This window comes from Leptidea sinapis, chromosome 21 (assembly GCF_905404315.1).
Source record: "Leptidea sinapis chromosome 21, ilLepSina1.1, whole genome shotgun sequence".
NCBI lineage: Eukaryota > Metazoa > Arthropoda > Insecta > Lepidoptera > Pieridae > Leptidea > Leptidea sinapis.
In genome coordinates, this window is record NC_066285.1 from 9,884,754 (window position 1) to 9,956,842 (window position 72,089).

A 72,089-nucleotide genomic window follows, 5' to 3' on the forward strand; every position below is an offset into this window, starting at 1 on the left:
TAGCAAACCTTTTTGGGACAAAACACTGCAAACACCACCTTATTACGTTGATCTTGAATAAGTCTTACTTTAGTTTTAGTTTTTATTTCTTTTGTTTCTTATATTATATTAGTAATTATTTAGATAAGTTTATCATATTTTTTGTTATTATATTTTGTAAATGTTTACCTGTATTTGTAGTGTTACTTCCAAACAAAGATATTATACTTACTTGCCTACTTACTTCAAAAATTATGACTAGGTTTAAAATGAAAAGAAAAGAATTAAGTAACGCAGAATAAACCATACTATAAGTCCCTCACACGCGGGATTCTTCCTTAAAATATATACTGTATTCTTTCACTATAGTAATTTATTCATAAAATACATTCTTTCACTGTCTATTTTCAATATTGGGCTAAAGGCCGACCGTTCTTATTTCACATTATCATCTATTCTATTCTATTTGATTATTTTCTTATTCACGTAAATTTTTGAATTTTAATAAAATCTTATTCTTTAGCTTAGCGGTCAACCGTATCATCATAGTACCTACACCCAAAAAAATGGATCGGAAACCTAATGGAATAGATATGAGGACTCTTTTTGAAGTCGAGAAAATTTAAAACTGACTGCATAATTTCTCTTAACTGTCTTGTCTGTTTCTCATTACATTTTTGAAGTGCAACTTCTTTAGAATCGTTGTGATTTCAAACCGGATGCAACGGAAAAAACGACAGGTAAGAGACACAAATACAAAAATGTGTAGGATGAAGCCAGCAAAGAATGAGACAGAAATATGCATACTATTGAAGTGAAAACTTTTTTATCATCGTTGTGATTTGAAAGTCGATGAAACGAAAAAGTGACAGTAAAAAAAACAGTGACATCAATTCATAATATTTAACATGGGAGATAATGAGATAGGAAGCATAATACAATGTTTTGGTACCAGGGGATCATAGTTAAAGAAGAGATTGTCTTTAAGTATGGCGCGAGTATACTTTTAATATATTTTGACTCCAACCGCACGACGTATTACTACATAGACACCAGGAGAACATATTATTATATATATTAGTGGTGGTAGGAACGTCTTTCATAGCGGTTGAAATCATGTGTCATTCTAGCAACACGTATCAGGAATTCATATGCAGTTTAGAGGTTCATGCACCATGCAGGTTTCACTTCTGACATGTGTACTTTGTACGCACGCAATGTTTTTTTTTCTATTATTTGCTTCAGTTTCAACTCTGTCTGTGGTAGGTAGAAGTTAATATATACTTCTTTGTATATTAATCTGAGTATGACATTAAATCTGATACAGATCGTACGTCGTGCTAACGACCTAGACGGTGTTTTCATTCCATGACTCGTATACAAGTATTATTATCATCACGTATCGACCTACATTATCTTTATTGTGTTTACAAGTAACAAGGAAAATATAAATGAACATCTTAAAACTATGTGAGTCTCATATTATAAATATAAACATTTGGTGTGCACTTGTTAAAAGTATTGTCGGGTCCTGCGCGGTAATTGTATCAGTTAGTCCTTCATTAATTAACTTTTTATTATATTTTCTTTGGTATCATGAATATTTATTTATTTAGTAGCATTTCCAACACAATAAGCACTAACTAATTACAGTAAATATTATTCTAAATAAGTCTTAAGTGTTATTGCATTTACAGGCAACGACCACATGCAAGTATAACCTACCTATAAATATTTTTTGAGTTTTAATTGTGCATCACTAATACTAATATATAATAATTTACTTAAATACAGCAGTGCTGAAATATTAAATTAAATGAATAGTTTTTATTAAACATCAAATTATAAGTATTACTGTCTAGCAACATATTAATTACCGAAGTTTATACCAAAAAGTAGACAATATCACTGAAATAAAATATTTTTAAGGGTTTATTTATTTATTTATTAAGTCCTTTGTTTCCTTACATCTATACATTTACGTATTCACTTATAAATTGTGTTTATCAGTATTGTTAATTGTAGTGTTAATGTTTAACTATTTTGTTAGTATTTCTTTTATTATTTTCGATTTGAGCACCGCCTTTAGAGGTAAGAGCCTCCTCCACTAATTTCCACTCATTCCTGACTCTTGCAATTCTTGTCCATATCTTTCCTGCTGTTTCTACTATGTCATCGCTATATCTCTTATTAGGCCTGTCTCGATTTCGTTTCCTATTCATAGGTAACCAGTTCTTTTTCCTTATTTTTTCAAAGATTCTTTTAAAATTCATCTTGATGTCATTTCTAATATACTAGACACTACTACCGGAACGGAAACAATTAACGGCACCATGAAAGCCTCTTTTTAATGAAATATACAATATTGTACTGTCATTGCTATGGCTATAAAATAATCATAATCTAGATCACTTAGATATTTAGTTGTGGAGTAGTAGTATTTACGACAAAGCCATTTTTTAATAAAACATTTTTTTTATTGATAATGCAGGAAAAGTGGCTGGGACTTTATTATAAAAGTGTATACATTTACCCTTAAAGCTATTATGTATCTTATGAAGCCTATTAGAATTAGTTACAAGAAATCCCTTATATCTAGTGTTATAATAATGAAAATCACTATTAAGGGCAAAAAGGTGACGATTTTTGCTAACGTATTTTAAATTTTCATAAGTGTACTGACAATGAACAGTCATAATATGTACCTATTTCTTTAAATTTTTCTTTGAGAGACTTTGTATATGTCCAGACCATTTCCATTTAAACGTAGAACAGATAAGGCTACATGTTTTGCTTTGATTTTCTTTCTTAATGTGATATTACTAACTTTGTCTCTTAGTCTTACGGCAATTCCCAATATTCAGTTTATCCCTTACGTGAGGTAAAAATCGTAACTATCGTTGACTTTTCTGTTCCAATAAACTTATCGACGGTAACTCACCTTATCCGTACACGTCGCTGTCAATGGGACGACTTATAGTTTACCAGCGATAGAATTTTGTATGGAAATTTCAATTCACGCGTCCCAATATAAGGCGATAAGGATGACTTATCGGGTGTATTGGGACAGCTTCAAATTATTGACAGCTAATTACAGTAGAAGGTAGTAATTAATTTCTATCTGTAGATAGTATATTGGGAACGGCCGTTAGCCCCATATAACTTCTCTCAATTCCTCTCTGACAAACTTTTTTTCTATAGGTAGGTATTTTAAAGGTAGAAGGAAAGAATAACGTGTAATTCTTACTTTATATATGCATTTAGGATTTTGCAAAATAAAGGTTAAAAAATTAAATTATTTTTGACATTACGCTAACTGGAAAATCAACAAAAGGTCAGGATAAAAAAATAAGGTTAATTTTAAGAAATAGTCAGTATTGTATAATAACCACCCTTGTGTATAATAAACACAAAGTAGGGATAGCTACACATTTATCAATAATTTTAATGACTTTGCGTGCAATTCGAATATTGTTGATTGAACGTTTTATACCCATGAATAGTTTTTTTTTAACTATTTAGTGTCATTAATATGGTAAACTATTAGATTAAGTTGCTTTTTATTGTCATATATTAAATACAGTGATAATAACCACAAAGCTACTATACTTATCAATAATTAACGTTTTATCCCCATTAAAAGTGTTTTTTACAATTTAATATCATTAATCAGGTAAACTATAAGATTAAGTTGTTTTATAAAAAACAATAATGTCATATATTAAATATATTTTTTTAAGTAGCTATGGGTAGGCCTACCAAAGGATCCGCGTGCCTTAAACAATATAGATCCCCTATTTCACGTTCGAGAATGAGACACTGAAAATATCGTGAAGAACGTTTGTTAGCTATGAATGATACTTAGGCTAAGACCCACTTATCGGCAAATGGGTTAAGAATAAGAATAATAGTACACAAACTATAACAACATCATTCACGTAAACAAAAGTATTCATAAAAAATGCTCATAGAATGAAAACTACTGGGCCAAACTCTTTCAAATTCAAAGAATCACGAAAATCGGATCATATATCTCAGCGTAATCGGTGTACATACATAAAAAATACCGATCGAGTTGAGAACCTCCTCCTTTTCGAAGTCGGTTCATAACAAATAATTGAAATCGATAAGTACTTATGACTTTCTTGAGACATGCTCTGTTAATATCAGGTTGGAGGCCAAGTCACAGGTAGGGCAATGTCATCGCTCTCGTTATAGCCAACGATGATATTATTATTAACCGGACAATAGATAATTTATTCAATCCTATTTCAATATATTATAAGACTTATTTTATGTCAGCCATCAACAAGTATGGGGGTTAATTGATGTAGATGACCAGGTAGATGCAGCACCTTACAAACTAATTTGTTATGTATGTTACAGCGAATGTAAAATACTCTATTGATTGAAAAGATTGTTCCTTGTAGGTATGTTCTTCTCACGAGCTCTACTTTTCCCGAACATTTTATGATACCCACCCATTACAATGCAGAGCCGCTCAGGATTCTTGAAAAACCCAAAAATTCTAAGCGGCACTACAATTGCGTTCATCACCTTGAGGCATAATATATTATTTTCACTAGCTACGCCCCCCTTCAGACCGAAACACAGTACTGTTTACACATTACTGCTTCTTGGCAGAAATAGGTACCGTTGTGGTACCCATAAAATAGCGGGCTTCCTGTGCAAAGGAGCGTCCCACTGGTAACATACATACATAATATGGTAGATTCAGCAATTTAATAGAAATATTTATAGTGACGATTCAAAAGCGCTTAGTTTAAGCCTAATTGAATTAAGTTTATTTGACTTTTACATCTGCAAATACTTTTTATTACGGATTAACTAAAACACTGGGCTTGAAATTAAAATGCACTTAATAGGCTGCTCTTAAACCGAGGCTGAATGTATATACAGTCCATATATTTATTAATGGTGGCTTATTTTTTGAGATAGCCAGACTGATCACAGCGCTCATACTATCACGCGACACCAAAGGAATTACAGGATTTGAGTCGTTAGATGTACGGGCCTTTTTAATTCTTTGATAACGTATCGGCTTAAAAGGGAATTAAAAGAGTACAAGGCAAGAACGGGGGCATCATCAATGCTGGGTACATGTCAATAAAATACTGTGACTCAAATGGGCCATCCTGTTATCATGTCGCATAGGGGTCGGAGGTCTGGACTTCATCATCTGTACTTCCAGGAAGATAACCTCTAAAACAAATTAACCTATCCTATGGTGGGAAATGTTGCAAGAGATGAGAGCTGCCAAGTGAATAATGAGGTTCGTGCACAAAAATGTTATTCAAGAAGTAGGATAGTCAGAATACACAGGAAGATATCCAGAAACATATTAGCACTACCAAGTAGACGATTTTTAAACGGCAAGAGTCTACAAATAACGAAGGAATGTATAGAATGCACAATCTAAGTCAACTAGCTCACAAATGATATTAATCAAACAATTTTAGAAGATAGAATTCCTTATGTATCAAATAACGAGCTTAAAAGACCTTCTAACAACGCCTGTAGTCCAACGAAAATAATGAAATCCCTGCGTATTGCTACACGAAATATAAATGGACTATGCCTGAAACAGTAAGAAGTCGGGATATTCATAAGCCAAAATAAAATAGATATATTACTAAACTGTGAAACACACATGATTAAGACTAAAGAGTAATTTAAATATAAAAGGATACAATTTCTGCTATGCCAATCCCGATCTCATTGACTTTTTAAAAGGATATCAAATACACAAAATCTACATGTCTCTTCAGTCCACACAACTATTCTATGCACACTAAGTTACATTGTCATATGAAAAGAACTATGTGAGAGAACCATAAAACCAACTGGGAGGCTTTTGGAGATTAGACAGTGTATATTCCTCAAAAGTAGCCGATGAGATGGACAGTTCAACTTCGCTCAGATGGGTCGAATCGGTGCTCTCTAGTAGGATTGTAAAATCGAGGCTACATGACGTCTCTCTTGATGTCATTACTACCAAAGGATGTCCACAAGGAGGCGTAACTTGCCTCTAATGAGCTTCTCTATAAGATAGATGAACTTCTTCGGCACTCAAGGTTACTCTAATGATCTAGTAATAATGATTCACGACGATAGCTAAAGTACTATGTCGTACCTTATACAGAAAGCTCTCAATATCCAAATGGTGCCGAGACAAGAACTGGCTAGTTAATGCTGAAAAGACCGTCTTAGTTTCTTTTACTAGGAAGTGAATGATGGCATTATATCCCCGCAACTAAATAATAAATCTATACTGTTTTCCGCTAAGGTAAAATAAGTGGGCTCACATTGGACAAAAATGGGAGCTAAAGCTAATATGGCCCATTGGCAATACACAGCCATTGTAAGACTACTTATATCATATGGCTCAGTGGTCTGGTGCAGAAGAATTGCCTAAAACACTGTAATTGCCAACAAGGTAGTGCCAAATTTCCACGCCGGGAGCAGTTCTATATTCACTTCTGAATCTTCTGCCCCTAACCTTCTATCTATAAAAGGAGGTGAGGGCCAGCTTGCATAGAATAATGACCCATATGCAGATGAACTGGTTCTCAAACATGCTGCGGCTATTTGATCAATCCTTATTTAGAAGACTTATGACATTATTATATATATTATAGACAAGGTGAGTGAAGCAATGTAGCTGAAATTCTACTTCATCAGCAAATTTAGTATTGAATTCTCCACTAGAGAAGACTGAATAAATAATCGAATTACTGGGGAATACAGGAGCCTTAAATGGTATACCGACTAATCTAAGTCAGGATCTACATTGGCAGTAGGATCTACGGAGAGTGCTGATAATTTGGAAAATCTGTCAAGTTGCGAATCCTTGTCTTGGTTTTCCTGTCAAGGTTGCCAACTATATTTACATCCACACCGATAGTCTGCTACAGGCTCAAACCGACTCCTCCGGGCAGTTGTCTCCAGTTTCCAGTCTCAAGACTAGTAGACAACTGCCCCAATTTACTGAATACTCTGGGAGAAATTAACAGAATTACATTTCGATGGGTTCCAGGACATGCAGGAATCGAAAGCAATGAATGTGCTCATCAACTTTCAAGAATTGGTGCCAAAAGCAATTATTCCATCAGCATTGGCCCTGGAGGAAGTTTCTATTGACGTTTCGCGTGTTTCCTACTACGGTTTAATCCAGAACGTTATTGTTTGACATTTCGAAGATCTTATTTTATTTTATTTTATGTTATTGGGGTTGACAACAGCTTAATACAAAATAATCACTTATAATTAAATACAAAAACATTATAAATTATACATACATAAAATCACGCCTCTTTCCCGTAGGGGTAGGCAGAGACCACTTCTTTCCACTTGCTACGATCCTTACATACTTTTTTCGCTTCGTCCACTTTCATTATTCCTTTCATACATGCTCTCCGGTTTAGGGTACTCTTGACCTGGCCTTTTTTCAAGACGTCCCTGATTTGATCTTGAAACGTCCGCCTAGGTCTACCCCTTCCAACACTTTCATTCACACTGGCCTTATACACTTTCTTCGTCAATCGTTCTTCATTCATTCTCTCGACATGTCCAAACCATCTCAGCATACCTTTCTCAATTTTTGTCACAGCATCTTCTTTCAGACCACAACGTTTTCTTATCTCACTATTTCTTATCCTGTCACTCAGTGTAACTCCTATCATACTTCTCAACGCTCTCATCTCAACTGCATTTATTCTGCTTTCATGTTTCTTCTGCCATACCCAACTTTCACTTCCGTACATGAGTGTTGGAACCAACACCCCCTTCATGCACAGCCAAGCGAGCCTTATTAGACACCTTCTGACTGTTCATAAAGGAGTGCAAAGCTCCATTCACCATGTTTCCTGCATTCACTCTTCTTTCAATATCACTCTCATACTTTCCATCTCTTGTAAATTTAGAACCCAGATACACAAACTCATTCACCTGTTCAATTTTTTCATCTCCAATCACGATCTTGCAGTCTGTCACTACCTCATCTCTTTCAAGCACCATCACTTTCGTCTTCTTTACATTCATCTTCATTCCTTTTCTATCAAAAGCTCCATTCATAGCAGTTACCATCTCTTGCAACTCCTCGGCTGAAGATGCAAGTAATACTTGGTCATCAGCATAGAGAAAACATTTGACGAGTAACTCATTAATTCTCAAACCACTGTCATTCTCTTTTAAACCTGTCAAGCAATTGTTCACGAACAGATTAAACAGCCACGGTGACGCTACACATCCCTGTCTAACACCTTTTTCGATATTAAACCATTCAGTGTATGCCCCGTTTATCCTTACACAAGCACTAGAATCTCTATAAAGAGATTGCAATGCTCGTATGAGGACACTGCTCACACCGCTCGTGGACAATGCTGACCACAATTCATTCCTCGCCACTCTATCATAGGCCTTTTCTAGATCCACGAACGCGCAATAGACCTTCTTGTTTTTAGCCAAAAACTTTTCGGCTATGCACCGCAAGGAAAAGACCTGATCCGTACATCCCATTCCCTTTCTAAATCCCGCTTGTGCATCCCATACTTTTTCGTCTGTTTCATTCACAACTCTTTCAATCAACACTTTTGCATACAATTTACCGACGACGCTGAGAAGGCTTATACCGCGGTAATTTCTGCAGTCTTGTCGTGACCCATTTCCCTTATATTATAAATAATAGTCTTCTATTATAGCCAATTATAGTCTACCACAATTTACCTAATGGAAGGAACAGCAGTGTTTACAAAAATTAAGAAAAAAATTAACAATGAATAAGACACGATCAGAGAAATTAAAAAAAAAAGTATTTAAACGTTGGTTGCATAATGGATTATATGTATAAGTCTGAAAAATGAATATAAATAAGAGAAAACATGATACATACACAGATTTAATAGTACAATACATACATTTAATAATTTAATCTATTAATAAATAAATAAAGATATTTGTTACAAATGAGATTTCTCTACAATACTTTTTATGGTGTGGTTTTTAAAGGTCAACCTAGAACCGTAGAATGGATCTATATCTTTGAAGGATTTATTATATACATTTGTGCAACGAGTGAGAACACTGTTCTGGCCATAATTAGTACGACGAGTAGGAACTTGAAAAGTAGAAATGTCACGGGTGCGCAACGACGGAGCGCGTAGGCATATTCCTGCCAGAAGAGAGGGACAGTTGAGACGACCGCTCAGCACATCATGTAAGAACATTATGTCCGTGACAGTACGCCTTTCCTGCAATGTCAGCAGATTGTATATGCGACAATTGTCTTTGTAGTTGGATGCAACTTTTCGGAATTTATAGTTTAAGTGTGCTTAAAACTTTTTCTGAATTCGCTCTAACCTATTAATATATATGGCGTAAAATGGGTTCCATATCACGGTGGCATACTCTAAAATTGATGTAACGTATGCGTAATAAACTATTTTCAGGGAAAGTGGATTTTCAAAAAATGATGACAAGTACGCATTACGAAGCCAGTTCTAAAGCTACTTTAATTAATTTACGTTGTTTGGAATCGACAGCTGTTTGGTCGGAATTTTAACCTCAATTTCACAAAACCTTTTGATTTTCGTTTGTGTGGATTTTGTTGCTGATTTGCTTGAAGTGGTTTCAAGAATGCTTATAATCGGGGCTGATCTATGTGAAGAATGTTTAGAACGTAGAAAGAACCGGCCCAGCCAGCGCAATCCATTTAATATTAGTGAAATTCCCAACTAAGAGTTTGTAGGAAACTAAAATAACTTATAGCCTGATGTGTTTTACATAAGTTATGTTGAGGGAGTAGTATTGATATTACAGCATTGACAGAGGTTGAACTTTAATTTGAAAGAACTAGGTGGGCTCCTTCTCAATCAGCTGCTTGTTCACCTCAAGCTCTATAGGCAGGACGAAAGGCATGAGCTGCATTAGGGTACAACTGTTAGAAACGATAAAGGTAGAACTTTATCTCACTTATTCCTTTCTAACAGTATTGGTATTCCTATGTTTAGTGACATTAATAACAAGTTTCATCATATTTTTCCTTTTTGTTATTAATAAAAGAACATTTTTTTAATACTTTCGCTTTTAGCTGACCAGTCGGACTAATACTAGCTACGTCGGAATAATGTTGTCTAAGCCAATCGGAAATGTGAATTCAAAGTTATTGAGATAAAAATATAACCAAAACGTATTTCTGAATATCTTTAAATAGTTACAAAATATTGATTAATTATGTAATTCTGTAAATAGCTTTTAAATTACCGCTTTATAATTGCGAATTTTTTAGAGTATAAAAATGGAAATAGTATGTTAATCTGAAGAGATTGATTTAATCCATCGCGGACTTTTCTGTATACCTATATAAGATACACAATTCCACCTTACTTTACTTTACTATATTTCAAAGGGCTTAGACAGCGTTTTCCTTGAAAGCTCCCAGCCTTCTTATTTTTTTCCAATACCTCCAACAAATATCGTTAATGCAAAAACTTCTATACTAAAACCTTTCTCGAGAACCACTGGTGAAATCAATATGAAAATTAGTGTAATTCTCAGTGTCTCCCCATAGCGGCAATGTCGAGAAACTGATCTTTAGACGCCTTTTCACTGGCTGGCTGCAAATTCACCGAGTGACACATACAACGACCAGCGATGGAAGAAAAAGCGGCTAGCTGCTATCTGTATTCCTCAACATACTAGTGGCATTTGACTGCATATGATAAAAGCTATACCTATCGAATACACTACTCATGGTATTGAAGTCATACCTGCAAGACAGATTTTTTCAGGCAAAATGTAAGGAGTTTCTGTCGTCTATTTGCCAAATACAAGCTGGAGTGTCCCAAGGGTTAGTTATGGATCCAGTCCTGTTGACAGTCTATGCCGCTATCATATCAAAAGAATATCCTTGAAACATAATATCCACAAATATTGCAAAATTAAATGTATCTAATGAATTAGATTGTGGCTAAAAATGTGGAGAATTATAAAAAGCTCATTCCAGAAACATACACACTTAAAATAGAAAACCTTCCTGTGACAGTTACGGTTGTATTCTTACAACACACGACAGTCAAAATACTTTGGTAGGTATGCATCTGGATACTATCTCACTTGGCAAGATCATACATATCCATGGCAAAAAAGAACAAGCAAATGAAAAGCTTAGAGACGTTTACTGGAGCCTAGGTTAAAACTCCTTACATTTTAAAATGTATCTTAAAGCCGATCTGAATATATGCCATACAACTTTGGGGATCAGGTGGTCTTTCAAATGTTGAAATTCTCCAGTGCTACCTAAATAAAGCATTAAAGCAAATGTTTATATAAAAATCTGAAAAGCCCTACAGTAAAAGAAGAATTAGAACCACACATGAACCTGCAATCATTTTGGTTTTCTTTCGACTTTATATAATTATGTATATGAAATCGGAATTTTTTCAAGTACTTTCCTATTTCCAACATATAAAAATCGATTCTCCGTAGACGTGATGCCCTGCAAATGGCTCTTCAGAACAGTATCACTATCATAAAATCAATGAGACAAAAACAATCACACAAGCCGTTTGCATTAATGGTAGATAAGTAATACACCCTGCGGATTACAATTCAGTGCCGTTCGGGATTCTTGAAAAAGCAAAGATATTGAGAAGAATCGCAATGGCATTCGTCACTTTGAGACATAATATATTGAGTCTCATAAACCCAGAAATTTGACTAGATAAGGCATCGTTTAAGCTGAAACACCACAATGAGTGCACACAACTGCTTCACTCATCCGGCATCCTTTCCAAAAAACCCTCCGACACTCAAGATTAAACTTGAAAATAAAATTTATAAAAGCACACAAGAATTATTATTATGATAAAAATACGCCTTCTAGCGTCATAAGATCACTAATGGTTGTTAGTATAAAGCGAACCCACAGACACGAGCAAATATTTTAAGACTAATTAAAATAATTTGACTTTTAAATCATGAGTAAACATGCTCACCGATAACATAAAATAATATGTTCCTAGTAAACGGTATAACCTATAACCTATGCAACAAAGTAAATAATTAAATTTAAGCCCTTTTCTACTACTATAGCATTCCCCTAGTTGCTTATCCTGTTACAACAATAAATAACCATGAATCCGGATGTGAAAGAAAATAACATAAAAATATCGCTATTCATGGATTTTTCAACCCAAATGAAATAGATACTAACATTAATACTAAATCAGAAGTACTTGAGTATTACAAAAACAAAACAAGACACGGGCCTGCTCGAAGGGCCCTCATTCTCGAGCAGGCTGATGAAATTAAATTTTCGCATAAAGTGGTATTTGCATAGTTTATTTATATTTACGTGTATACAACGAGAGTCATCATTGACGTCACAACCGTCTATATAGTTAGTTGCGCGTGAGTCTAATAAATAGTCGTTTGAAAGCCGTTGTGGTCACCCCTCAGGATCGGCCGAGGTTTACTATAAGTGCTACAACATAGAGCCGAGTCTTACTGGAAAAAGGTAGGACATTGAAAATTTAGATTAATAGTGATGTGATTTTATACAGTGTTCTAATAAAAATGTGTGAATTGATAACATTAAAATAATTTAGTATAATTCACGAAAAAATATTTTAGTGCAATTTCTTTTTTGGGTTAAATGTGAATTTTAATTTTTGAAATTAATACGTATTTACATTAAAATATTGCAAAAATTTACCTATTTAGATTGTTTTGATATCTTGGAATGTGTTATTACTTAAAGAAAATTATTTTTCATTTTTTTTAGCTTGTTTTTCTGAATAGGTGGGAATTTTACAAAAAGCTTGTGTTGGATATTATGTCAAAATAAGTTCAAAGGATTATTTATTGATTGAAAGTACATCAATACTTATACAATATCTCGGCACTTGTACTTTACACTAAATAATTTTATGTTATTGTGGTATGTTTGCGATATGAAATTGTTAAAATCAATATTTCGTTTTTTACTTTGAATTGTAATTCAATCGAAATACCTTTTCTAATAATCGTCAAATTATAGATAGGTAAGGTCATTAAAAAATAATTATTTATTATTCTTTCATAGGTATAATTTGTTATGAGATTGAGTGAAGCAGTCATTAATTTTTTTATAAAAATTGATTCCTTTAGAATATTTTTTGATGTTTTTAAATATACTAGATACTACTACCGCTTCGGAAACAAATGATGCTCTGAGAGCCACGCAAGAAACTCTCCCAGCATTCATTTTTTGCGCTCTTTTTAAATAAAAAATATACATTATTGTACTGTCATTGCTATTGCTATAAAATAATCATAATCTAGTTACAGGCTGTCTGATCACTTAGATATTCAGCTGTGGAGTAGTAGGATTTACGACAGAGAAATTTTTTAGTAAAACATTAAAATTTATTTATTGATAATGCAGGAACAGTGGCCGGGACTTTATTATAAAAGTGTATAAAACATCGGTGTTCTATGCCGTACTGATGGTCTGACATGACTAATGAAAGTTAATATTTTATTGTTAACAGACTACGACTCGAAAATGAGCTACGCAGCGGCAGAGTCTGTGGTTCAGTCCAGTACATGGGCTGCCACAAATTTATTCTACGTTCTCTTGGTACCAGCTCTTATACTATGGTACACCTACTGGCGGATGTCCCGCCGTAACCTTTACGAGCTGGCTGATCAAATTGCTGGTCCTAAAGGATACCCAATCATCGGAAACGCTCTAGACTTCACAGGGGGCTCGGCTGGTAAGTGCAATGGAAGCTCAACATGTATATATATAAAAATGAATTGCTGTTCGTTAGTCTCCCTAAAACTCGAGAACGGCTGGACCGATTTTGCAAATTTAGGTCTTGAATTATTTGTCCAGTGAACTTTTAAAAGGTGAATAATTAGCAAAATGCTGCTAAATTAAATAAAAACAACAAATTTGTTTTTCCTTTGATGTGTCCATACATAATTTCTATGAGAGTCATTACGACAACAGGGTGCATATTTTACGAAGTAATTTTTGATGTTATGATATATTATTGACAAATTCATATAAAAACATTATTTTATTTATTATATACAGAACAACGTCTGTCGGGTCAGCTAGTAGTTAATAAATAAACATGATTGCCAATTAATAAAATCTTAAGTCATTGACAATATAGTCATACAGCTTATTTTTAAAAGTAAAAGAACATAATATTATCTTGTCAAATAGTTGACTTCCGTATTCCAACATTCTTATTCAGCTTTGCTCATGACATATAGCTGTCTGACCAACAGAAAATAAAATATTTAAACTAATGAAATTGTTTACTAAGGTTAGGGAACAGATAAAGAATGAAATTTAATATTATTAAAATAATACGGTACATGGTACTTCTTTAGACTTTGTGAATCCAGATGAAAAATCAGGACAGATAATACATACAAAGCCTTTGAGAGTTTAAAAATAGATTGAATATAATATTGCGTTGTCAACAGAAATCTTCGAAAACATAATCAAGCGAAGCAACGAATTCCCTAAAGAGAGTGTCCTCAAAGTATGGATTGGCCCACGTCTCCTTGTGTTCCTGTACGACCCACGTGATGTAGAACTGATCCTTAGTAGTCATGTACATATTGACAAAGCCGATGAGTACAAATTCTTCAAGCCCTGGCTTGGAAACGGTCTTCTCATCAGCACAGGTAAGAGAAATCAAATCAAAATCACTTTATTCATTTAGGTCAATGTCAAAAAAGAAAATTTTTATTGAATCTACTGCTACTACGTTAAGGGTTGAGCTAATGAGAAGAAGCAGCAAGAAACTCATTGCAACTCTTTTGAATCAAGATTAACATTTTCAACGTTTTACAAATCATTTCAACTACAATAAAATAATATGTAAAGTGATGCAAGAAACATTCTCAAATGTCAAATAGTTAATGCTTAACACGATTAAGTCAAAAAGTAAATGTAAATTAATACAAAACAAAAGTTATTGAGTACAGTAGCTGCATGACTCACACACACCGTTAATACATAAAGGTATTCTGTGAGCATTCTCCGGCAACAGGATCATCCTGGCACCACAAGCAACGCCCGTTCACGAGCATGACGCACAAGCCAGCCATCGCTTCCCTCAAAGACCCTTCCTCGATGACTCCAATCTACTACAAAAAATATCAAAGTAGTAAATTACCTTTCGTATGCTGACATTAAAAAATATTGTGATATCTTGATTCTGTCAAGGTCTTTCAAAGCAAGATATCAGTATAGATATCGTCTACTAGAATTGAATACTGACGTCATATGTAGCGCCATAAATAAACCTGAAGGTGGTAGAGCCCGACTAAAACATTACGAGACATTCGGTGAATACTAAAAAGGCACTTACATTAAGATCACATAGAGGTCGTTTCATCTTGTTTTACTTTTAGGTCAGAAATGGCGCTCGCACAGGAAACTCATCGCACCTACCTTCCATCTCAATGTACTGAAGAGTTTTATTGACCTTTTCAATGCCAACTCTAGAGCTGTTGTCGATAGATTGAAGAAGGAGACTGGAACTTTTGACTGTCACGACTACATGAGCGAGTGTACTGTCGAAATTTTACTTGGTAAGTACCTCTTATTTTTTTTATGGAAAAATTTCTCTTGCAACACCAGAGGAATCATAGGAACGTTGCCCGCCTTTAAGGAAGGTGTACGCGCTTTTTTTGAAGGTACCATGTCGTATCGTCCAGGAAACACCGCACAAGGAAGCACATTCCATAGCTTTGTAGTACGTGGATGAAAGCTCCTTGAAAAACGCACTGTAGAGGACCACCACACATCCAGATGGTGGGGATGATATCCTAATTTGTAGCGTATCGTGCGAAGGAGGCAGGAAGGTGAAACAGATCTTCGGAACCCTCTCCGTGATAAATGCGATAGAAGACCTACTAAAAAAAATGCTATGATTTTAAATGGCAAAGTGACTGTGCCAATCTATTTGTTAATTACTATTTCAAGGCTGAGCAGCCCAGATTATTTTGATGAATTTTGTAGATTTGTATTAAGCGCATTTTTATATTAATAAATCTTTAAATTGTGTAATAGAAGGAACTTACGAACGTTCGAAAATAAATTAAAATTTAGTACACTTATCTTCTTCAAATTAAAGATGATCTAAATATTATAGAGATAATACTTCTGTAGGTTTACCTTTCTTAATCTATTTCATAATATTTAAATAATTAGATCTTATAAAAACAATATCAAATCTCTGAAAACAATAAAAACCAGTGAAACTGGTCCAACCATTATTAAATTAGTATTCATAAAAAACTTGTAATATACTCGTCAGGTTGAAATGAACAAAAAATTAATAGTTTAGTATTTTGAGATAATAATATCTTGTCTTACTAATATTAACATAAATAACAATTACGTCGGCATAAATTCGTAACATTATGTTTATTATTAATATAACTTAATAGGCGTGGCTTTATGATCTCAAAATAATTTTAAAATTTTACTTTAATAAATACCAGTATTTATTCCAATAGTATTAATTATTTTTGACTACCTATTAACGGCCGGATTTAATATACTATCTACAGATAGAGATAAATTAATACCTTCTACTATCAGTAATTAGCTGTCAATAATCTGAAGCTGTCCCAATATACCCGATAAGTCATCGCCTATATTGGGATGTGTTAATTGCAATTTCCATACAAACTTTTATCGCTGGTAAGCTATACGTCGTCCCATTGACAGATTATTGACAGTAAAAGTTAGTAATTTATCTCTATCTGTAGATAGTACATTGGGAACGGCCGTTAATCTTAAGTGCGTACTTCCAAAGTGAATTCCTCTGGTACTAACATAACGACGATGAATAAACTCACCGTCCAGTAATGTTTACAATTTATATTGTTATCAAACGACTTGTATTCTGAAGTACAGTTTACAACTCTCAATAATTTATTCTTATAAATAAAACACTGAAACAGGAAACAAACAAACAAGTTCTTTTACTTAAATCACCGTGTCAGCTATGGTAGCAATTACGTTGTTTATCTCAGTGTCACGGTGACCGCGGGTATCGAACGTGCCTGTAGTACGTTATTCTTAATGTGATTCATAATGGCACGAGGAAAAGTGAACCGACACATTAAGCGAATAGGCCGACCCCCCACATTTACACGTAGCTGTAATGGCCAATACTTACTAAAATAGGCTTAGGATTACCTTCCATTTCGATTCTAATTACGAAATATAATAACAATCGAGGTCACATTGCGATTGTGCGTTACTATTTTGTTTTATTTACAGAAACGGCTATGGGTGTCAGCAAAAGCACACAGGACCGCAGCGGCTTCGAATACGCCATGGCTGTCATGAAGATGTGTGACATCCTCCATTTAAGACACACAAAGATTTGGCTCAGGCCAGACCTTCTCTTCAACTTCACACAATATGCAAAGATGCAAGAAAACTTGCTTGACATTATTCATGGTCTCACCAAGAAGGTGCGTAATTATGTCAGTGGGATTTTTCCTACATAAGAATAAACTCACGGTCAAGTACAAGATATATTCCGGTTTGCAATCGTAAACGTAAAAGGAGTATTCGTTTGAATTAAATTGCATCATATTTTTTATTATACTATGAATCCCATGCGTCGAATATTTACGCTTATTTATTGTTTCTAGGTTATTAAGAGGAAGAAGGAAGAATTCAAATCTGGGAATAAACCAGCTGCCGTAGTAACTGAAGTAATTGAAAAAGGAAGTGAACCCGCTCAAACTACGTCAGTTGAAGGTCTGTCATTTGGTCAGTCCGCTGGTCTGAAAGATGACTTAGATGTTGACGACGATGTTGGACAAAAGAAACGTCTGGCTTTCCTTGACTTGCTTTTAGAGAGTGCTCAAGGAGGTGTTGTTATTTCTGATGAAGAAATCAAGGAACAAGTTGACACAATTATGTTTGAGGTAATATAGTATATTTGGTTAATTATACAATTAAATTTATATTTTAACATAAATCTTATAGCGGCTTTTATTATATTAGGGTCACGATACAACTGCTGCTGGAAGCAGTTTCTTCTTGTCAGCTATGGGTATCCACCAAGACATTCAAGAGAAAGTTGTCGACGAACTTGATAGAATTTTCGGTGACTCCGACCGCCCAGCAACATTCCAGGATACCTTAGAGATGAAATACTTGGAGAGATGTTTGATGGAAACACTCCGAATGTTCCCGCCAGTTCCAGTCATTGCTCGTCACCTGAAACAGGACGTCACTTTACGTAAGTTTACAATAAGGCAACTTGCTGAGATTTTTTTTTGTGATGAGTAATCGATAGTAATTAAATGTGTTTTCCTGTAGCTTCAAATGGAAAGAAAATACCATCTGGCGCTACGGTGATTATTGCGACATACAAATTACACAGACGCGAAGATATCTACCCTGATCCACATAAGTTCAACCCAGATAACTTCTTGCCAGAACGTTCAGCTAACCGTCATTATTACGCTTTTGTTCCATTCTCCGCTGGACCAAGAAGTTGCGTAGGTAAGTTGATAATCAGACGATTGAAGAGTTTTTTTTTATATCTCGTCTTGCTTAATATTTCGGAAAATATTTAAAAGTTAATAAAAAAGTTATGCCGGGTGTTTTGTATTAAGTAATTAAATAATCGATATTTTCACAGGTCGCAAATACGCTATGCTGAAGCTAAAGATCATTCTGTCGACCATTTTAAGGAATTTCCGCGTCGTCTCTGATCTTAAAGAATCCGACTTCAGACTGCAGGCTGACATCATTCTCAAACGAGCTGAGGGATTCAAAGTTCGTCTGGAGCCCCGCAAGCGAATGGCTAAAGCATAAAAAGATACGTAACGCAATACTTAGGACATAGTTCGATCTGTAGAGAATGTACAAATTTTTTACAGTAAAAATTACATGCATTTGTGATACCAGTACTGACTAAATTATTGTTAAAGAACGAAGAAATACCGGGGTGGCAGAATATTAATTATGGGATGAAGTGGTTTAAGCATTTTCAATATTGCTCAATCGTGCTAGGATATTATTTTGTACTAATATATCTTTAATGAGTTGTAAATAGTGAAGTACATTTCTTATTATTATAATTAATGTGATAATGCAATAAAGTGAAATATTAAAAAACGCTTTTAATTTAGTTTTAACTGATCACTTACTTTCATTTATTGATCCAAGCTCAAAATCATTAATATCACTCCTTAGTTTAGTAATATCCTCTACATCTTGCATTCTATCCAAATTTGTGGATTCTGCTCCTTCTATTTTCTTGGCATTGGCATTATCCAACTGTATACTATAGATATTCAAAATAAATATATTAACTTTCACATGAATGAAATGTGATTTAACTCTTAATTTATCTTATATTAGCTGACCCGACAGACGTTGTTCTGTAGATAATAAGTAAATGTTTTTTATGAATTCAATTTATCTATATGAAATCTATATATTATATAATATAATAGAAAAGTATTTCATAACATCAAGAATTCTTTCGTAAAATATGCTCCCTGTTGTCATAAAGAAATTGTTTCATAGCAGAACTGTCAAACCGCGCGTCAATAAATTCTATCAAAAAAAATATGTCCATACAAAACAAATATTGGAAATGAAAATAATTGTGGGTCCCAACTCGAAATAAAAACTATGCTATCCTACGAAGTAATGCCTATTAAAATCCGTTCATTGGAAACAAACATAAGGACACTGGATTTATATATAATAATATTTTACCTAAAAAACTTGTAAAAATATAATATGTCCTGGAGAGCAGGCTTACAATTGCTATTCGAGCAGCTTTCATCATAGTTATTATGTTTATCCAGGCCGTCGTTGAACAAATCTTATTGATTCTTTACCTGAAGTGTCACAAAATGTTAGGCGAGATTTTATTAAGGGCTCTACCCACTTCAAATGAGTCAATGTGTCAAACCCTTGCGACTGCTCTCTGGAGATTGATACCTAGGCCTCAACATGAATCTTGAGAGGTGTAAAATTTAGTGCATATAAATCAAATAATTGAGTGTTAGTGACGTTAGGCGGGCGTTACTTAGCGTACAATTATGTATATTGTGAGCCTTCTCGAGAGTAAGTCCACTTAGATTTTAGCATGAGACTCAATATACATTATTGATGCACGCGACTTTATTTCCGCGCATTTCTTTCACTCACTACTCAAGATTCGTGCTAGAACTTTATTATAATATTTTAATAGCATAACTACCGAAGTATGTCCAGTGGAGTCCTGTTGTGTGCAGAGCACATGCAAGGCACGAATCGATGATGTAGACGCTCCACCCACCAGCCGGCGTTGGAAAGTTTCCATTCTATAATTTTTATTTTAGAAACGGAACAACTGCCCGCCGATCTTAATATATTAAAGAATGACGCCATTTTTTCTTGCCCTGAGTAATAAAAGATAGCATTATACACTTATCATTACTTTTTTAAAGTGATAGCCCTCACTTCTGGGATTAATTACACATATCAAATTTGAAAACAAAATTTATGAACGATGCGGGACTAGAACCCGCGATCTGTCGCGTTCCTTGCGAGCGCTCTTTTCATTTAGCCAACCGTTCGAGTGACGTATCGTTGATAAATCTTATATGTCTTGATCAACTCTCAGTTTGTGGTTACATCTACAGGATCTACTTTACAGGTGATAACCTGCTCAACTACAGTTGATGACCTGCCTACATTTGCATATTAGGAAATTTACGTGAGATGTCACCCTAACAAGTCTAACTCACTTCTGGGATTAATTATACGAATAAAAAATGGAAAGAGCGCTGACAAGAACGCGAGAGGTCGCGTATTCGACTCCCGCATCGTTTATAAATTTTGTTTTCAAAATTAATTTGTGGAGAATAGTTACATTTGTCTTGTTCACTCTCCGGTATTTGATACATAATATGCCTTTTATTACTCTACAGAAAATAAACAAGTCAGGTAGTTAAGTTAATATAAATAATTCATTAAATATGTCACATAATAACTCAAGATTAACATTGGAATCTGACACAATACGGATGATTTATATGTCTATCGAAATATCTATCAACAAATTAAAAACTAATGAATTTACTTAAAATTTTATACTTTACAAACCAGCTTATGTTACAATAAATCATAATTAAGGAATATAAATAAATTATACACTTAAAATTAGATTTGGAAATTAATAATGTAACGTATTTTTTAAGATGTTTTTTACCAAATTTATTTTTTTACATACGCAAAGCGCCATATTATAAATATTTTAACAGATACCATTTTATATGCTAATTCTGTGTATTGATATTTTCTGTCAATCCAGTTTTCCGTTATACATACTAATCAATGGAAATTTTATAGATGAGGCGGATATCGCATCATGGTATTTTTATTATTATGAATGCTCATCACTATTAATAATGAATAACTACCACTTAAATCCATTTATGATGATGGTATATAAATACTTAAAAAACTTAATTTTATTCGAATGGTTTTCAATGCGGTCAGTCACATGACTGACTTGGGAAGAGTCAAGAACCCCAAACATGTTTATATTATTTTGGTATTTACCCTTTAGTGTCTAAAACCTGCACAAGCAAGCAACATTAAATTTCATATTAACATTTTAACTAAGGGTTTTATTTATCTAATTCTCCGATCACACAAGCAAAGGCGCTTAATGGACCAGGATTATAAATTACGTTTCTTGCGTGCGTTACGTCTATCGTCATTATATGGTCAAACTTATTAAATTAATTAAAAAAAAAAGTTTTAACACCATTGTTAATTGATAGGTGTGGTATTATAGTACCAAATTTCTAACGCTTCAATCTATTCAGAATTTATGCCAAAGTCAAAAATATTTGATTGACATAAGATCAAAAGATGCTCGTCAACGGCAATCACTAAAAATACATATCAGATACATGTTAATTACACAAAAGTTTAAATATATTCATATTTTTAAAATAAAACAATCCAGTAAAACAATACAAGGCTGAACCATAATATCTATAAAAAAAAACAACTATAATACTATTCAATTCTATATTGTAATATCGTATACGTAATCTTCAATACTGTAATAAGCCTTCGACATAAGTCTGCGTTTAATAAAAGATTTAAATTTATTTATTGATTATTCAGATACACTTTTTGGTAATTTATTGTAAAATTTAATGCAAATGCAATTTAATGCAATGCATGCAAAAGAATTGTTTATTTTACTAGGGGGCACTAAAGCTTGAAATTATTATTTAATGTTTAAATTTATGGTTGTCGCTTATTTTACTGTATAAATTATAATGTTTATATGTACGTGCAGGAGATTGATATAAATATATTGGCCGCACATGGTCATAATATGAATATCTTTGAATTTTTCCCTTAGAGATTCCATCTCATTTGGCACGTACAGCTCTTTTTTGAAGGATGAAGATATTATTTACTTCCGCTGCACTTCCCCATAGTATATGCCATACTACATGACGCTATGAAAATAGCTAAAATAGTCAATTCTTGCTATATCTATGTCAGTAAGTACTCGTATCCTTTTTACAGCAAATGCTGCTGAACTTAATTTAATAGTTAAATTGTGTAAGTGGGGCCTCCACCGAAGTTTGGAATCTAATGTTACATCTAAAAATAGTGCATTATCATCAATTTTCAATTCTGTGCCATTATTATATTATTTATTATATTATATTAATATTTACTTTTGCATGTGCCTTACATTTAGTAAAATATCATTTAGTGGGAAAAGGATTAATACAGCGGTATGAATAATATGGTTTGATTATTACAGTAGTAAGACATAATATAGTATTGCGAACGTTCTATAATACTGTAGAACAGCTCTATCTTAAATAGTTTCCGCAGCGCACGCAATGACATATTATGACTATTTTTTTTACATTTTATCTCATTGAATTTTTAAATGTAATAGGTCTAGTAGTTTTTGTGTGAAAACATTACAAACATACATAAGAAAACACAAATGTTTCCTCTTTATATGTAATATTAGTTTAGATAAATCCTTCAAAGATATAGATCCATTCTACGGTTCTAAGTTGACCTCCAAAAACCACACCATAAAAAGTATTGTAGAGAAATCTCATTTGTAACATGTATCTATATTTTATTTTTTAATAGATTATTATTTATTAAACTATTAAATGATAAATGTATGTATTGTTCTATTAAAAGTGTATTTATCGTATTTTCTTCTATATAATATTACATTCATTTTATATATTTCATTATGCAACTAATGCAGGCACTTTTAAATGAAAAAAATCACTGATCGTGTGATATTAATATTTCTTTTTTTTTTTCTTTATTATTCTAAACCCTGCTATTCCTTTTATTAGGTAAATCGTGGTAGACTATAATTGGCTATGTTTTTGTATTTAATAATAAGCAAATATTTTGTATTAAGCTGTTGTCAACCCTAATAAAATAAACCCTATAAAAATTAAAGTAATCGGCGGGGCGTATCACTCACCAATATCCGGACGTCAGAGCCTTGTTCGGATTTTTAAGAATATACAAAACTTGAACAAAAAACAACTAATAGGATACCTGGATTCGAACCGGGGTCTTCTGCTTTCCGGATCACCCAAAGTCCCATCTGAGTTATTATGGTCTTGTATATAGTGGCCAAATTTACCTTTGTATTCTTATATTATTGTAGCTGTTTCTCATTAAAACACAAATAAAACTACATTTTTTGAAATTAAAACCAAGCTAGATCGATTTCTCGCCCCCGAAACTACCTGTATATTAAATTTCATTACAATGGTTGGAGCCGTTTCCGACATTTAGAATATATATACAAGAATTGATCGTTTAAAGGTATAAGATAATGTGAACGTTCTACTGGTCTTGTAAATTATTCTCATAAAAAAATATAAATAAAACTGAATTTTCGTAAAGCATGTGAATGATTCCGCAATATTTATAACAGAATATCATTTTGTTCCTTAATTTTTTGCTGGATAATTTTTTTGAATATTTTTTGACGGGACTGATAGATTGTTTATTTTATCAGGAGTAATTTAGTTTAGTACAGTGAACAGAGAAAGCAAAATTTACTAAGTGTAAATAATACAAGCACAAAGTGTATTCCCCTTAATAAAGACGATAAAAAAGATTCTTAGCCTTATTCTGCTTAGTAAATAAAGTTAATATTAATCGCTTATTAGCCAAAATTATAAGTTTTTAATAACTTATTTTAATTTAAATTACAAATATAAGTTTATATCATTACTAGCTGACCCGGCAAAAGTTGTTTTGCCATATAAAGTATAATTCACGCGATAGTTTTATAAGTAATAAAATATTGCCTATATTATAGCCTGTACATCATTTTGTTCTATTGTCAATAGTTTTTGCAGCGCACGCAAAAATAGGTTTTCGATTTTACACCTTGTGTTACAAAATAGCAATTTTATTACGGATCCCTAATTTTGATAAAAAAACAATAGCCTTCCTCGATAAATGGACTACCCAATACTGAAAGAATCATTCAAATCGGACCAGTAGTACCAGAGATTAGCGCGTTCAAACAAACAAACAAACAAACAAACAAACACTGCAGCTTTATAATATTAGTATAGATAAAGGAGTAACTTTATTATGATAACGATGACTTAGGGTTTTTTTTATGAAAATAAGGGACGAGACGAGCAGGACGGTCAGCTGATGGTAACTGATGCGCCCTGCCCATTATAATGCAGTGCCGCTCAGGATTCATGAAAAACCCCCAAAATTCTGAGCAGCACAACAACTGCGCTCGTCACCTTGAGACATAAGATACGGCGGCGCCCTTCAGACCGAAACACAGTAATGCTTACACATTACTGCTTCACGACAGAAATAGGCGCCGTAGTGGTACTCATAATCACTGGCAAATATGTTATACCTAAAATATAGCGTATACAGGTGCATAAGGAAACCCGTGACCTACCTTAATGTGATTTTCCTACACTCATAATAAACAATTAGGTCGAAATTAGCCTGAACATACATTTATTATGTAGCTGTTATCATTTTGGTAGACACATATAACAAAAAAAAATAAACAGGTATTGAACAATTGTTTTAAAACAGTTCTATTACAAATCTGTGTTTTTCTGTTGGTTAGCGTTCAACAACCTGTAGACATTGCTTATATTTAAACACGAACCGAAGGCTGTCTAAGGTGTGTCTAACAAATAGATCTTAATATGCATATTATGGAAGATTTAGACTATCCCCCTTATTCATAATAGTCTGCTAACTTAAAGCATTGCTAATTCTAACTCTGTCTTCTTTTATTGACCTAAGTCAGAAGGAGAAAAAACACTCCTTAGCGGCTGTTTAAAGTAAGCGGACCATTATGAATAAGGGGGTTACTATATAAGATGACAGATATCTATCTGTCATCTGAGAGCTGTCAAGATTTGCGTTCAATTTATATAATAATTGTTCCTGTACACTTCAATTTATGCTTTGATTAACGACCATTTCGTTAAACACAAGCTAAACACTGTTTTGCAATAGATAAAGATAAACTCCATTTAAGACGTCGTTATTGTTATGTCACTGTCTCTAAGCCTTGTCTAAATTATTTTTTGTGATAACACCGTAACAGTCCACCAATTTTCATACAATATTTTTCGTCCACATATAAACTTAACTGTTTTTAACATTTTAAAAGAATTATCTGCAAAGTGAGTCATGAATCAATTGTGTTGATCGTACATATTACGTTACCTTGAAGACAGTTCATGTATGTATGCGCACGAATGTCTAATTAATATTTAATGATTAAAATTTTATTCGATATTTTGGATCCCAAAGTCAAACTGTGCTCACATGTTCTATTTTCAAAATGATCTCTTCCATTCTATCTTGCAATTTAAATTGTACTAGAAATTTCTTTTATCCTGCTTACACATAATTTTTTCTCCGTTCGATTTGATCCTGAACTTACTAGAAATTTCCTTTAATTTAACAAAATTCAAAAAAAATATTACACTGGTGTGGATCCTGTGCCCACATGTTCTATTTTCAAAATGATCTCTTCCATTCTATCTTGCAATTTAAATTGTACTAGAAATTTCTTTTATCCTGCTTACACATTTTCCATCATTTTTTGTCAGTTCGGTTTGATCCTGAACTTAGTACAAATTTCCTTTAATTTAACAAAATTCAAAAAAAAATTACACTACTGAGGCCCAAACAAGTGAGGTATACACAGTGGAATACCAGCTAGGGGTCCTAAATTTCTTCGAGGGCACCGTATTGAAAGGTTAAGATTTTCCCAAAATTGTGCGACGTGGACAGAAACAGAATGGAGCAAAGTTCAATTTTCTGTTGAAGCCAGAATCTCTTTATTTGGTGAGGACCAACTATCTCTTTATTTGAAAAGTGCTAACAGGACCAGGAGAGCGTTATGCAAATATATGTTTTGAAGAAATTACGCCGTATGTTGGCTCTGTCGTGTTTTAGGCTAGCTTCTGAAGATCGTACAGAGTTAGTTTTAGCAGAAAATGGCTCTCCTAATGCACAACGCTACGCCACGGAAATCCTAATTCCTCATGTACAACCAGCGTTAGCTGTTACTTGGAATTGCTGCTGTGTTTATGGATGACAATGACAATTTCCTGAGAAATAAACTTCTTAATGTAAAATGATTGTGATAGTTCTGAATCGTTAAATTTTTTATTTAATATAAATTGTCATTTTTGTGTACGATAGCGCAATAAATGAATATTGTATTTAACCACATATATGCTAGTACTTTTATTCTGATAAATAAAGTAATTTAAATCACAACGTTAATGTTCAAGTTTTAACTTCTGCCGGCACTCCCGAAATGCAACCAGACTTTTTATTATTTGTAATTTTTTGTAATTCAAATCCCTTTTACTCGAATTAAACAAAAGTGCCCTTTTTTCGTTAAGGAGCTTATATTTTGATCATAAATTATTTACATCAGATTTAATCTTGAAATTGGAGATAGTCATGTTGCATGCATTGGCAGCAATTATTACTATCAAAAGCTATTATTATCAGAGATGATAATATAATTTGTATCTATATAGTTATGTAATTACCTGACGATATGGCCATCATAAGGCGCGACTGCTCAGCTTCTTCTATATATTTTTCTCCTGTTGAGTCCTTATAAATAACATCCATATCAACTCCGTCCCCGTCTATTGGAGCCAATTCTGATTGGCCTTGCTATAGGAAAAATATTTATTATAATTTTATCACTTTATTGACCACGTTAGTAAGACATACTTATATTTGTTTTACAGTTGATCCACAGATGCCGCCGGCGAAACGCAGCCGCTTTGCCAGTGGTATGGATTTTTTTATATCATTGCCGCTTTAGGCAGCAGAATCCGCAGTATCGCTGTGATTATCGTTCCACACACAACATCAATAAAGCCGCGAGTAAAATGACCGTTCGGCCGGCGAGTAACATCTACGGCTTTGTTGTGTGCGCGCCGAATGCCTTTACCAGTGGAGGCTTCTATTCACAGGATGCCGGCTGGATTATGGGTACCACAATGGCGCCTATTTCTACCGTGTATTATTGTGTTTCAGTCTGAAGGGCGTCGTAGCTAGTGTAATTATTGGGCAAAGGGACTTAACACCTAATGTCTCAAGGAGACGAGCACAATTGTAGTGCCGTTTAGAATTTTTGGGTTTTTCATGAATCTTGAGCGGCACTGCATTGTAATGGGCAGGGCGGCAATTACCATCAACTGAACGTCCACGTTTGCTGTGGTGTCGCACCAGAGTAGCACCACCCCATCTCCTCCCGTGGGTGAGGAACTGGAGGCAGACTACGATGGGATGTCATGGGGTTATCTGAGGTCCGAAGACAGGGTGAGGACTCGATAATCCGTAATTCCGGACACCTGCTCTTCTTCCGGGAGGGCGACTAACTGTCCCAGGGTGGTGTCGGGTTCCTCGTGCATAAGTCTCTCGCCAGCAACGTAACTGAGGTGGGGAGCGTGTCGAATAGGGTAGCGTAGCTAAAACTCAGAATTACTCAACGGTATTCGCTGAAGGTCATTCAGGTTTACGCTCCGACTTCGACACACACAGACGAGGAGGTGGAGGCCATGTATGAGGACACCTCAACAGCCATTCACTCTCCTAAGACCCACTTAACGTTGTCATGGGAGACTTTAACGAAAAGCTGGGCAAACGTAGCGGCAATGAGTTGAGAGTGGGGAAATTTGGTTATGGAAATCGGAACGCCCGAGACCAGATGCTGGCTGACTTCATGGAGAAGGAGGATCTCTATATGATGAACTCCTTTATGAAGCCAGAACAACGCAAATGGACTTGGATCAGCCCCGATGGTGCCACCAAAAAAGGATTGACTTCATCATGTCGACCAAAAGACATATATATACATATAGCGATCTCGACTTGTGAAGTCTACGCTCCGGCCTGCCCAGATCCCATCCAGATCCATACGAAACACAGACGTGGTCGCTAACTATGGGCCTTATGAGGAAGCTCGCTGTTGCTCAACGGGACTAAGGACTATGCTCGGAGTTTCCCTGCGAGATTTAATTAAAAATGAGGAGATCCGTAGGAGAACCAAAGTCACCGACATAGCCCAAATGATTGCGAAACTGAAGTGGCAGTGGGCAGGGCACATAGCTCGGCAAACAGATGGCCGTTGGGGCATTTCCCTTCCCATGGACTTATCAACCTTTCGGTTATAAAGATCTACATCCCATTTGCGCCAAGCCACTACGACTCCGCCACCAATGGAGGGGCACTGATAACCAGTGAGCTCCCCTCCCCCATAGCACCCGTGTCGGTAAAGCTACCTCCACCACGTTTGACGGGTAGCCGCCGAGGAACCTTTCGGAACCATCTACTTCAGGTCAATTGAAGGCCACCGCGCCCGTTGCTCGGATAACCGAGATGAGGTGGCTGCTTGGCCAACTTGTTTGGGTGAGCACCCTGAAGTACAGCTGAACACCCTATACCGACTGTCCACTAACAGACGTGACAACATACATCGCGCCTCTTTTGCGGCCGTTGGGGCAGTAAGGTCCTCGAATAGCGACCACGTGCCGGAAGGCGTAGTGTTGGTAGGCCCCCCACAAGATGGACCGACGATCTGGTTAAGATCGCCGGAGTAGGATGGATGCGGGCAGCGCAGGACTGATCGTCATGGCGATATTTGGGGGAGGCCTTTATCCAGCAGTGGATGTCTTCCAGCTGAAATGATGATGATTAATGATGAACGTCCTGCCCGTCTCGTCCCTTATTACCCTAGCAAAACTCTCTAAGAAAAAAGCGATTCACTGGACTGTATGAAACGTCCTTTATAATCATTGGTAGTTGAACGTCCTGCTCGTCTCGTCTTTTATTATCACTAAAAAAAATGCCGCAAGCAATACCGTCGGGTCAGTCGCCGGGCGTGCCGCCGAGCTTGTGGGGGTCCACCTTTAGACATAATTAAACGTAGTGAAAAGACAATTATTCGACAATAGAATAACAACATGTCACAAAATGGATATCCACTCAGCATATTATTTTGGAATCGATATTAGGATAACTACAATTCAAACATGACCTTAAGTCGTATCATCGAGGGAGGCGACTGGGTAAAACTGTTATAGCGAACTCTGCATTGTGATGTTAAATCAAAAGTTACAAATACTTTTGTTTATCTTCTTTGTTGAGATAGTAATCGCATATAATTTTTGAGTTTTGTGTGGATAGATGCATCTACTGTAACCCAATTCATGTGGGTTTTAATATAATAATATATAATAATATATAAATTACATAATTCATATACTTAGATAATCGAGTAATTGGTGCAGTTTGAGTACTTTGAGTACTTTACGTACTTGCAAACGATGTCATTTAAATGATGTATACAATGCTGAAACTGTAATTGATATTGATTTTTTATAAGAAAAGATTTAAAAGAGATGCAATGAGTTCCTTGCCACTTCTGCTCCATGCTCACACGTCAATTTCCGAAGCGATATGACACAAGAGTCATTTTTGATCTCAAATGAATGGGACCAGATCATCACTATTGTATAGATATAACAAAACAAACAGCAGAAATGACTACCATACCATATTGCTGTTTTTCTGATCAAAACAATTGAACATTTGGTTGAAAAGTGTAAAATAAATAAAAGAAAATAATATAATAAATGTAACATATAATAGATACAGATAGATCGCCTTAAAAACATTTTATCATAGATTTCTTAAGAAAAAATTCGCGATTCAAGCGATTGTATGAAACGTGCTGTCATTGATAGATAGACAGATGACAGATATAATACTGTAAAAAAACAGACATAGGCGAAATCAAACTTAGCCGGATTGTTCTTCGTCGCCAAACGCCATACTATGATTACTACTATTTCAAACTTCGTACTAAACTAAATTTTATTTTTTATACAGGTAGTCCCCGCCTCTTATTACGTAGTATTAACATCCTCTTTGCATTTTATGTTCAAGACTTTTTTCATGTTTTATTTAAATAAAAACTCTTTGGTTTCTAATAGATGGTAGCAATTTATTTCAGCATTTAGAGGTTCTATGTTAAACGCTACGACGAGCGGCGTTCCTTGGAGCTTTTCTGTGATGAGTATTAAATATGACTGCATTATTATAATATTGTTCGTTACTCAGTACCTTGTAGGACTATATGAACCGCTGGATTAGATTACCTTGGAGATTGATAAAATTTATTATTTACCACGCATGGTATGTGTTTGTCGGTAGCTGACACATCACACGTAGTACGTACCTAAAGCCGATACGACACGACACACGACAAAATTGTGATAACATTTCATAACCCCCAGCCTACTAATATCTTCCCTTTCTTAGCGTGCGTCTGTGCAGAATGGGATGTCGCTATGCCAACTTAATGCCTGACAGGCTTGCCCTGCAGGTTTCAGTATGACAACTCTCTCTGTTATCCCTACTTAAACATATCAATGAGATACCATTAATTGCGTATGCAATGGGCAACCACTAGTATTATAAAATTGTATTAACCGTCAGTTTTTCGCACACACACGGCACGATTTTCAAACGGTTCTTCGGCTATGCCGTCGACGCCCCTATATCGCTGCGATTTTATTGACATGACAAATCGCACAGCACGACCAGTCACGAATAAAAACCGCAACTCCAGTGTCTTTGCAGAAGCGATTCTAGTAAATAAAGTACAACATATCGTTTGCAGAAATCATGACCTGTCGTGTGGTACCGCGGGAAAAACCGACACCGCTTCAAGATTCAATTCGTAAGGGTCGTTGCACATTTATTCCACAACGCTTCGCTGTTCACGCACCATCAGTGATGAGGCCATTCGTAACCCGACAACTAATGAGCGCGTTGTTCTAGAAAGGCATACCTTGAGGTCTCATCATGGTCACAGTAAATCTCAAGATAATTGCAGTTCCTCCATATACGGTTCGGACTAGTTTTCCCAATGGAGCTCTAACACATGTATTCCGGATATAGATATTGGTACGTCAGTAACCTTACTGTGACATCTTCAGACCGGTAAATAAACGCCAAGTAACATGATGATGCAACGAATGAAAGTCGGTAACACTTCTAGTTTCTTCTGAATGAAAAGGTAGGTCATAATAATAGTGGCTAAATTTTTTGAGTACTTAATAGCTTCTAATAGCACCTTTTGAAAAATTCTTTTGCAAGCCGTGGGCGGTCACTTTTGCAGGCAGTACTCTCTTCCGTGAGCAACGCTCTCTGTTACTAGTAAAAGGTCTCTGCTGTGAGTAACGTTCTGTCCTACAAGTACCAAGCTCTCCGGTGAGTAACGGTGTTTCTAATGAGCAAAGCTCACTCTTGCTAGTGACAGCTTTTACTGTGATCAGCGCTCTCTCCTTACATAACGGGCTCTATTGTGAGCATCACTCTCTCCTGCAAGAAACGGCCTGTATTGTGATCAGCGCTCTCTTCTACAAGTAATGACCTGTATTGTTATCAGCGCTATCTCCTGCAAGTAACGGCCTGTATTGTGATCAGCGCTCTCTACTGCAATTAACGGCCTGAATTGTGATCAGCGCTCTCTCCTGTAAGTAACGGTCTGTATTGTGATCAGCGATCTCTCCTGCAAGTAACGGCCTGTATTGTGTTCAGCGTTCTCTCCTGCAAGTAACGGCCTGTATTGTGATCAGCGCTCTCTCCTGCAAGTAACGGTCTGTATTGTTATCAGCCCTCTCCTGAAAGTAATGGACTGTATTGTGATCAGCGTTCTCTCCTGCAAGTAACAGTCTGTATTGTGATCAGCACTCTCTTCTGCAAGTAACAGTCTGTATTGTGATCAGCGCTCTCTCCTGCAAGTAACGGCCTGTATTGTGATCAGCGTTCTCTCCTGCAAGTAACGGCCTGTATTGTGATCAGCCCTCTCTCCTGCAAGTAACGTCCTGTATTGTGATCAACGCTCTCTCCTGCAAGTAACGGTCTGTATTGTTATCAGCCCTCTCCTGAAAGTAATGAACTGTATTACGAGCTATGAGCAGTGCTTTCTCCTGCGAGCAATAGGTTTTCTTGCGAACAACGCGCTCTCTTAGGAGCAGCGAGCTTTCTTAGGAACATCCTAACAGCTGGCTATATTGCAAGTAACGGATTCTGTTACTGGGTGAGTTACGCGTAAGAACGCACAGGAGTAATTTTATAAGCCAACGAGATTTTTTTGACGAACTTTCTTACGTGCAAGGCCGACGCGAGAAACAATTTCTCTTGCAACATAACTTATAAAATCCAGAAATGGCCCAAAAGCATATCTGACATTGGATTTGTGTATACCACATTATCAAATAGGCCTTTGTAATTAAACTTGGAAACGTAGAACTCTTTCAAGGAACCGTGATCGTAGTTCTTAATGTAACCTTAATCTACTGAACTTCAGAAAATAGGAAACTTATGAGACTCCTTACTTGATCCCAGCTAGTGCCCATGAAACATTGAAACGCCTCTGCAAGATGCTGAGTGCCCAGTTCTGGTCTTTCTCTTTTCAGATGGAGCTCTCCTAGCAAGTGAAGAGCTTTCCCCAGTTGCAAGCGCAGATTATTTTCCATCGCCAAAGCTCCCATTTCGGTAAGAAGCCTGGCTGCATGTTCATGCTCTCCCAACCTAAGTAATATCTAGTATTAATTATTTTAAGACTATTATAGATATATGACTCAAAAAAATATAATTTACAATATATTCATATATGTAAAAATAGGTAGTAATTAAGATCATAAAGTTAAATAATATGTTGGTACATGGATTATTACGTTCGGGAATACCAAGAAGCTGTTTTTTATGAAAATAAGGGGTGAGACGAGCAGGACAATGCAGTGCGACTTAGAATTCTTGAAAAACCCAAAAATTCTGAGTAGCACTACAGTTTCGCTCGTCAACTTGAGACATAAGATATTAAGTCTCATTAGCCCAGTAATTTCACTAGTTAGGGCGCCCTTCAGAGTGAAACACAGTAATATTTACACATTACTGCTTCACGGAAGAAATAGGCGCCGTTGTGATACCCATAATCTAGCCGGCCTCCTGTGCAAAGGAGCCTCCCACTGGTAAATGATAAGCTGTTATTTTAATATAAAAATGTGCAATATTCGATAATAGACTTTCAGTTGTTTTTTTTTATTCAGCTTAGATAAGAAAGATGGATATTTCGAAAATTCGAATGATTTTTCAAATATGAGTTCCGACGCGGATCCTACGCGCGAGAAACAGGTCACAATATCAATGTTGCGTTTGGAGAGGGGACTGCTAATGAACGCACCGTGCGATTTTGGTTTAAACGCTTTCGTGATGGAAACTTTGATTTGAAGAACGAACTACGTGTAAGACTAACACAGGTGAATAACAATGAATTGAAAGAGATGTTGGAAGCCGGTTATTTTGATTAAGTAAATGTTAATTAAAAAAAAATCAGTACAAATCGCCAATTTCATAATTCAACCCCTAATCTATACATCATATAAATAAAATTGGGGTGTATGTTTGTAATATTGAAATAACCGTTTTTTACTACAGGTATATGAATATATTTACGTCTGTTTGTTTCGGCTAATCTCTGAAATGGCTGGACCTATTATGACGGGATTTTATTGGCAGGTAGCTGATGTAATAAGAAGTAACTTAGCAGCCTACGTCGCCGTTTATTTTAGAGAAATTCATTTATTTTAGAAAAATAAAGTAATGTTGTAATGCCCAAGAAACGGTCTAACTCTAAAAATAATTTATATGGTAAAACAACGTTTGCCGGGTCAGCTAGTATTAATAATATAGGTAATGATTACCTACTTCTGCATTACTGCCGCCATGTGCATCTTAGTTGTACACAAGCCTTCGACGTAGTCACTGTCTGTGTAAATCTTGAAAGCCTTCTCGAACGTCTTCTGAGCATTATTTAAGTTGTTCATCGCCAGTTGGTTTATACCAATTTCAATTATCGCCTCCGCTGTCTTTGGTATATCGTTACCTAAAATACATTCAATATTATTTTACAAATATAAGAAATACATAATATTTGAGCAAGATCATTAAACCATTATGGCACTTTTTTATAAAAAAAAGAGATGAGACGAGCAGGACGTTTAGCTGATGGTAATTGATACGCCCTGAGAATTACAATGCAAAAAATTCTGAGCGGCACTACAACTGCGCTCGTCACCTTGAGACTTAAAATGTTAAGTTTCATTTGCCCAGTAATTTCACTAGCTACGGCGCCCTTCAGACCGAAACACAGTAATGCTTACACATAACTGCCTCACGGCAGAAATAGGCGCCATTGCGGCCATAATCACCCATAATCTAGCTGGCATCCTGTGCAAAGGAGCCTTCCCAATAGTTATTTCATGGTAGCTGAACCTCGCCACCATATACATAATTAAATAAAAAAAACTCTCAGTTGCCTGAGAGGACTACCTGTCAGGAGTGAAAACAATGGGTTTTTAAGAAATATTTAAGAACTCTTTATTAATTAGAAATTATTTTATCATCGTATTAATACAGAAATAAAATTTTAATTCATTGTGTTGCTCTACATGAAAATCATGACAAAAAATACGAATTTGATACCCAGGAATTAGCGGCATGGATTAACGTTACCTAACCAACAATATTGACTCATTTGCGTCAAATAAATAAAATTAAAAAATATGAAAAATGGTTAACTCATGTTTTGAGTGATCTTCAGAACGAAACGAGTGTTGAAACTTATTTTGCCTTGTTGAAACGATACAGAAATCAAGGAATGTTGGATCGAATTGGGAAATGCGATAAAAGTGGATTCTTTACGATAACCGTAAGCGAAAAATGCTGATTGACGGCAGGTCAAACGCTGCAATAGTGCTAAAGCAAAGCTTACCAATAACGGTAACTGTTTGGTGGTCATAGCATGGTGCTATTCACTATAGCTTTCTCCGATCTGGTCAAGGAATAACGGCAGATGTCTACTGAGCTGAACTCCGAACAAATGATAGCAAAATTATCAGTGAAACAGCCCCCGACTCATGAATCGATCTTCACCATTATTGATAACTCCATGATATCGCGAGACCTCATACAGCACGAGAAACCGTTGAACTCTACAGAAACTGCAATTAGAAACTATTCGTCACCCTCCGTATACCTTAATCCAACAGAATTTAATTTTTTTGTGATTTGGACAATTGCCGACGTGATAAAAAGTTTTCTTCTCAGCAGGCTGTACAAAATGCTTTCACACAGTTTGTCGAATCTAGATCACCTAATCACCTTCTAACGCAAAGGTAGAAATGACGTATAATGATGGCAGCAAATTATAGATATATATAATAAGGGTAATAATTTTGATTAAAGGAAAATGTTAAGTTAAAAAAACAACGAATTTAAATCTTACAGTACAAATTGGAATTTCACACTTTAACCCCTAATATAGAATGAGCATTATGACATATAAGTCAAAATATCTAAAATAAAAGAAATATTCACGGAAGAAAAGCAATCGAAAAATTGCTGCTAACATTTTAAAACTGTTGTTTTTGTATATTTTAGCCTACTACTATCTTCCCATTCTTGGCGTGCGTCCGTGCAGAATGGGATGTCGCTATGTCAACTTAATGGCTGACAGGCTTGCCCTGCATGTTTCAGTATGACAACTCTAATGATTATTCTCATACTAGCTGACCCGGCAAACGTTGTTTTGCCATATAAATTGTATTGATCTTTTCCTTGCTAATTGATAAGAGATGGCGCTAGTTGTATTCATTAGTAACAATCACACTTCTTGTATATTTATTATAATTCACACTATAGTTTTATAAATTATAGCCTATTTGTTATTCTGGTATATAAGCTATATAATTGTAAAGTTTCATCAAAATCTATTCAGTAGATTTTGCGTTAAAGTAGTTCAAACATACATCCAGACATACAAACTTTCACATTTATAATATTAGTAGGTTTAAATATTCTCTCATATTAAACATTTTATTGAGAGGAAACCTTTAGTTGTGAATGGAACGGGCAACTACTAGTACTTTTACATTCAATGATATAATATTTACCATCTCTTGCTCTTCTTTCTGCCAATCGCGCAAGTCTTTCAGCTTTTCCTGGATCTTTTTTGGAACATGCCCTAGCCTCGCTCAGCAGGACATGATGCAATTTGATAGCTGTTGCACAGAACAGCGTCGTTGTAGGCACAGCTATTACATCATCCACTTCGTAAAACATCCAGTCCTGATTAAATAACAAATAAAACTAAATTTTGATTCTTATCACACTTTTGAGATTAAACAAATACACATATTTGAAGTTTTAACATTTTAAAATCTACAACAGACCCAACACGTGCTCAAATTAAATTTATAAACAATGCGGGCCTCGAACGTATCGAGAGTGACGTATCGTTGATAAAGCTTGTATAATATGTCTTGTTTACAGTTCATAATCCCAGTAATAACTATCAAAAGTGAGGGTAATCAATTTAAAAAAAAATTTAACAAAAAAACAACCGCCTTCAAAAACACTATTCCAAAACAAATAGATATGATGTGCACTAAAAAGTATAAAAATACTTGCGTATTTTTATACAATCTAAATTATTAATCTTATTCTAGTTACAATTATTGTTATTTTTGGCATCGGTGTCCTTCGGCCGCAACCCGCTCTCGCCTCTCGCCTCCTCAGGACTCAAGCACACATTACCTATAACTATGTATGTAGTAACAAACCTATCTTGGATGACACCGACTCCAAAAATTACAATAATCGTAATAATAGTCGTAATCGTAGTAATAAACTAGAATAAGATTAATTAATTTGATAGAATAAAAATATGCAATTATTGTTAGACTTTTTAGTGCACATTATATCTATTGTTTTGGAATATTGTTAATATTGTTTAAAAAAAAATTATGTTATGATTTTTAGTGAATTTGAAGTACACTAACTAACAATTTGTCTAAATATGTGTATTATAATAAAATATACTTAAATTTTTCAATGCAGCAATGATCGTAAGTACTTTGCAATTTGATTACAGACAGTGTTCCGTTACAGTCATGGGTTCTGGTATCAGAACCTAACCAAACTCTCACCAAACTATCTTTGAAGTATATGCTTTCCAATAAAAAAAGAATCATCGAAATCGGTTGGCGCGATATTGAGTTATTCGTAGATTTATTATCCACTTTGCTATACGTATGTATAGGAAAATTTAATAATTTTATGGTTTTCTCATGAATTCCATTGTCAGATCTGGACCAAATTACAATGAGACCTAGACGAGAAAAGCACCAGCTTTCAAATAAAAAAAGAATTATCAAAATCGGTTCACACAGTTGAAAGATTTGAGGTAACAAACATAAAAAAAAAATACAGACGAATTGAGAACCTCCTCCTTTTTTGAAGTCGGTTAAAAAATAACAAAATGTTGTCATCCAGTGCTTTTAAGAAAATATATTTCATATACTGATAGGAAGATACAATAGAATAGAAATATTTCTAATTGCCATAGGGTGATAGCATATTGCAACAACACTAGTTAAGCAACATTAATAAGCTATATCAGTTCGTACAGGGGCTTTGACTAGGAATGACAGGAATCAAATTTATACGAAATATAAAAAAAAAACAGAATAATCATATATATTGTGAGTATCCATCATAAAAATTACATATTGTTATAGTCTCCCAATTTTTATAGCGCCCTCACGACCAGAGGGAGGATCCTTTGCACAGAAAGCCGGCTAGATTATGGGAACCAAAACGGCGCCTATTTCTGCCGTGAAGCAGTAATGTGTAAGCATTACTGTGTTTCGGTCTGAAGGGCGCCGTAGCTAGTGAAATTACTGGGCAAATGAGGCTTAACATCTCATGTCTCAAGGTGACGAGCGCAATTGTAGTGCCGCTCAGAATTTTTGAGTTTTTTTGAGAATCCTGAGCGGCGCTACATTGTAATGGGAATGGCGTATCAATTACCATCAGCTGAACGTCCTGCTCGTCTCGTCCCTTATTATCATAAAAAAAAATGAGGAGTCATGGAAGCAGTATCTCTGAGGCGATGATGTAGCATAGATGAAAGAAGCATAATAAGATTCAATGAGGCATCTATGGTCAGATATTGCCGTGTACAATTATATCTACGTGGTCAAGTCGCGAATGTTGCTAATTTAAAAAAAAATGTGTATGCAAGAAGTTATACTTCATTGGCCTAACAAAGCAAAAATTCTTAAAATTATTTAATCCTCGTGCTATTCTACGTTTGTAGAAGGAACGATATTGTAAAAATCTTGCAACGATGGCTTTGACAATTTATTATTAAATAAAGATAATGGCTCTACGGGCTTGAATCCTTCGCCTATCCTTATAATGGACGACGAAACCAAAAAAAAAACGAATGTCGCAAACGTCGGAAATTTTTGAACCAATTTCACCCTGTTACTTTTGTTTTACAGCGATGCGCGCGCATCTTAAAATTTCACTTTCATCATATTTTCATAAGGTGCCTAAAAAACTTCAATAAAAAGAGAAAATCTCTTAAACTTACCTTTCCTATTGCGATATCCCTTACTTCCGTAAGAATAGAAAAGGGCTCTTCTGTATCTGCGTCCGGATCTAAAGATAAAGATAACCGTTACTTGTTTAAGTACCTCTATGCTCAATTTAAGAAAATTAGTAAACGCCAGTTAATATACTAACCGCCGTTCCCAATATTCAGTGTATCTCTTACTTGAGATAAAAATCGTAACTATCGTTGACTTTTCTGTCCCAATAAACTTATCTACGGTAACTCACCTTATCCGTACACGCTGTCTGTCAATTGGACGACGTAGAGCTTACCAGCGATAGAAGTTTGAATGGAAATTTGCAATCCACGCGTCCGAGTATAAGGCCATAAGAATGACTTATCGGGTATATTGGGACAGCTTCAGATTATTGACAGCTAGTTACTGACAGTAGAAGGTTGTAATTTATCTCTATCCGTAGATAGTATATTGGGAACGGCCATAAGTGTATCAGATAACACATAAGCGGTTTAAAAAATACAAGACCATTAATTGACAAAGATACGGCTCACCAAATTTAGTTAGTAAAGTCCTTTAAAATACTATTATAAATCTAATATATAAAATTCTCATGTCGCGGTGTTTGTAGTTAAACTCCTTCGAAACGGCTTGACCGATTCTCATGAAATTTTTAGTGCATATTTGGTAGGTGTGAGAATCGGACAACATCTATTTTTCATCCCTCTAAATGTTAAGGGTGGTCCACGCCAAATTTTTTTTTAATTTTGTTTGATTATGAGTCACCATTAAAAAATACACACAACTTCAAATTTTCACCCATCTACGATCAACAGTTACTTTTGTATCGCGATTTTAATATCGGCAATACAACGTTTGCTGGGTCAGCTAGTTAATTATAAAAATTGATTTTGGCCGATTCTCAGACCTACCCGATATGCACACAAAATTTCATACAAATCGATCAAGCCGTTTCGGAGGAGTTTGTTAACAAACACCGCGACACGAGAATTTTATAAATTAAGATATGCAGTCTACATTAAAAAACCATATTTGTGCTACAAGGACAAGGATATTCGCGCTAAATTATTACTTTACAATAATTAAGAAAAAATTATAAAGAAATTAACATAATATTAATTGTTCTACCACAATATATTCTTGTTAATGTCATGAATGTATGTAGGTACATAAGCGAATTTCTAGAAGAAACTAAAAATAACCATGTACTTCCTATTAGGAAGAAATAAAACATACCCGGTTAAGTCAATCAAGGTTTTCGATGGTGAATGCTAGCTTTTATAACAGGATTTAAAAAAAAAGACGTGTGGCACTCGGGGACTGCCGCGGTAAAGCTATTGCATAGCATTTTTTATCAACTTATGCAATTATAATTATTTATTTATTTTATTTAAGCAGTATTTTTTTTAATAAAATTAATTTTAAAAAAAGCAAACGGGAACTGAGTAAAATTTTACTTGCAAGATTTGATTACAGACAGACAACGGGACAGGTGAAACTAAATAAAAATGCTTGTCAAAATAATAAAAATAAAAAAAAAACTGATAAAATAAATAAAGAAATTAAAAAAAAATCAAGTTGTACCCCAGGCTCGAACCTGGGACCTTCTGCACAACGAGCATATGTGATAACCGCTGTGCCACGGCAACTGTAAAAAGTAACCCGAAATATCTATATTCATGTAGTAAGTAAGTGTTAGGTTATTTTCGCTACGGAATTTCTGGATTCGGTCCTAACGCTCAAGACCCGCGATAGAAGCTATGCAATAGCTTAAAAAATCATTATCTTATTTATCATTTTAAATCATTATATCATATCGTTTGTTTGTTGTTAAAGGTTTCCGTTAAATAAATTACTTCGTCATTGATAACACGCCTTGGGAGTGGAGTAACACCAGGTTATTTAATGAATAAATTAAAAAAAAAGACAACCAAGCTATATCATTTCGAATCGGTGCTTGATTTTGATGATTGATAAGTGATTTCAAAATCCTATTTTGTTTAATAGTAATTGAGTTTGACGGCGAAAGAGTTATGAAAGAGATATGAAATACAGAAGAGAGATCTTTCATTCTTTGTCATTTTTTGTATCCGAACAAGGGCTAATACAGCCATTATTTACCTCGCAAACTTGTAAGTTTGTCATGACGTGTTCAATGTCAAATCAAACAGTTCATTGAATGCTGTCAATTAATTTGTTACATATTGTTCAATTTATTACGTGAGGTCAGGTTATGTTACTTCCGTTAAAAACAATATAATAGAACAGAATTTGCTGTTAGAGATGTTGTCATCATATTTTTAACCGACTTCAAAAAAGGAGGAGGTTCTCAATTCGTCGGTTTTTTTTTATGTTTGATACCTCAAAATTTTCGACCGGGTGAACCGATTTTTGATAATTCTTTTTTTATTTGAAAGCTGGTGCCTCCCGTGTGGTCCAATTGTAATTTGGTCCAGATCTGAAAGTGGTATTTATGAGAAAACCATAAAAGTCGTAAATTTGTATGTGAATTTACATTTATTTTTAGATTTTTAATTGCTGCATTGAACAATTTAGTTGTTGTTAGTGTACTTCAAATTCACAAAAAATAAAAAAAAATTAACAAAAATAAGAACCGACTTCAAAAACACTGTTCCAAAATAATAGATATAATATGCACTAAAAAGTATAAAAATAATTGCATATTTTTATACAATTTAATTGATTCATCTAATTCTAGTTACGATTATTGTAATTTTTAGCTCGAAATGTCACTATTTGTAAAAAAAAGGCCGGCAACGCTCCTGTGATTCCTCTGGTGTTGCAAGAGATTGTGGGTGTCGGTGATTACTTAACAACAGGTACGCTCGTTTGTCCTCCTATTCCATAAAAAAAAAATCAAACACGAGAAAAACATGTCTAGTGTTGCCCTTAATTTTAAATTAGTGAAACAACTAGAAATTCCTAGGTGTTTCGTTTCTAGCTATCTCTTGTTTTCATGCCTCTATTAGTAATACGATATATTTTTATTTATTTATGATAGTAAGGGACTTGACGAGCAGGACGTTCAGCTGATGGTAAGTAATTCGCCATGCCCATTACAATGCAGTGACGCTGAGGATTCTTGAAAAACCCAAAAATTCTGAGCGGTACTACGATTGCGCTCGTCACCTTGAGACACAAGATGTTAAGTCTCATTTGACTAGTAATTTCACTAGCTACGGCTCCCTTCAGACCGAACCGCAGTAATGTTTACACATTACTGCTTCGCGGCAGAAATTACAACTGTGGTACCCATAATCTAGCCGGCATTCTGTGCAAAGGAGCCTCCTACTGGTACTATATACCTATAAAGTTGCCTCGTTCAATACGATAAGCTGGTTAAATAATGCAACAAAACGTTTTAATTGCAATATGTTAATATAAACAGTTGGTATCCTATAAGAAGTATGCTTGTTGAATTCAACTTGATAATTATAATATAGTTTCTAAGAAATATGCACGGCGCAGTGAACAAACAGTACGTAAATTAATTATAATTGTATTATAGGACAGGAAATGTTTGTTAGTAATGAACTTAAAAGTCTGTCTACCTATTTATTTTATTTGTATACTATCGGCCCGCTCAGGCTTTGCACGGGTATAAAATTTATAGCCTATGTCATTCACTGAAAAAATGCTGTTAAGGGTCATAAAGAACTATATTAAATCAACAATGTATTTAAGGTATTTAATTAGATAAGGATTAATGCTGTGTTGGTTAAAATCGCTTCAAAATTTAGCCATTGTTTGTCGTAAAAAGTAAATGACAAAAAAATGTTATTGTGTGATATTCATAAGAGATAGACATATACCATAGTGGACTTTTCTGTAGACCTTTTCAATGTACTTAGTAGATTAATTTGATAAATCTCGTAGGGTTCATTCAGCCTGCGTTTGCAATGTAAGCGGAAAAAATGTAATTATTTACGACGTCACATTAGAAACCTCAAATATAACAGTATTTCTCCACTATTTAATGGGTCTTTTTATACATATAAACCTTCCTCTTCAATCACTCTATCTATTAAAAACCGCATCAAAATCCGTTGCGTAGTTTTTAAGATTTAAGGTTAATTATAGGGACCGAGAAAGCGACTTTGTTTTATACAATGTAGTGATTATTATGTAATGTGACATAATAGTTATTTAAACAACTGTTGTGTAATAAGGGGTATTAAAACACGAATGTGGGTTTCTCTCTGCTTCTCTCTCTTCGGCTTCGCCCCGTGTGATAAAAGTATCACATGAGTTTTTTAATACCTAATTATCAACAGTTGCATATTATATACACCCAGAATATGAATCCTCAAAAGATTCTGAAACAGTAAGCTTACTGCTAACATTAAAACAGCCAGCCCTAGTAGTAACCTAATATCATCCCTTATTGTTTATATAAAAATAAACTAAGTATTAATGAAAGAATTATTAATTTTAGTAGTAATTTACATTTTGTATAGTGCAATTATTAAAATTCACTTGATTATTATGTTATTTTGAAGCGTTTAAAATATCTGGCGGTGTGCTGTCAAAACTTGCATCGCGCATTTTTTCAAGAAAAATGGCGGGGTTTCGAATAACCTACTTTTTTTATACGGCGCGCCATGTTCTGGCAGTGTAGAACGCGCGTAAACGAAAATGTTCTTTTTTTGAAATTCATACAGATACCACGCATTGAGCAATAAGAATGTGGCTGTTTGTTGGAACTCTTTGTGCATGAAGGGATCGAAAAAAAACCAAGGAGTTTTGTTATGAAATTCAGTACAATATTACAAAACTCGTTTGGATGATGTAATGGTTATTACGACATTGGGTGTTTTAATGTTGGTAATAAGCTGTTTAAGAATCTGTAATAGAGGATTTAAAGCATGGGTACATAAAGAAAATAACAATTCACAAATTTGTTTGTTTGTCTTTCTCTTATTTTTTTTTAAGTCTTTTGTATTTGTTTGTGCCACAATTATCTATTCTCTTTTCTTGTAATTTTATTATGGCATTTAAAGTTCAGACGTTTCCTGTAGAATAAACATAGAGAGATACCCATAGACAGCAGACGCATTGGGATCTGAGTGGCTAATCTAAGGCCAATTGGCTCACTCCCCGGGCATTTACACAGTTTGCACGCAATGCGCATATAATACACAAGTACCTGAACGACCGAACCTTGCTCAAATTTTTAAGAAGGCACAAAACTTGAACAAAAAAACCTAATAGGACATCTGGATTCGAACCGGGATCTTCTGCTTTCCGGATCACTCAATTTCACATCTGAGCTATTATAGTATTTTATATAGTGGCGAAATTTACCTTTGTATTCTAATGTTATTGTAGCAGATTATAATTAAAACACGGATAAAACTACTTTTTTTTTTGAATTGAAACCTAACCAGATCGATTTTTCGCCCCTGAAACTACTTGTATACTAAATTTCAATAAATTCGTAAGAGCCGTTTCCGAGATTCAGATTATATATATTTATATACAAGAATTACTCGCTTAAAGATATAAGATATTTTTATTCTTCATCAGTGGTCAACGACCTAATCGCATCGCATCAAGTTCTCAGTGTAACGCAACTCATAAATATTTTCTACAAACGCCAAGAGGACAGCTACACGCACTTTAGCACCACGAGTTCCTCGAGGATTAGCGGGAACCGGCCTTTTGTTAAGTGATCACCGCCGCCCACATTCTCTTGCAACACCAGAGGAATCACAATAGCGTTGCAGGCCTTCAATGAAGGTGCACGCGCTTTTTTTGAAGGTACCCATGTCGTATCGTCCCGTAAACACCGCACAAGGAAGCTCATTCCACAGCTTTGTAGTACGAGGAAAAAAGCTCCTAGAAAACCGCACTGTAGAGGACCGCCACACATCCAGATGGTGGGGATGACATCCTAACTTGTGGCGTGTCGTGCGAAGGTGGAATTCGGCGGCAGGAATCAGGTTAAATAGCTCTTCGGAACACGGAAGATTAACGTGTTCAAACAAATAAACAAAAACTCTTCTGCTATTTAATATAAGTAATAATGAATCACATTCGGCCACTTCATAGGCCTTTTTGCCGTTTCCTCTATCTACAGCAGGTGGTTAACAGTAATGTGACCCGGAAACAAGAGTGTCTTTCTTTTTTTTATATAAGAGGTGGCAAACGGGCAAGAGGCTCACGGGATGAGGAGTGGTGAGGCAACCGCCCATGGACATCCGCAACAACAGGTGTAAAGAAATGCGTTGCCGGCCTTTAACTTGAGAGTATGCTTTTTTCTTGAAGGTCCCTAAGTCGTATCTGTTAGGGAAAACCGCAGCCGGTAATTGATTCCAAAAAGCGGCTGTGTGAGGCAAGAAATTACTTGCAAAACGCGCGGTTGTGGAATGCCAGACGTCAACGTGATGCGGATGGTGGAATTCGACCGCTGGAACCAACCCGAACAGCTCGTCAGAGCACTCCCCGTGATAAATGCGGTAGAAGATGCAGAGAGAACCAACATGTATGTTCCAAAGACTCAGTGTTGATTGGAAAAGTTAACTATTTATTTTCATAGTTTGTAAAGTCATATTTTGTATTAGTTTTAGTTAAGTTTGTATGTAAGCCAAAGATAATATAAATTTTGATGCTATTTGATGAGCTAAAATGCATTTATGGACTGAATTTGATTTTTTAGGAGGAGTTAAGGAGTTTTAGAGTAACTTACCTGTCCAAAAAGAGTACTATGGTTATTTTATACTTAAAAATAAATACATGCCAGAGTATTGGTTGTTTTTCGCGAAACAAAAACTTCGGTCCTGTAAGATCGAAGAATATTTAATTTAAATAGTTGTTATTTATTATTATTGATACCACAACGGCGCCTATTTCTGCCGTGAAGCAGTAATGTGTAATGAAATTAATGGGCAAATGAGACTTAACATTTTATGTCTCAAGGTGACGAGCACAATTGTAGTGTCGCTCAGATTTATTGGGTTTTTCTAGAATGCCGAGCGGCACTGCATTGTAATGGGCAGAGCGTATCATTTACCATCAGCTGAACGTCCTGCTCGTCTCGTCCCTTACTGCCATTAAAAAAACATCACAGTCTTTGACCCCAACAGAAGCATACCATAGGACATGGTGTAGTCTGAGTTCACGGTTAAGTCTTCCTGTTTAATGTATATGGATGCTGGTGTAATAACAGGCACAGGATACAGTCCAACTTCAGTCTCAGGGGACGAACGTGGTGTTATGTGATCACGTATCGATCGTATCGCATTACGGTACGTCGTTTTGCATTGCGTTGAGAGAGAGAGAGATCATATTCATATGGTTTTGGGCAGATCTCGTTATGCCACTTATTCGCATTTAAAAAAGAACTTGACTAGTTAACTTAGTTTGTAGACGAATCAGGAAGTATAATTGCAAGGTTTACCAATGTTAAACGGGAGGAAATTTTATTTTTGCTTCTATGTATTGTAAGTAGCATTTACGTGTTTGCTTTTTAGTTAACTACAAAACAAGTCATATTTTCTGAAATTCAGATATGTACTTACGTACATACATAACATTATCAAGAATATATTGGGCGTCAGACCAACAAATTAATAAAATTCCATGAAATAGTGGAAATAGTTCTTACACTTATCCAGTAAAAAGGTCCCGTAAAAGTATTTACAACAAGCCTTCAATCTCCCACCATCAATAAGATACTGGCTCGATACAGCTATTGCTGCATGAAAAAATTTTTCAGCCAGCCATAATATGCCTTTTCCCTTCTGCGCGTAGTGCAAAGACAACTTGAGGAGACCAAGACATTCCTTTTTAGTATTACCTAAAATGAAACAAATCATTCTTTAATTTATAATATAAACAACGAAACAACGAAAAAGTTTCAAATAAATTTCAATGCAAGTTATTTATAGGAATAAAACTACAAATATTATTATCACATATTAAAAAATGTTTTGATACTATAATCAAATAGTTATTTTGGTTGTACGAAACATCAAGGTAGGTACCATTTTACTAGTGGGAGGCTCCTTTACACATGATGCCGGCTAGATTATGGTTACCACAACGGCGCCTATTTATGCCTTGAAGCAGTTATGTATAAACATGTCTGTGTTTCGGTCTGCAGGGCGCTGTAGCTAGTGAAATTACTGGGCAAATCACTTAACTTCTTTCGTCTAAAGGGGACGAGCGCAATTGTAGTGCCAACCAGAATTTTAGTGTTCCTTGGAATCCTGAGCGGCATTGCATTTTAATGGGCAGGGCGAATCAATCATAAAAGAAAGCGTAAGCCATTACGAAGATAGTACCCATTTTCCAGACAGTTTTAAATAAGAGCTGATTAATTACAATGCTACATTCAATAAGAAATGTGCTATAATAAATTATACTTCCTCATAATCAGTTACTTGTTAACGCAAAAGCTGTTTCTTATCTATTTATATTTAGGGAATATATAATAATTTGAACGATCGGCTTAATCCTTTGGCGTTGCGTGAGGATGTGGGTTTTCTCTGCGTCTTCTACCGCGGTTATCACACGGAGTGCTCGGAGTTATTTAGGTTGATAACAAAAGTCGAATTCTACCACAGGACAATACATTCTTGCCTCGCACTGTTACTTTGTGGCGTTAAATACCGGCAGTTGTTTTCCTGAATCGATACGACTTAGGGACCTTCAAGCTTAGATCATGCTCCCAACTCTTAACTCTAAGAGGCATCTCTTGATCCCTGGTGTTGTGGATGTAAGTGGTCGGTTACATCACAATTTCCCATCACATGAGCGTCTTGCTCAAGTTTCCTCCTCTGATATAAAAAAAATGGTAAATTTTTTGGAACATTCCCCGTGATTGAAAAAAGCCAAGCTATCGCGCACCAGATACTCGACAGTTTGATTAGCTCTATGTTGCAAGCGGTCAAATGTTTCGTGCACGCAGTTCTAGCAGTGGGGTACACCAGATCAGAGATGAAACCTAAACTTAATTACATGTGGCTGGGCCTACGCCACAGCGAGAGGTAGTTTGTGCGCCAGCGCTCCTGTTTTATAACCGACTTTAAAAAAGGAGGAAGGTTCTCAATTCGTCGGTATTTTTTTTATGTTTGTTACCTCAAAACTTTGGACTGGGTGAACCGATTTTGATAATACTTTTTTATTTGATAGCTGGTGCTTCTGGTATGGTCCCATTGCAATTTGGTCTAGATATAACAATGGCAATGGCATGAAAAAACCATAAAAGACTTTAATGTGCTATAAATATATGCGCGACAAATTTACGAATAACTCAATATCACGCCAACCGATTTTGATAGTTCTTTTTTTATTGGATTCGATTCCAAAAATAACCATAATTTAAATGTTTTTGAAGTCGGTTGTTTCTTTGTTAATTTTTTTTTTTTTTTTGTTGTGTTATGAAAAATATCTTGTTTACCTTTATCCCGATATTTTTCAGCCGACATAAGTCCTGCACTTATATGTTCTAGATAATCTTCTCTTCTTCTTAAATCTACCACTATTCCAATGTCATCTTCTGCAACTAATTGTATATTATCATAAATTAGATCTTGTAAATAATCAGACGATTCAATGTATCCGGATTCTCTTAGCTCTAATATAAGGCATTCGTGTAGGGGCTGTTTTCTCCTGGAAAATAACATTTATATAATAATTTGAATTTTTACTCTTTCTTTACAAATGTAACATCTGTCTTAATATATATAAATTACTTGACACGTTGTTTGTCCGCGATGGACTTCTAAACTAATGAACGGATTTCAATGGGGATTACTTCATGGAGTGTAGTTTTGTCCAACTTCAGAGATAGGATAGTTTTTATTTCGATTTGGGATCCATAATTATTTTTATTTTCAATATTTGTTTTGTATGGATTTAGTGACGCACGGTTTGACAGTTCCGCTGTGAAACAATATCGTTAAAACAACAGGGAGAATTTTTTAACGAAAAAATTTTTGATGTTTTGAAATATAATAGGCAAATTCCTATAAAACAGATTATTATCTATCATGTACAGAACAACGTCTGTCGGGTTAGTTAGTAGTTATATATATTATAGTTATTAGTAATGGTCCTCTCAATTCGCCAGACAGCCTAAAAGGCCATTAATGTGCGGTTCTTTAGTCATCTCTTACCATCTACCAGTTTCACCTATCTTATCTTATCTACCTTCAAGAAAGTCACTCACTCACATAATGTGAATTTGCAATGCCAAATGCAAGAAACGCTTTTAATTGCGTTGGAAATAGTATGCCGTAGCACGAATTAAGAGGAATTGTAGTTGATATAGCTTTAGTCCACGTTTATAATGATACCACTCTTATTACAAGGTAATGACCGTTTTTTAGAAAATAACGAAACAAATTCTAACCTAGAACGGGTAAATCACGTAAATAAAACGGTACATGAGCGATGGCATGGCGGCGGGAGGCCAAAAACTTGGTAATTACTGTCAATTGTAAATGAAAAACAGTAAAATGAAACGTAAAAAATAGTCTGGGACAGACTAGACGGCTTCATCAATAATAATTTATAGACTAAAATGGCTAGAACCCAGATATGTAAGGCCAGTAAAAAAAAAACAATAATTATCTTTCTTATTGACTATATTGTTTTTTCTGTTTCTATCGTAGTTGCTTGAATGTTCCTGTGTTCTGTGTTTTATTTACGTGTTTTACACGTTTGCCGGCTAGAAATTTTTTCGTTATTTTCTTTAAAACTATATACTACTAAAAGATACTAATATTATAACAATGTAATGCACAGTTTGCACTATAATGCAAAACAAAGGCCCCGGACCGGATGGTATCCCATCTTATTTTGTGAAAAACTGCTGTTCTGTCTTAAGTCTTCCACTTTATCTCATATTTAACAGATCCTTTGCAACTGGTATTTTCCCATCATTTTGGAAAACTGCTAAAGTTGTCCCAATATACAAGAATGGAAATCTTGTGGTGGTATCGAATTATAGACCCATCTCCATTTTACCCGTGTTTGCTAAGATTTTCGAGGCTTTAATATGTCCAAACTCTTGGTTTCATATTAAGAAATTGTAAGAATTTTAAAAACCCGCTCACTAAGATTATTATTTATAACGCCTTTGTGAGAAGTACCTTAGAATACTGCAGTGTTGTGTGGTCGCCAGTCTATAAGGTTCACCAATAACGCATTGAGCGTATTCAAAAAAGATTTTTGAGACACCTGTCATATTCGGTTGGTCTACACGAACTCCATAAATCATGTGTCGAAAGACTGTATTATTTTATTTTAGTGGAAAGCCTATCAGTTCGTCGTCAATTATCAGATATGGTATTCTTGTTCAAAGTACTGCGAAGTTTTGTCGATTGCCCTATGGTGCTTGAATCTTTCAATTTTAGATTTCCTCGAGGATTACCATATAAACCCCGGGGTCTATTGCGTTTGCCGTTAGCTCGTACTTATCTGAAAATACACTCACCTATATCTAGACTATGCTAAACATATAATTCTCTCGATGTATCTGTAGACATATTTAACACGTCACCCATTGCATTTAAGACTGCTGTTCGGAAATTTTTGAATAATGTTAAATAGTATTTAAGATAGTTTATAATTCTTAAGCTATAATAGTTTTGACTGATATATTTTCTTAATTGGTTTGCATGTTGTGGCACCTATATTCAATGCACTTACAATTTTATTTAGACATTTACTTATTTTAAGATTACTTTTAGTGTAACTGTAACTGGATGTCCTAAATAAATAAATAATCGTGGACCAAAGCTCTATCACCTAATATTTATAAAAATTGGTTAGGTTAGGTTATGTTATGTTGGATTAGTTAGAGCAGAAACGAATTGTAGGCGTTTCCCTTTTTTTTTCTCCCCATAAAAATGTCCCAACCCTTAAAAATGTCATAGTTTGAGGTTAGGTTATAATGCTTTTTCTCTAGAACGGTGCATTACCTTGTAATAAGAGTGGTAGCATTATATTCGTTGACTAAAGATCTATCAATTACAATATTTCTTACCTCATAATTCGTGCTACGGCATACTTACTAAGTTATAACCTTTTAATTGCATTAACTTTGAGCTAGGTATAAAGTAATGGACTATTAATTTAAGTAATAAAATATAGGAAGTCACGAAATAGTAAAAAAATAAGGATTCCGTGTCACCTTACATAACAGTGTAGCACCAAAACAAGCCGATTAACGATAAAAATATATAGCCCCACTCAGTTTGCGTCTCAATAAAATATTTTTAAAATGCCTGCGTGCGTTTTGAAAAAGTGTAAAAACAATACTTTATAAGTATTTGTGGCCATATATGATTATTTAAGGGAGAAAAATTGTGTAACTACATAGTATCCCCCGTAACCGCACACACACTAGCATAACGGTGCTTCAATTGCTTATATCACGGCGCGGAGTTGTTTTTTTACTCGTCCGTGTAGGAGCTATGTACAAGAAAAATTACTAAACCTTCTTATTCCTTTCGCATCCAACCCAACGATGTTAAACAATGCTCGATTTCTATAATTTTCCAAACTAGTTTTAGTCATGCATGCCATTAGTTTTGGTAATTGTCGCCGTTTCGGAAATTCTGATTTTAACTCCATGATTAATAAATATATTGTGTAATAAAAATAAATGTTAATTGTTTGTTTTCATGCTAAACGTTTAGTGTCAACAAGAAAACATATATTTTTAATGAAATGTCAGAAATTACATGCAACCTTTTTCGATAGGATTTTAATATTATTAGAACTACGCCACTACACCACAGTAGACATATTATGTATTGTACTGCCCCTACACTGCATCTACGGCAAGTAGGCGCGGATAATTTTACTTAATTTACTTTACTTTGAAATTAATAAAATACAAAATACTTACTGATGATATGTGATTATTAGCAGAAAGTTTTACAGAACATGTGGCACGTCAACGTCACACATTGTGCGAGACAAGCTCGAGTACGCCCACTTGGGCGTAGTATTAGTTGCCGCACTTTACGACTACGCCTGCGGTATCTAGTAGGAGTGTAGCGGAGACCAATTCTTAATCTTGCCTAACCTTAATTGCTTGTTTTTATACTTATTTGATTTTTCCGTGCCATCTATACATCTTTCTTTTTAACTAGAAGGGTTTCATGTTAATTACGTTTTGTATGATAATAAGGGACAAGACGAGGAGGACGTTTAGCTGATGGTAATTGATACGCCCTGCTCAGTACAATACAGTGCCCCTCACAATTCTAGAAGAACCACCAGTCACCTTGAGACATAAGATGTTCAGTTTCATTTGCCCAGTAATTTCACTAGCTACGGCGCCCTTCAGACCGAAAAACAATTATGCTTACACATTACTGCTTCACGGCAAAAAAAGGCGCCGTTGTGGTACCCATAATCGAGCCGACATCCTAAGTAAAGGAGCGTCCCACTGGTAAATTATGTGTAAATACTAAATATCAATAAATATTATATTACTTATGCATATTTCAATAAATATGAGAATCTAGATGTAGATATCTATAAAAACAAAATATTGAACATTTAGCATAAGTAATAGGTAAATATTGTTTGTTATATTTATCTTACAGTAGTGCTGATATAAAAGCGAAGGAAATGGGCTTCATAAATTCCGTTCTCTAACTAAAATATTAATCCTAGTGTGAATGAAAGTACGGATAAAACGATAAAACAAATGGCTTTCTATAACTTCCAATCCCAAGCGTAAGCTACAAGACCGATCTTATAAATTTGTAAGGAGTCTTGGTTTAGTGTACACTGTACATCAATAAAGGTCTACCAAAGATACTGTTATACTTTGATTAAGAATTGGTCTCCCCTGCGCTTCATCTAGATACCGCTCTACCTAAGAACAATAGCATTTTGAAATGAAAACTTCTTTAGGCACATGAGGGTAAAATGTTTACGAATGAAACGCAATACAGCGTCACGAAATTTTGAGACGTTTTTGTTCAAGGGAGAGAGCGATTGATACAGATCGAGGAAGAGTATTTCTTAGTCTTGGGCTTCCCTTCCTTGAGCCTTGTATCGTGCAGGTTTAGCGCACGGCCGCTAGTAAGTAGAACATCTTCGCGCAGCATTTAGCGCAGCGGAGACCAATCCTTAATCTAAGCTGTTATATATACTAATCACTGAAATAAGTTATCCACGCGGTAATATATTACCAGTGGGAGGCTCCTTTGTACAGGAAGCCGGCTAGATTATGGGTACCACAACGGCGCCTATTTTTGCCGTGAAGCAGTAATATGTAAACATTACTGTGTTTCGGTCTAAAGGGCGCCGTAGCTAGTGAAATTACAGGGCAAATGAGACTTAACATCTGAATCCTGAGCGCTGCATTGTAATGGGCAGAGCGTATCAATTACCATTAGCCGAACGTCCTGCTCGTCTCGTTCCGTATATTCATGAAAAAAAAGGAAAAAACCGTATACAACACATAATATAAAGGCCAACGACGATCTAATCCTATCATAAACATAAAATAATCCTACAAATAAAAAACAGAACAAAAATTTATCATAATTTATTAATCATTACATCAAATAACTGCAGCGTTGCATGTCGTAAACAATTTCTACGGCAACGTGCCGGAATTTACGTAAATTTAAGCAATGTGGAATTAACTGAAAAGAGGTCGACAACATGGCGCCAGCACAATATAATCTTGAGGTTCATAAATAACAATGGGTAAGTATAAATGAAGCTGGGTTTATTTTTATTCGGTTACAGTTACTTACCTAATAGATAAATCTGAGCTTATTATTTTAAGACAAATAACAACTAGATACAATTTTTGAAGTTATACTTATTTACGCGCGTTATGAAAAAATGAGGATGAGAGTGAAATTTTAAGATACGCGCAAAGAGAATTTAAACACTACATTCAATACGCGCGTATAGCCAAAGAGAATTTAAACACTACGTTCACGTATAACTGTAACACAAAACAGGTTGAAGTTGGTTCCTAAAATGTATGACGTTTGCGTCATTCGTTTTTTTTTTTGGTTTCTTCGTCCATTATTAGGACAGGCAAAGGGTGCAAGCCCATACAGCCGTATTCATTATTTAATAATTAATTGACAAAGCCATCTTTGCAGGATTTTTACAAAATTATTCTTTCTAAAAACGTAGAATAGCACAAAGAAATAAATTTTTTTAATGATTTTTTGCTTCGTTAGGCCAAAGATGTATAACTTCCTGCGTGCATACATAAGTACAAACACACTTTTTTTAAACGAGCGGGCGCTTGGTATTCCCGGGTGTATTTAGTAGACTTGGTATCAGATCACAAATTTGATTGGATTTTATAATTAATATTAATATATTTATGGATTTACTATTACCCTACTTTAGATTCATAAGTAATACCTTATTCCAGTGGGAGGCTCCTTTGCACAGGATGCCGGCTAGATTATGAGTACCACAACGGCGCCTATTTCTGCCGTGAAGCAGTAATGTGTAAGCATTATTGTGTTTCGGTCTGAAGGGCGCCGTAGCTAGTGAAATTACTGGGCAAATGAGACTTGAAACCTTATGTCGTGTCGCTCAGAATTTTGGGCTTTTCAGGAATCCTGATCGGCACTGCATTGTAATTGGCAGGTCGTATCAATTACCATCAGCTGAACGTCCCGCTCGTCTCGTTCCTTATTTTTATAAAAAAAAATAATATAAACTGATTATGAATCGATTCGAATGAAACAAATACTAGATCCCGGGGAGCTTGAACAGTGAAAGTTCTTCAGAAATACAGCAATCGAGTTAGCTTAACAGTTTCTGATAGGAACGTGCACAAATTCATAGACATACAACAAACAGACAAAGATATTTTAAACCATTTGTTTCTTGAAATAGCTACATCGAGCTATTTTGATCCATACTGCCATTAATATCTTATTTGATTGAACAGCACATTTCAGTCTCCTTTTGCAGTTGATACCGTATTAGATCTGTTTCTCTGACGCTCATATCATAAACTGCCTTATTTCAACCCTAATAATCCCACAATATATACAACCCCGGACTAGCCTATAACATGCTTCAGTGAGCGTAAATTTGAAGACAGAAATATTTGATGTTTTACTTCAGACACGATGAACACATAAGTTTTTGAACAAAGCTAGCTGTTACCCCCAAATTAAAGCAAATCGTTTTATTTGTCAAATTTCTGCAATATCTTATTTTTCTCTATATAAACAACTGTATATATATATATGATACTCTATTAAATAAATATTATTAACTATTTAACTAATTCTAGTAGGCTTCATAACATACATAATAGCAATAAACACTTTTATAATAAAGTCCCAACCACCGTTCAGGCATTTTCTAAAAATAAATTTAAATGTTTTATTAAAAAATGGCTCTGTCGTTAATCCTACTACTCAACAGCTGAATTGAACTTACTAGAATATGTTTATAGCAATAGCAATGACAGTGCAATGTTGTATATTTTAAGTGCGCAAAAAAAATAATGCTGGGAGAGTTTCTTGCACCGCTACTTCTCTCTCAGAGCGTCATTTGTTTTCGAAGCAGTAGAAGTATTAGAAATGACAACAAAATAATTGTAAACGAATCAATTTTGAGAAAATAAATGCATATGGGCTCTTTCGCACTACGTCCGATCCGTATCCGTAAAAACACGGTCCGAAGTAGTCGTAGGACTATTTATACTGTTAACGGAATGAAATCGAATGATTGAAGCCGGGTCTAGTGCGTAAACTACAATAGAAACAGTTCTACGACTACTTCGGATCGTATTTTCACGGATACGAATCGGACTCTTTTCGGACGTAAATATCAAATAAAAACCTATATTCCGCCTTTAAAAACGAGCAGTAAGATTGTTTATTTGTTTTAATGACAAACTTTTTCAATTTACAATACGAAAATTATTCTATTTCTTCGATGTTTCTGCCTCTGTGAATTCTTTTGTATTGGACTGTCGTTCATCTATTTTGAGTGGTTGCGTTGAGTTAATTGTTTTCGAGAGTATCGAAGGATTTCTGAATACACTTCCATTGTTACTATTTAACTGTTCCTCCTCAGTGCGTTCGTCAGATTCTTTTCTTTCTTTATTTTTCTTTGCATTCTTTATTGCTGATAGCATTTCTTAAACAAAAAAAATAATGTCAGGAAACCTAAGCCGCTGTTCCTATCTTGATTTTCCATTTTTACAAGAAATAGAACCTAGCTGTAAACAAATCCAAGAATATTGTGGATTTCCCGGAATATTTATTTACATATAACCAGTTAGCAATACGTAGAAGAATATGTACCTTTTTTTTATGGAATAGTAGGACGAACGAGCGTACGGGTCACCTGGTGTTAAGTGATCACCGCCGCCCACATTCTCTTGCAACACCAGAGGAATCACAAGAGCGTTGCCGGCCTTTAAGGAAGGTGTACGCGCTTTTTAAAGGTACCCATGTCGTATTGTCCCGGAAACACCGCACAAGGAAGCTCATTCCATAGCTTTGTAGTACGAGGGAGAAAGCTCCTTGAAAACCGCACTGTAGAGGACCGCCACACATCCAGATGGTGGGGATGAAATCCTAACTTGTGGTGTGTCGTGCGAAGGTGGAATTCGGCGGCAGGATTAATTAATTAATTCGAAAACCTATTATGCTTTATTAGATTAAACGATTAAAATCGTTTTTTTTGTATTATTTCGTTCACAGTGTAAAAAGAGGGTAATAAAGCTTTAAATGTTTCCGCAAGAGTCAAACTGCATGATTGCTTGCTAGTGGACTGGCGTCAAATATGCTTCATTGATAACATCTAGTTTTATTGAGGTCAATATCGCCTTATCTTCCAGAGCATGATTTGCTTTTGGGGCTATATCACAAACCTAATTATTTTACAAATTGGTTAAACTTAGTATTTCGTAGTAGAAATTATGAGATAAAAAAAAATTGATAGAGCTTTAGTCCAGGATTATAATGCTACTAATCTTACTACAAAGTAATGCACAGTTTCAAGAAAATAACAAAAAAAAACACAGAACACAGGTACATTCATGCAACTACGATAGTAATGGAATAAAGTATATACATTTTAGCGAACGTAGTGTTTATATTCTCTTTGCATTAAAGGAAAACCGAATAAACAATATAGGAACTATAAGAAAAATATTTTTTTTTACTGGCTTCACAACTCTGGGTTGTGAAGTTTGTGGCCTTTTTAGTATAATAATTATAATTCATGAAGCCGTCTAGTCTACCCCAGACTATTTTTTACGTTTCATTTTACTGTATATGTATTAAGGTCTATAACCACCTTCCAAAGAATATTAGAAAGATGCCTAAAACAATAGTGCATAAAAAATAAAATTATGTTTATTTTATATTATTTTATATTATTGAATTAAAGTGAAGTAATGTGTATTAATGACGTATAAATATGAAATTTCCAATATTGATGCCGATATATTGTCGAATTGTGCTGTACACCTATCAATTGTTAACAACTATGTTACCACGATTCATACAAATAAATCATTTCATTTCATTACTGTTTTTTCATTTATAAATTGACAATTATTTACAAACTTTTTTAGCCTCCCGGCGCCATGAGGGCGCTCTAGTGAATTGTTTGAATTTTTATTCGTTTTTTTCTTGAAGACGGTGCATTACCTTGTAATAAGAATAGTATCAATATTTTTTACCACCAAATTCTACGGGCTACTAAGGCCAACAGAACATCTTTACTGTCGGAATTTAAAGTCATTTAATGGTGTTTTATACTAACCACGTCTAAAATTTGCTGAAAGCGGCATCATGGCATCACTTAGAAACAATTTTGTAAATAGCTTATTAAATATCTATCCACGAAATTTTATTACGTTATCCAATAAAAGTACATGCACAAATTATGACACTTATATTTCTAATTAGTTTGACGTAAACGTAGAGAATATAATAACCACAGAGAGTTTTAATGTAGCTGAAAATATAAAACACCGCTTGAATTTGCGCTAACTAATTGGGCACACACTATTGTCTCATAATAATAATATGACGAGATGAATGTGATTCTAGATTCAACAACAACATACATTATATTTTATAGACTTAATTTGTGATCCCTAGTTTTTAGTACTGTTAATATTAATTGATATGAAAGAGCGTGACCATCTGGCACAGGTTTCCTCAACTCGTGAGTGTTCAAATTAAGATTTTCGTCCAAATTACTTTTTTTGTATTCAAAATTGTGTCTTACTGTTACATTGTTAGTCCCAGGCGCATTGATATTTTGTTTTTTATGAAAATTAGGGACGACACGAGCAGGACGTTCAGCTCAGTTAATTGATACACTCTGCCCATTACAATGCAGTGCGCTCAGTAATGTTGAAAAACCCATAATTCTGAGCGGCACTACAATTGCGCTCGTCACCATGAGACGTAAGATGTTAAGTCTCATTTGCCCAGTAATTTCACTAGCTACGGCACCCTTCAGACCGAAACACAGTCATGTTTACACATTATTGCTTCACGGCGTAAATAGGCACCGTTGTGCCTCTTATTGCTATTGTTCTGTATATGAAAACTATATAAATAAAAGAAACTCATTGCCACTCTTTAAATTTTCTAAATCAAAATGTCTTCTTCTTCAAAATCTCAAAACTGTCTTCTCGCATATTAAATTAAGGTCGTATTTAAATATTTGGACACAAACGAATGGAAAAATAAGATTGACAAAACATGTATGTGAGGATCTATACAGTTTGCAAGAATAAGCCACAAAAAATATGCTGAGAGTTTTATGAAAGGCGTTATACTTTTTCGCTGAATATCTACGTGCTGTATTTTTACATGTGTTATACAGATCAATTTAGGAAGAATCGACAATAATCTTAATGGAATTTGTAAAGTCAAATATTGTGAGAAAAAAGTTCTCATTTTAATTTCAAGATTTATTGCAGTCCATTTTGTATTTTTTACACATAATATAAATTTAAACAAGAAGCAATGATCTAGTTAAATTCGAAACTTATATAGGTTATATCATTATATAAAAAAAATGCTGATTACAGTGGTACGAAGCTTTATTAACGGCATTATTAACCAAAAAAAGGTATCGATCAATAAATGTACATACGTAACTATAATATGTATCTAGGCAATGCGTCGATTTTTAACCTCAAGGTTTGGGTATTTCTCATACATATTTTTACATAATTCATATTTTTTTAGTACTAATAGGGCTCAATTATGTGATCACCATTGCCCATAATTCAGTAGGTAATCGTATCCTCTTATCCCGCTAAGGTGACGACAAATAAAGAACTGATGACGTATCCACCACAGAGTCTGAAACTTGTACCTTGTAATTTTTTTTTCAGAAACTTAATGATAAGCTGAGTGGTATACGACTTACATGCCTGCAAGGAAGAGGCGGTAAAGTGCAAGTGGCTATTCAATACGTCTTTCAGAAATACTTAGAAAGAGAACTGTTTTAAATAATAGTTCCAAAGAATGCAAAAGTGTGTACGTAGTGAAGGAATATACTTGGAAAAAAAATATTGAAATTGCTTAACTTGAGAAAAGCTTAGGTTAATACTTAAATTTTATGTATCTTAATATGAAAATGTAAGGAAAGGTTATTTATTAAGAAAATATAAAATAAATAGCTTCAATTCTTGAATAGCATATTGTGTATGCATATTATTAATATCATTATAATATAATGTTATAAAAGTAACAATTGGTTAGAGTGAGATAGGAGGAGCCTGCCTACGGCTGCCGTATGCGTGTGAGAGAGGGAAGCAAGACAAACTGGTGCCGTAACGCGTTACGTTACATACAGTTTACGCTCCCAGATGACGTAATCACTTCACCAATAGTTATATGTGTTATTATTAATGCGAATACAGAAATATATTAAGTATGACTTATTTATGTACCGATATATTTTAGCATTTGCTACTGTTTATTTGATGAAAGCATTCTGAAGACAGCTATGTTTATGTAATGCCATGATATAGAACAGATTCGATGGATTATCATTTTGTAGTGCGATCAGGACGTGATGTACCGGAAATGTGTTCACGCCGACAGAACTTAAACGTTTTATTCACTCTGTGTGTGCAAAATAAACAATTCATATTGAAGTATTTCGACTTCGAGTGAGTGGGAATGTCTAACTGATTCGACCAAATAAATTGCAATTGTAAACTATTTTGTTACTGTATTTATTGCAATAATCTAATAGTTTTCTAAACGTTTTCATAGATATTGCTTCTCATTTTAATTTATCCAATTCAGTAACATCTGCTACATGCATTTTATTTTAAAAAAAAAAGACGTGTGGCTTTCGGGGACTGCCGTGGTAAAGCTATTGCTTACGCAATTATGCAACTATAATTATTTATTTATTTAATTTATGCAGTATTTGTTTTCCTTTGTTTTGTGGTGACCGATAAGAAAACAATTTTTTTTCTTTTATTAAATAAATAAGGAGTTAATATTGTTCAAAATATTTTTATTATCTTATAATACATGTAGGTTATTCAGGAATATTTATCATTGATACTATAGGTTTATGGTAACTGAAATAAGAAACATAAGTTTCAGACTTGAACTCTTCTAAATATCTGGAAAATACCGCCTCAATGGTGGTCCCATATTTTGTTGTGGATTCTTGTGGATCATTATTCATTTTCAAATTCAATATTTTCGAAAGAAAAGTTGTCAACCGCTCTGATTTTTTATCAGCGAAGTTGATGTTGAAATCGCCAGCCAAAATAAGTGGAAATTTATTACCATTTGTACCAAGTATTTTCGACCCTTCTGTGCTTGCACGTACCGGGGTTCGAACCCGGGACCTCTAGCTTAGTAGGAAGGATCGCTAACCACTCGGCTATACAGCTCGTCAGGTCGGCTATAAATAGTATCTTATAAGACTTTTTATCAGCGAAGTTGATGTTGAAATCGCCAGCAAAAATAAGTGGAAATTTATTACCATTTGTACCAAGTATTTTCGACCCTTCTGTGCTTGCACGTACCGGGATTCGAACCCGGGACCTCTAGCTTAGTAGGAAGGATTGCTAACCACTCGGCTATACAGCTCGTCAGGTTGGCTATAAATAGTATCTTATAAATAATTGCACGTAACGGGATTCGAACCCGGGACCTCTAGCTTAGTAGGAAGGATTGCTAACCACTCGGCTATACAGCTCGTCAGGTTGGCTATAAATAGTATCTTATAAATAATTGCACGTAACGGGATTCGAACCCGGGACCTCTAGCTTAGTAGGAAGGATCGCTAAACACTCGGCTATACAGCTCGTCAGGTCGGCTATAAATAGTATCTTATAAATAAAATTTCGATTATTCTTATTTTAAAACGATTTTTTTGAGTTTGATTAAGTACAGACAACAGACCTTTCATTTAACAAGATATTATCTTCTTGTTACCTTTACTATGTTGTACTTTTCCAAAAGATTTGTCCGTTTGAGGAAAAGGAAAACGGTGGATGCCTTAAGTGTGAAGAAAATAAATACTGAAGAGTTTCAAGCAAGTAAAACATTATTAACCGAAATGTTTTATTTATAACATTTATTTATTCAAGGTCCACATACACTGACTATAAACTGTATTAATATTATAAAGAGGAAACATTTGTGTTTTTGTATGTATGTTTGTACTGTTTTCACACAAAATCTACTCGACCGATTTCGAAAATTCTTTCAGCATTAGACAGCTGCATCTTCACTGTGCTACATAGAATATATTAGATTTCCAGAAAAAAAATTAACAAAAAAACACCCGACTTCAAAACACTATTCCAAAACAATAGATCAAACAATAGAATCTAATTAATTGATCTAATTCTAGTTACGATTATTGTTATTTTTGGAATCGGTGTCTTGTCGGAAAGCTGAGGAATGAGCTTCCTTGTGCGGTGTTTCCGGGACGATATATATACCTTCAAAAAAAGCGCGTACACCTTCCTTAGAGGCCACGCTCTTGTGATTCCTCTGGTGTTGCAAGAGAATGTGGGCCGCGGTGATCACTTAACACCAGGCGTCCCGTACGCTCGATTGTCCTCCTATTCCATAAAAAAGGAGGTTTTCAATTCGCCGGTATGTTTTTTTTAATATTATTGGTATAAATATATATATTTTTATTATATATATATATATATATATATATATATATATATATAAAAGTACCTACCCATCTCACCGATATATATATAGGTGAGATGTGCTTGAGTCGTGAGGAGGCGAGAGGCGAGAGCGGGTCGCGGCGGAAGGACACCGACTCCAAAAAATAAGTGATGCCTAGTAAAAATTCAATAATATAAAAAGGTGTGAAAAAATATGTCATTAAAAATCTGTCATCGCGTACGCTGCGGAAACAATTGACGATAATAAATAATGAGTAAGTATTATAGAACATATCAATATCTGAACGTGAATACTATATGTCCAACTATTGTAGTTATGCCACCATAATTACTTTTTTACATTTTAAAAGTTGATAAAAGTGCCGACAATAATCATACCATATTATTCATACATCTGTTATGATTCTTATTTCATTAAACTATATTTTATTAAAGACCGTTTTAATACATGTGAAATACTTATTAAATTATTAAAATCGGTAATTCCGTTCAAACAATGTAAAGAATTTTAAAATGTCAATCGAAATAAAATAAAGCAATAATAAAATAAAAATTAAGTGAAATTTAATAATTATTTTAATCAAAAATAAATAAAGTCCGACTTAATTGACTTTCCACTACCACGAGATCGGTATCTACGCGAGTGAAACCGCGGGGCATTGCTAGTAATTATTTAAAAGTAAATTGAAGTCATATACGCTAGAATGTCAAAATGTCAAATGTCAAATGTCAAAATCAATTCTACAAAAGTAGAATTGATTTATCTTTTCATATTGACTGCATTGTAGCTTGTAAAACATTACAAGCTACAATGCAGTCACTCGAATATAATCACTAGAATACATTAACACATTAGCCAGTAACCTTGGTACTTTTTAGGGTTTCGTAGCCGAATGGCAATAAATTTAACCCTTATAGATTCGTCATGTCCGTCTGTCTGTCAATGTATGTCACAGCCACTTTTTTTCCAAAAATATAAGAACTATAAAGTAGAAACTTGGTAAGTAGATGTATTCTGTGAACCGCATTAACATTTTCCCACAAAATTAAAAATACATTTTGGGGGTTCCCAAGTGCGAGTCGGACTCGTCCGTGAAGGGTTCCGTAGCAGCAAGTAACATAATATAAAAGTTATATACAAACGGAAAATGATAATAAAATTATTTAAATGGAAAATGCAAAAGATCTTTGTTCAAAAAAATACAGTGCAAATGAGCTCTCCATAATTACTACAAATACTAATTTGCCCTGCAAAAGAGAGCTGTTCATTGTCAGCACATTTATGAAAATTTAATATACGTTCACAAAAATCGTCACTTTTTTCCTCTTAATAATTGATGATTTTCATTATTATAACACTAGAAATAAGGAATTGCTTGTAGCTTATTCTAGTAGGCTTCATAAAATACAAATAGCTTTAGGGGTAAATTTATACACTTTTATAATAAAGTCCCACCACTGTTCAGGCGTTATCTATAAATAAATTTAAATTAATAAATGGCTCTGTCGTCAATCCTACTACTCTACAGATGAATATCTAAGTTATCGGACAGCCTGTGACTATATTATGATTATTTTATAGTAGCAACAATGCAATATTGTATATTTTATTAAAAAGAGCGCAAAAAAGAATGCTGGGAGAGTTTCTTGCGCCGCTTCTTTTCTCTCAGAGCGTCATTTGTTTCCGAAGCGGTAGTTGTATTAGAAATAACATCAAAAATAATTGTAAAGGAAACAATTTTGAGAAGATAAATGCCTTTTATGCCTTTTTTTATGGCTAGTTTCGTGAAATGAATATTGGCTATTCTGTCTGTTGGTTACTCTGCCAGTATTGCTTAGGCTCTAATTGTAATTGTTTTTCCAATTTCAGTTCATTACTCGTAACATTTAATGGAAGAACTCAAAACCAGTGGGAGGCTCCTTTGCACAGGATGCCGGCTAGATTATGAGTACCACAACGGCGCCTATTTCTGCCGTAAAGCAGTAATGTATAAACATTACTGTGTTTCGGTCTGAAGGGCGCCGTAGCTAGTGAAATTACTGGGCAAATGAGACTTAACATCTTATGTCTCAAGGTAACGAGCGCAATTGTAGTGCTGCTCAGAATTTTTGGGTTATTCAAGAATCCTGAGCGGCACTGCATTGTTATGGGTAACGCAATCAATTACCATCAGCTGAACGTCCTGCTCGTCTCGTCCATTATTTTCATAAAAAAAAATCGCTAAGATGGAGAGTTATAATAAAATCACTGTAACTACGTCATCAATCATTCTCTCCACACAGCCACCGTACCACAAATTTGTTCAGCATTTGGTGTGTTTGCACAATAATGAAAGATGATTGCTATTATACTCTCCCGTGATATTAGCCTCTAAATATATATATTACAATATTTCTTCCCTCTAATACGAAAGGCTCTGTAATTAATTACACGTTTTGTCTGTGTCTTAAACATATATATATATCATCCCACTGACGTTAGTATAATAAATCTATGGCCTTAAACCATCGGTCCGTTACGGCTGTTCCCAATATTCAATCTATCTCTAACATGAAAATAAAATCGTAACTATCGTTGACTTTTCTGTACCAATAAACTTACCGACGGTAACTCACCTTATCCGTACACGCTGTCTCTCAATGGGACAACGGACGTATTGCTTACCGGCGATAGAAGTTTGTATGGAAATTGCAATTTACGAGTCCCAATATAATGCGATACGAATGACTTATCGGGTATATTGGGATATCTTCAGATTATTGACAGATAATTACTGACAGTAGAATATAGTAATTTATCTCTATCTAGATAGTATATTGGGAACGGCGGTTAGACACGTGCATGGTGACAGCGAAAAGCAAACTTAGTACTCAACATGTTATGAATCAATATCGGTTATCGATTAAATAATTACTATTAATATGACAGATCTAGGTTTTGGTTTAACGATAGGTACATATTTTACGAAATAAAATTATAACTATCACTAGTTACTTAGTTCTTTTTACACAAACTGATTCATGGCCACATAGACAGTCCTCTATTATTAAGTAAAATTACCTTGGCTGTCCCACGGCATTGCAGCCGTATTATTAATAGGAAAACGTTCAGTCTACCCTCAACACGCACAAATTATGGTCAACATTCTAGTTTATATCGCATTTGTTCTCTGTATAATGAAGTCTGTCAGAAGGTAGACATATTCATTCCGTCAGTCCCTAGGTTCAGAAGACTTCTGCTGGAAAAAGCGGATTATTGGCTTGGGGACTGTGGGGTTGAATTGTGTTCATCTAGCTTAAGTTAATGTTTTTAGTTTATTATATGTATATATATAGTTATAGTTTTATATAAAATCTAGAACACATTTAAAAGCATGCTGTGTTCACTTCCAGAAGGAGGCACTCGCCCCAACATGTTAACGTATTTTTCTGTTTTATACAATACTAGCTGACCCGGCAAACGTTGTTTTGCCATATAACGCTAAATATAATAAACGCGATAGTTTTATAAGTAATAAAATATTGCCTATATTATAGCCTGTACATCATTTTGTTCTGTTGTCAATAGTTTTTGCAGCGCACGCAAAAATAGGTTTTCGATTTTACACCTTGTGTTACAAAATAGCAATTTTATTACGGATCCCTAATTTTGAAAAAAAAAACATATCCTATAACCTTCCTCGATAAATGGGCTACCCAACACTGAAAGAATCATTCAAATCGGACCAGTATTACCAGAGATTAGTGCGTTCAAACAAACAAACACTGCAGCTTTATATATTAGTATAGATTAAGAGTGTATCCCGTTTTGTGAATTTAATCTCACCATCTGGATGTGCGGTGTTCCTCCACACTGCGGTTTTCAAGGAACTTTTTTCCACTTATAACTATGCTGTGGAATGAGATTCCTTGTGAGGTGTTTCCATAATGATATGACATGAGTACCTTCACAAAAGGCACTTATGCCTTTGTAAAAGGCCGACAACGCTCCTGTGATTCCTCTGGTGTTGCAAGAGAATGTGGGCGGCAGTGATCACTTACCATCAGGAAGAGTAAAGTAAAGTATGCATTTATTCATGACAAGACAAAAATTATAATATACATGGTTAAATAACACATTAAAAATAGGATGTCATGAAAAGGATTTAAATTATTTAAATTAGATATCAAGGTGACGTCTCTAATAAAAAAAATGCACAAAATTACTAAACAACTGACTCAATGTGTGAAAATACAGTCAATTTACTACTAATAAACTAATTTTTTTAATAATATTTTATTTTAAACTTTAAAATTTGAAACCAATTTTAATATCTAATATATAAAATTCTCATGTCGCGGTGTTTGTAGTTAAACTCCTTCGAAATGGCTTGACCGATTCTCATGAAAGTTTGAGTGCATATTGGGTAGGTCTGAGAATCGGACAACATCTATTTTTCATCCCCCTAAATGTTAAGGGTGGTCCACGCTATTTTTTTGACATTTCTTTTTAATTTGTTTGATTATGAGTCAGCATTATAAAATACATACAATTTCAAATTTTCACCCATCTACGATCAACAGTTACTTTTGTATCGCGATTTTAATATCGGCAATACAACGTTTACTGGGTCAGCTAGTTACCTATAATATCATCTACTTTCCAAATTTTATTCTGAATTATACACATGATTTAATTAGGAGAGTTTTAGCCTACACATATAATACAGGACTAAAAACCAGTACTTAATATTGTTTGGCAAAAATATTATAAAAGAATGGGATGCCACAGAGCTATAAAGATAAGACTTTCATCTGTAATAATAAGCTACAAGAAATATAGTGTGGTTTTTATGAAAGGCGTTAAATTATTTTGCTACGTAATAAAATGTACGTGCCGTGTAATACATCTAAGCTTAAATAATTTATACGTCCAGATAGAGCCTCTTGTTGCTAGGCAACGCAAGAAACATGCCAGGTTTATTACTTTAGTGTGCGTGACAGCTACGTCTTACACTCGCGACGTGATAGTCACTTTGTTTTAGAGTGCGTTCGTTGCTGTTCGCCGCTACTTATTTCGACGGTTTCATAGCTAGTCTATCTTGACATATAAATTATTCAAAATTATGTATGTGCTGCGAAATAAGCGTAAGTATCTATCACTACTCTGTGGTAATACTGTGAAAATAATGGTAAATTCGAAGTTTGTTAGAAGTATTTTTTTAGAAAGGACAAAACGAGCAGGACGTTCAGCTGATCGTAATTGATACGCTCTGCCCATTACAATGCAGTGCCGCTTAGTATTCTTAGAAAATCCATAAATTCTGAGCGCTGGTGTCACTGAGACATAAGATCTTAAGTCTCGTTTGCCCAGTAACTTCACTAGGTACGGCGCCTTTCAGACCGAAAGACAATAATGCTTACAATATATTACTGCTTCACGGCAGAAAAAGGCACCGTTGTGGTACCCATAATCTAGCCGGCATCCTGTGCAAAGATGCCTCCCGCTGGTAAGTATATTATGATATGCTTTTCATACGTCAGCCTATTTATTGTTTATCTGTACCGAATGTCAAAACTTACTTACTCTGTGTAAATTCCCTCTCTTTGTTCTTCATAATAATTTATAATAAACTTACAATATACTAGCGTCATGTGTATACCAATGAGCTTACCACAGCGGATGTAAATACTAGGCACGTAATAAGAGGCGGGAATGCCTAAGTAAAAATTGAAATTTAGTTTAGTATGAAACATGCAGTGATTTGACATAAGTTTGAAACAATAGGTACAATGCTATGGCGACGAAGTATAATCCACGTCAGTTTGAAAACGAACAGTTACTTAAAACGTGGATTTAGGCTATCTTCGTTTTTTACAAGATTATAGCCGTCATCTGTCAATCTATCAATGACTGCACGTTTCATACAATCGCTTATTGCTGGTATATACTAGCGTTTATAACCATGCAAGAGAGAAAACTATCTCTTACGAAGAGAAAACTATCTCTTACGAAGAGAAAACTATCTCTTAAGAAAACTATCAGATAGAGCAAGAAAGAAAAGGTAAGCGATTAAATTGGTACTGTAACCTATTTTTATTGACAAGTCGTCTCAGTCACACAACAGTCAGTTCCGCTTGGCTTTAGTTCGTTGGTGATACACTAACGCACGCATTCTTAAATCAAAATTGTTTACGCATTGTCAAATCAAAATTGTTTAAGCATTGTCAAATCAAAATTGTTTACGCATTCTCAAATCAAAATTGTTTACGCATTCTCAAATCAAAATTGTTCACGCATTGTCAAATCAAAATTGTTCACGCATTCTCAAATCAAAATTGTTTACGCATTGTCAAATCAAAATCATCACCAATCCTTTATTAACAATCTATAAATAAGTGCAGTTACATTTCTTATCTTAAATCTACTGTTTTTATTTGTTTATATAAAAGCATCTATGTAGGTAATAATTATTGTATGAGACACCGGTTTGTGTCTCATACAGTGGATTGTCTTGCTTTACAGCATAGGCCTCCCGAAGTGTTCTCTACAAAGATCAATCTCTTGCTTTCCTCATCCAAATCGCACCTGCCACCTTTTAAATATCATCCTCCCATGTTCGATGCTGTCTTCCTTTATTTCTCGTTATATATCTTTGGCACCATTCTGTCACTTCTTTAGTCCATTTCTCAGTACATTAGGATACCAAAGAATTTATTGAAGTAGGTGTTACTTTGCAGAAATCCATAATTATTTGAGTTTTGTCTCGCCAAAATCTGGCACGAGACTGATCTCGTGAAACACGTCCTGAGGATGCCTCGTGTAGAGGCGAAATACGTGTCGAATTGTTTAAAGACAAATATTGGCGGAATTAACACTAAAGAAAACTCAAATCATGTGTATACCGAAGAATTATTATAAAATAAAGTGATTTAACTGCTCTGTTGTTCCATAAAGTTATCTATTATTATCTACAGTAGCGTAACAAAATGAAAATAAAGATTAATTATCCATTCGAAAGCTCAATGCTTGGCACAGTGCAGTCGAAGTGGCATTATCTATCAATAAGTCTTCTAAATATAGCAACGATCATGTGTTACGAAATCTGTTTCATTTAAATGCGACACATTCGTTGTTTGCTTTTATGTTCTGTTAGTCATTTGGTGTGCAATTATTTCAACTACTTATCGGTATTTTTTTTATGAAAATAAGGGATGAGACGAGCAGGACGTTCAACTGATGGTAATTGAAATGACCTGCCCATTACAATGCAGTGCCTCTCAGGATTCTTGAAAAATTCTGAGTGGCACTAAAATTGCGCTGGTCACTTTGAGACATAAGACGTTAAGTCTCATTTGCCTAGTAATTTCACTAGCTACAGCGCCCTTCAGGCGGAAACACAGAAATGTTTACATATTACTGCTTCACGGTAGAAATAAGCGCCGTTGTGGTGAAATAACCCATATGTGGTAATAGGTACAACAGCCAAAGGGAAAAATAGGAACCTTATAGGGCAATCAGAAATGTTTGTCAAAATAAGTGAAATTTTAAAAAACGAAAGAATCTCTTTAATAAAATAAACAAATATGTTTAACGATAGCAGATATCTCCTATTTTTCCTAGGATACACTTTTCAATGAAATAAAATAAAAAAGCCTAAATTAAATACAAAAATTATAGGCAAATAATACCTATGCTGTGGATTTTCGAAAGTATTTATATTTTCCCGTCAAATTTATCTTTACAAAGCGAGTTAAAATACAGCAATTTATGGACTGAGATAATCTCTTGGGCCTTGTCAAAATGATAAAATTTTGGGGTTCATTTAAATTTTAAAAACCCTTTTAGAAAATTAGAATTTCGTCCGTATTTTTATAGCGACAGCAACGGAGTTAAGATAACACATTCATTTACATTTTTTGTTGAGGAAAATTTTTGAATATAAGTGAATATTTTGTTAAAATATTTGGTTACAAAGTTTTTTCTTATCAATTATTCTTATTTACGGCCGTTCGCAATATACTATCTATAGATAGAGATAAATTACTATCTTCTACTGTCAGTAATTAGCTGTCAATTATCTGAAGCTGTCCCAATATACCCGATAAGTCATTCTTATCGCCTTACGGCCATTCCCAATATTCAGTCTATCTCTTACTTGAGATAGAAATCGTAACTATCGTTGACTTTTCTGTCCCAATAAATTTATCGACGGTAAATCACCTTATCCGTACACTGTCAATGGGACGACGTATAGCTTACCAGCGATATAAAATTTGTATGGAAATTGCAATTCTGGCTTCCCAATATAAGGCAATAAGAATGACTTATCGGGTATATTGGGACAGCTTCAGATTATTGACAGCTAATTACTGACAGTAGAAGGTAGTAATTTATCTTTTTCTGTAGATAGTATATTGGGAACGGCCGTTATATTGGGACGCGTGTATTGCAATTTCCATACAAACTTCTATCGCTGGTAAGCTATACGTCGTCCGATTGACAGAAAGCGTGTACGGATAAGGTGAGTTACCGTCGATAAGTTTATTGGGACAGAAAAGACAACGATAGTTACGATTTTTATCTCAAGTAAGAGATAGACTGAATATTGGGAACAGCCGTCAATGAATAGATCCTGATATTGATTTCCTCCACGGTCTGAAGTACTGTTAATGAAACGATGAATTCAAGCTCTAAAGGTTGATGCATCCAATATACCATATTTTATATTTATACAGTTAATTATTATTATTATTATTATTATTTATATTATTTATTTAATCAAAACAAATCTTATAACTATATTTACAATACTACGACTACATAAAATTAAAACTATCATTACGTAGAAGCGTACCAAGAATACTGGCAGCATTACCGCGTTGGATAGCAAGGCTGATCCATTGACCGAAATAGCTGCCAGCGCTTGGGTTTCCAGTAGCCTTATGACTCACTTAGACCAACATATTTGCGACGCTTGCTGTCTTCAGCAGTCGAAGTAGCAGCCCCAGCACCAACTGACGTAACTTGGACATGAGAAGGAGCGAGAGTGTCGACGCAAGTAGCGTCCCACACCAGCGCCCTTCCCCGTGCCCAAGCCACCAGCGTCATTCCATCAGGACGCTTGCCATCGCGGCGGGTTTAAAACAGCTGGTATATTAAGAGCGGCAAATGCCCGGCGGATGACTTCATTAATGCTGGCGTGACGACTGATACGGCCTGCCGATTTTAGGCAGGATAACCCGTGGCGTCCAAGAGCATCTACCTGAACGCCACATCGACATTGATGTGGTTCATTCAGTTTTATACCTAGCCGGAGTGATACGCATATTGACAATGTCATATTGTCAAGTAGCGTTCCAATCGGCGCAGAAGGCAAGGCTTGTAACCAAATGCCCGACTCGTTTTGTGTCACGGCCAAAAGACGAGCACGCTCTGTTATGTCAGTAGATGAGATCAAAAGATCATCAAAGGCTGACTTACAAAGAAGTGCGTCCCATGGTTTTTGACACTTTAAATCGTCTGGAAAATTTTGAATGTTTGCAATATTTAGCCAAGCATTGTTAGCTTCGTTCAAATACACAATCTCTGAGTTACCTGGTACATGATTTACAATTCTAGTAACCAAAGGCTGCGCACTATGAACTGAAGATAGAAATGCTGGTAAGGCAACGCCCGATACTTTGCGAGTATCCAAACCACCAAACCGTAGCGGTAAGAGGCTTGAGACCATGCACGATCTGTAAACGTGCAATTCAAAACGGCTTCTAAAATATTTTTATTATTTATTACTTTATATGAAATAATTTATATATTTCAACACGACTCATATATTGGATGCAACACCTT

The 72,089-nt window shown here is 34.9% G+C and overlaps 2 protein-coding genes and 1 long non-coding RNA gene across 3 annotated transcripts; 1 reads left to right on the forward strand and 2 right to left on the reverse strand.

The window, feature by feature from the left end:
* The first annotated feature begins 12,363 nt into the window (after positions 1-12,363).
* On the forward strand, positions 12,364-19,170 carry LOC126970634 (cytochrome P450 4g15). The gene is made up of 9 exons (XM_050816705.1): positions 12,364-12,514; positions 13,530-13,754; positions 14,482-14,685; positions 15,418-15,597; positions 17,300-17,496; positions 17,680-17,958; positions 18,038-18,275; positions 18,356-18,541; positions 18,681-19,170. The coding sequence occupies exons 2-9, from the start codon at positions 13,544-13,546 to the stop codon at positions 18,854-18,856; spliced, it is 1,671 nt and encodes a 556-aa protein (XP_050672662.1). The 5' UTR covers positions 12,364-12,514; positions 13,530-13,543; the 3' UTR covers positions 18,857-19,170.
* A 13-nt stretch (positions 19,171-19,183) lies between these two features.
* LOC126970728 (uncharacterized) lies at positions 19,184-51,598 on the reverse strand. Its single transcript, XM_050816822.1, has 10 exons — positions 51,578-51,598; positions 48,533-48,637; positions 46,736-46,927; positions 39,111-39,178; positions 36,625-36,799; positions 34,379-34,556; positions 33,007-33,202; positions 27,136-27,265; positions 20,259-20,439; positions 19,184-19,328 (listed from the first exon to the last, which is right to left on the reverse strand). The coding sequence occupies exons 2-10, from the start codon at positions 48,558-48,560 to the stop codon at positions 19,184-19,186; spliced, it is 1,293 nt and encodes a 430-aa protein (XP_050672779.1). The 5' UTR covers positions 48,561-48,637; positions 51,578-51,598.
* Positions 51,599-55,943: 4,345 nt separating this feature from the next.
* On the reverse strand, positions 55,944-58,017 carry LOC126970687 (uncharacterized). The gene is made up of 2 exons (XR_007730684.1): positions 57,877-58,017; positions 55,944-56,238 (listed from the first exon to the last, which is right to left on the reverse strand). It is a non-coding gene; the product is annotated as an uncharacterized LOC126970687 (long non-coding RNA).
* Between the last annotated feature and the right edge of the window lie 14,072 nt (positions 58,018-72,089).

What these genes read in the sequence shown, in the direction of transcription:
- LOC126970634 (XM_050816705.1), top strand. Translation starts at nt 13,544, where the DNA reads ATGAGCTACGCAGCGGCAGAGTCTGTGGTTCAGTCCAGTACATGGGCT. An exon ending in CTTCACAGGGGGCTCGGCTG is followed by an intron (nt 13,755 to 14,481) that starts GTAAGTGCAATG and finishes CGTTGTCAACAG; the next exon opens with AAATCTTCGAAAACATAATC. An exon ending in GAAACAGGACGTCACTTTAC is followed by an intron (nt 18,276 to 18,355) that starts GTAAGTTTACAA and finishes GTTTTCCTGTAG; the next exon opens with CTTCAAATGGAAAGAAAATA.
- LOC126970728 (XM_050816822.1), bottom strand. Translation starts at nt 48,560, where the DNA reads ATGTCGGCTGAAAAATATCGGGATAAAG. An exon ending in GGGATATCGCAATAGGAAAG is followed by an intron (nt 36,800 to 39,110) that starts GTAAGTTTAAGA and finishes TTATTTAATCAG; the next exon opens with GACTGGATGTTTTACGAAGT. An exon ending in ATGGCGGCAGTAATGCAGAA is followed by an intron (nt 33,203 to 34,378) that starts GTAGGTAATCAT and finishes GATATTACTTAG; the next exon opens with GTTGGGAGAGCATGAACATG.